We start from the raw sequence: 72,089 nt of genomic DNA on the forward strand, positions 1-72,089 counted from the left end.
TTTGGAACTTGTCCAAGTTCAGAACTCCACTTCCTAGCTAGTCATGAACTCCACGTTCGTAACTTGTCCAAGTCCAGATCATCACAAGGCATGGCAGGTTCGGATTTCACCATGTTCCTAATATACAAAGTTCGGCCTAATATGCAAGGTTCAGGGACATGGCTATGGCAGGTTCGGATTTACAATTCCTTGCACATAAGTAATGTGAAATTTTGCAGATAAATTTCAAAAAGAAAAGAAAGACACATTGCACTATTTTTTACGCAGCTTCGTATGGCAACGTGCACCTACACTTTTACCCTTTTTCCACAAGGGTTTGAGTTACAACCCATGAAGAAAAAAGAGGGGCATCTGTGTGTACATATTTTAACAAATAGATATGTGACATATGACAACATCTTCTTAAGGCTCGGATATGGTCTTGGTGTGGGTAGGAAGTACCAGAACACATTTTAAGTCCAAATCATGACTAACTTACTTCCTAGGTTCGAAAGTAAAATAAGAAAAGAAAGCTCGGAACTGGTTAGAGTAGTAGGCTCAGATAACCAACTCCTAACTATGAACACCAAATCCAGAACTACAAAGTTCGGAACTCCAAATTCTAATCCGAACCTGAACATGTTTTCTTGTTGTTCAAGTCAATAAATGAGACTTATTGACTTGGGAAACATGAGTTTCTAGAAGAGTCTGGATAAGACTTAACAAGAGATTGTTTTATAGTTAAACACTAATTACTTAATTCACAAGTAATTATGGGAAACCTAATCTATTCTTATAAATAGAATAGTTGAACTATGCTTTGAGTTGGATTCCTCTTCGCAGGATACGTAGGCAGCCATTAAAGAATGTGGTTCAATTCATCATCTTCTATATCTCTTCTTCTTCTTGATATAATACTTCTCATTGTTCTTTGATCATTAACAAAATATTTGTGTTTCTAGATTAGGAAAAATCATCACACAATATATATTGAAAAAACATGTGGGACGAAATGAAACATCCCATCCAAAAAAAAAAAAAAACACACAAGACTGAATAAAAGATTTCGTCTAAAGTCCATAACTGAGTGACAATCTCGGTAGCAAGTGTTATCCGCATTGTTACCTAGTGAAGAGCTACCTCGATAGTCACCATTGCATTGGGCCATTGTCTTTGGCTCATAATTAAGGGTGACAAGTTGTTATTTCCCCTCAAAGTCACCTGGGGGCATTGGGAATGTTCTTATGGATATGCTATCCCCAAAAAATAGAAAAAAATCAATTTAAGGTACGTCAGCCTGATAGACATTGACCCATCCATAATTCTGTAGTATATACCCAAGTGGCCAAGTTCCAAATTAGAAAAGCCGGACTTCGCAAAAAATTCAATATCTCAGGTGATTTTGACAATAATGAGACAACATATTTGGAAAAATTTCAGGCAATTTTTCTGTTTTTCAGCTCGATCTCTCAGATTTCAGCCAACTCAAGATTTTGATCCATGGTCCATATTATTGTTAATTATGGCCTTTATGCATATGCATAATGAGAATTATTAGATTTCCCTCAAAGCAAACAAACGATATATCTATCCCTATAGGATCCAATTCAGAGAGAGAGAGAGAGAGGTTTAGAGAGAGACCACACCCACTTTATGTACAACGTTAATTATAACCTTTTTTTTTTTTTTTTTTTAGATTTCCTTCTTTTCTTTCTTTCTTTTGTTTTTTTGGAATCAAGTTTAGATCTTTGTGTCTCCGACGCAATTTGAATATTCCTAAACCGACTACCGCATTTTTAAATAAGTGTCGACAAAACAAAAACAAAAACATATCCCGCACTGCGGTCATATGGGTACAAGGAATAAACTGTCAGATCCGCGGCATCATAGCCTATAATCACCTATAACAAAACCCGTAAAGCTCCCCTCCTTTCTTTCACTTCCATTCTTAAATCCGTGCATCATAGCCTAAAGCCCAACCGGTCAGTTTGTATAATTCTAATCACCTATAACAAACCCGTAAGCTCTCCCTCCTTTTTTCACTCTCCATTCTTAAATAAGTGTCAGACTTCAACCAAAACAAAAACAAAAACAAATTTAGAAAAGACTTGTGGCGCAGCTTGTTGCATGTTTGTTCTAATTATTTGTAAAACTCGTTGTCATTATCAATAAAATTTCCACTTAAACAAAAAAAAAAAAAACAAAACAAAACGAGGTAATTTTTTACTTTCAATACTAATCTTTTATAGTTTTCTCCACATGAAAGTAATGTTATATAGACTTATAGTATTATAGGAAATTAACAATTTGTTGAAGTTGGGCCATGTGTGACAGTCGCTGCCCAATAAAAAAAGGGAGAGAGAGGTCGCCGTGTGCTGAAGGGCTAGTCCCTATAAAATGGAATGGTTGTCTCACAAACACAGACATATCAAGTTTAGAGAAATGGCTTGGATAAAAGAAGTTAAAAAAGCAATAAGGTTTTTATGCAATGTCTGCAAGAATGATAAGGCTGTAGGTAGCTACTAAGGACCACAAGCCCACAGGAAGGCAATGCACAAGACTATGACGCTTGTTTGCCCGAGGATGAAAACTCATTTGTCAAGAAGTGGAATGATATAGAATAGTATTATAGGAAATTAACGAAGAAGGAAGTGCGGAGCTCTGTTTGATAATCATAAAATGGAATGTTCAAAACGAGCATTGTTTAGAGAAATGGCTGCTAAAAGAAGTTAAAAAGAATAAGGTTTTTATGAGTTGTAATAGTCTACTAAGGACCACAGTAGTGGAGGTGTTTTCCTTTTGTAGCGAACGAAGAAAGTGTGGAGCTCCATTTGTAATAGAGTTGGGGGATCAACTCTAGGTAATAGTGGAGGTGTTTTCCTTTTGTTGTTTTCCTTTTGTAATAGAGTTGGGTGATCAACTCTAGCTCTGAATCCTTGTTTATGATGATAAGTTTAACTAAAAAAAAATTTGTTGAATTGTTGTAGACTTGTAGACTAGATTATGTAGATATAAACGTAATAGTATCAATTAATGGCTTAAGTGCTTAAGTAGTTAACTTTATCAGTCCATATTAAATTCTTAGTAGTCAACGCACTTTAGTTTTGTGAATTAAAATAAATTGCATAATTTTGTTGATCTTTATTGTTTAGACCTTCTGATAAAAAAAATAAATAAATAAAATAAAATAAAATAAAAAACATATTTTTTTTTTGGAGGGGGGAGGTCTACACATAATCTCGCACCCCCTGCCTTAGAATCCTGGATCCGTCCCTACATATACCTGGGCACCATGGCTACCCAATAGTTCATATATTGACTCTAAAGACTTGCACTACAATCCACATATTTAGGATGCATTGTTGCACCAGACCATAAAAATGAGCGACTTAAACGGTTAAAGAACTCAGACACGTCATAATTAAATTCTAAGACAATCACCTATTTGTCGTGGCTCACCATGATTTTATGTGGATCCATGCCCCCCTCGCCTATCAGTTTCACAGAAATATGGGCTAATTCCTCCAATTTCCTATACCATTTGTGGAAATCATCCATGTTTTTGCACTCTTGAACCATTATACATAAATCACCAAAGCTTATGAGTGATCTTTTACAGGACTCAAAGACGGCCACCTTTTTATGGTAACCTTCACAATATAAGAAAAAATAATCAATATAGTTTAAGTTGAAAATAATATGAGAGAGAGAGTACTTTATGTACAACGTTAATTATAACCTAATTTTTTGTGGATGCGTTAACTAACCATTAAGATCATCTCTATAAAATTTTAACTAATTTGATAATGTTTAACTATATCAAAAGATGATTGCAAAATCGTAAAATCTGAGCCGTTTAAAAAAATCAAAATTGATAACGATTTTTAACTAGGTTAGAGATTTCTAAATAATACAAATTTTTGTAGAGATGTTATATATTAATGGTTAGTAGATCATATCTACAAATTATTAGCACTTAACTCATCTTATAGGGGTGTGATATAAAAATTATGGTAAACGGAACCTACGATAATATAACAACAACAAGTACAACAAACACAACGAGCAAATAAACCAAAGCAGGTTATAGGGAACAAATAACATATTAAGTACATTAAAAGTGAATCTAAGTAAACTTTTCCAAACAACATCATCTCCAATTTGCCACCATCACGCTTGAAATGCATTACCTGCATCCACCTTGCAACCGGCACTCTCATCCCTCCAATGCACAAAACTTCAACCCGTATCTTCCAAAACAAAGACCCAAAGGTCACAAACCAAGACCCGAAGGTCATCGAAATGACATTGCACAGTGCATACATATTGCATTGGATTACAAAAATATTTTCTTAGTCATTTTCCTTTTAGAAGAAAAAAAAAAGAGTTGGGGCTCGAAGTTTAGATTCATCCATTATTTTAATTATTTTAGCATGTTCATGTCAAATGTACTTGCATTCCATCAACAAAAGACTAGCACTCTTTTATTTACCATAAAACCACACACAATATTCATAGAGATCGTATTAATGTAACCAACGGATTGCTTAGAGCTCCAACTCCTAACTATTCGATCTGAAACATTGCAGTAATCTTTTATATTGCTTAGAACATTTTCAATTTTGCTTGGAAGGATTTGCAAATTGGCTAAATATTATTGATCACCTTGAATTTGTTTTGTGCGTGGAAGCATTTTTTATGTGTTTCCCGCTTATAGAGTTGGATTGTTCAAATAAGTTACGGTTCATGGTTGTTATAACACATTTCTAGCATATTGAGCCTAATGGTCCATAGTATGTGTTATGGTCAAGAGAAGTCCACGGACTAGGAGTTCGCAAAAGTTCGCAATGATTGGGTAAAGAATAGATAATATAAGCACGGAATGATTGAAATCTTTAAACTTGTCGCCTAACATCTCTCTCGATGGTATGATTTTTTGATATAATTTAAAAAATGTCAGGTCCATAATATAAGAATGGACTGACCCGTTATTTTAAATGTACAAGATAAGGATAAAAAAGTTAAAATAATTAAGCAGTTGATTGAAATACACAGGTGAGATCAAAGTGACATAGTGGGTGGACTAACAACATGATAGAAAAGTTGGATGAGCAAAACAAAACAAAGATGGATGAGAAAACAAATCAAAGACTGAGCGTATACTGCAGAGTAAGCCCTAGAAGAAGGGGAAAAAAAAGGTGGGGGTGGGGGGGGGGTGGGGTATCATAACAATGGTGAATTGAGGTCGACACTTTTCACATAAGTTGAGCTAGAAGAAATTATATCAAACAATTTTTTTTTTTAAGTTAGCAATATATTGATATGAAAAATATTACAAAAGTCGGGCTTAATTAGGATTATATTTCCCAGTTAACCTCAATCAAATCTTAAATAGATTACTTCGTTCGGACATTCCCACCTAAGCCATTGGGGTATTACTAGAAATACCACCTGTTTTGTGTGTGGGGTGTGTGTTCGGTCGAAGTTCACTTCACACGTACGCCACGTATATGAGATCAAAACATACGATAACTTCTTTTTCGCTCGTTCCCATCGTGGTCTTATCCCCATGGCAGTTCCAAGTGAAGTACCAGATGCAGTAACTGCTGCTTTAGAATCGACCGATTCTATCCAAATACTTCCCCATCCCTCTCAAACAAAAAAGTGCAATCAGCATCTTTGATCATTTCCTTATTTGAACACAAATTCTATATAGGTTGTTAATTAAAATGTGGTTAAAAGTAGCAAATTTAAGTGTTTTCAAACTTATATATGTTTTACCTGTAATTTACACTTTTGAAGTAAATTCTAAACTATAAAATTCCCAAAAAAAAAAAAAATTTAGGATTAAACACCCGCCGTAACATGGGTCTGATAATGGTTCAATGATCAACGGTGAGCAAATAGCCTAAAGAAACATGAACGTTGAAATTCGAATACAAGCCCCCACTTATCCCGATCAATTCAAAAACTCTAGTACACATACATAAAAAAAAGATGTAATCAGTTGTTGTGTGTTAAAGATGTTCACAATCAAATAATACAATTGTCTAAAAAACTTTATCCTTTTACAATTTCACAGTTCATTAAACAAAGTTTAATCCACCATTACACAAAATTATTTTTTCCGCTTTTAAAATTGATGTTTTCTGTTTTGTACATCAATTGAAAATTTTGTAAGGCTGTAAACAATTACTGAATTTCGATATAGAAAAGAAACATGGACGGAATCAAATTGAAACAATTACTGAAGTAGAAAAGAAACATGGACGGAATCAAGAAACGAAGTGTGGGGGGAGCATATGCAACTGGCCCTTACAGTTTCACATGCGTTGCACTTTCTCGCCAGTAATCATTATTTTTTGGGATTAAAGTTCAGTGTTCCCTTGATAAAAAATTTGAAGCATAATACTGTTCGATTTCTTCAGCCGTTCTTCCAGGGATCCTTCCGGCGATCAGATGCCACCTTACATACGCGTAAATGTACAAAATCAATTAGACTAAACATATGATTATATATATGAATCTACTATCGAGATGATCTTAACAAAAAGATAGACAAGAAGAACAACTTCATCACCAAGTAATTAAGCAACAACATGGATAGAGAAAAAACCTGTTCCCAACCAACTTAAACATCCTAGCAATGAGTGCTTCCTCATCTTTTGAGAATTCTCTCATTGAGCCCAGACTTGTTTGCCCTGAAAAAGGAATTATTAATGAGTGAAAGCAAAGAAAATAAACAGCTTTCATTACTTCAAAACAAAAACAAATACGAAGTTGTGTAGCTTAAAGAAGTACTTGTATGGTCCATAGAACTGTCTTCATCACAAGGGTATTGGAACAAAAGACCCATTGATCTTCTAACTAAGAACGTCCACCACTCAAGTTTTGGAATGTTTGAAATGAATGCAGAGTAATATAACTAATAACTGAGGAGGCCGGCTTAACTTACTATATATAAGAGCAGATGGAGGCCTATATTAAACAAATATGTACACGATGGAGGATAATGTTTAATATTCGATCTGTTTTTCTTGATAAGAACTTAAGAACATGAGGTGGTTGGAGAGCTGTTAAGTGATAAGGGATGATTTTGGCGAAACTTTTCTGCTAATAGGAAGGTACATTTTTAAACATGTCGATCATGTACGTATTGGGAGGATCGGACCTATCATATGACTCCGTGAAATATCTGTGTACTGCATGTACGTAGTATACCAAATTTGGAGCAGATTAATTAAAACATGGCCCGCGTGATGCATGCTGCCTGATAGCATTTGTTGCAACAAAAACATGTACTAGATCGTTCACAACTTCACATGAAGAGACTTGTGAGTAGTATGGGATATGGAAGACTGGTAGGTAGATTAGTTAGATGAGTTAAATCGTAAGACTGATTCAGCAAATTTGGAAATCTCACGTATATCTTGTACTAAGTTGAAAGTTGTTCTGCAATGTTTGGACTTGCAAATTGATATCCACCAAACATACTAGTTAGCTATGTGGTTCGGGTGAGAAGCTACGTACGGTTGGCGTTTAGCACTCAAGTGGTCTGTTACTGGGCCCTGACATAGAACTGGGAATCGACCCCAATTGGAAAATATCCAAATGCCAGGATGGCTGCTTATCCAGTTACCCCATGACTCGCTGATGGCTGTCAATTAGCTATCCTAGACATGGTAACTGATCCTCCAGTTAATCTGGAAAACTAGAAACAAGTAAACGCCTCTTTTTGATGAAGCAATTTTAACCCAACACAAAAAAAAAATCTACTTAGGCCAAGTCCAATGATTTGGTGCCCCATCGCACCAAACCACAATAGTACAGTGTATAGAGTTGGCGGGTTAGAGTTTGCAGAAGCAATGGTTTTACTCACAGCCCCTAAAAAAAATAAACTCTCCAACCGCCATTGTTAATGGCGTGTAGGAAAAAAATTAAAAAAACAATTTTTAGCCGCCACACAGTGTGGAGTGTAGCTTAGATTTCTTCTACCCGCCCCTCATATTGGCGTGTAGACTTGATGCTATCTCGTTAAAACTAACGATATAGATAGATAAACTTATACCGATAGCGTTGGCAGGTTAGGGTTTTGACGCACCATTGGATCAGAATTTTTGTGATATTTGGTGTTTTTCCGCACCATTGGATTTAGCCATACAGGTCTACAGAATTTTAGGCGATCAAAGAAGGATTGCTAGACAAGATTAAGGAAGGTTCTGCCGTTCTGGTAAAGTAATGGTCAAATCATATTTAAGCTTTGTCATTGATGCCATCTTACCATACGTTCCGTAATTCGACGGTACACACATGGATGAAGAAGGAATGAAGGATGAACTTCTCCACAATATCACTACCAAAAATCTTTTTCAAATAATCCAGGGGATACCATCTAACCAGCAGGGTTCAATTTTTAAGTGTTTCTGGCGTGTGGCATGTACAGCGATCGCGCGCTTTTATCCTGTAATTGGTAATAATTTAATTTTCAATGGCTTTAGGATTTTTTAGCTATCAGTTATAAAATCTTCTGCCTCATTTGGTTAAGTTAGAAATTCCTAAAGAATCTAATTTTTTTTTATGCGATGCTATCCTTGGTGCAGAGATCATCTCACTAAAAGAGAAAGCTACAACAAGAACCAGTTGCCACAATCACACACAAGTAAGCATGACAAAAAAGATAGAATTTTTTCACAAACATAAAATTTATTTATTCCCCCACTGAGACTCATAACAACACATGCCACTAACTCAAACATCCAAACAAAGACTGAAACCAAACGGATCCTAACACGCTCAAGAGATACTGTTCATTACATTGCAATAATAACCAATCTCTCAAAAACCATGTATCTTAATGCTATCCTTCTTCAAAATCCCAGCCTTGACAAAGAAATCAGCTACGTTCTTACGCTGATCACCTTGGAGTTGAATAACTTTACCAAGTGTTGCGTCCTGCACGACAGTACCGTTACAGCAGAATCCCTTCTTTAAATCTTTCAGGATTTTATCATAACTAAGTTCTTTTTTCAATCCTTGTACTGTTGTCAAAGTCTTCTTTCCGTTCCTTTGTTGGATACGTATATGAACATATTCTTTTGTTCCAGGACCAGATAAGGCTTCAGCTTCAGCAAACGGGTCGAAAGCAGTAGGGAGTTGGACGTCGACGTCAACCATGAAACTTTGTTGATTAACTTTGTGCATACAAGGAACAAGCAGCTAGCTAAAAACCATTAAGAGTTGAGCAAAATATCAGCACCCCATAACAAACTACATACAATTATACAAAGCATATAAACAAAATAACAAAAGGCAATAAAACGTGGTTTTGAGATAAAAAGTTTACCTGAGTGATGCAAAGACAAGGAAGCTTGGAAATTAAACGAGACAATAATAATATTGAGTTATGAGAGGTTGGAGGTGTTTATATAGAAGAAAAAATAGGTGGCGGTAAACCGCCTATTGCTATTAGAAAGATCTGGGCCGTTGATTATAATGGAAAGTCGGTTGATTAATGGGTCCACCATGGCCAGTTGTGTATACGATTCTTTTTCTAAAATAATAATTCTTTTGTTCTTGTCCACACAATCATAAAGCATTCGGAATACGAGATGGGGGTCTACTTATAAGTGCCCAGGAAAAACGAGAGATACCTCCCTCGTACATTTTCTCCCAAATAGGGACGTCAGTACGGCAATTGTTTTGTAGTGGTTTATTATCGAGACAAACCTTACTGTGGTACCCGCTAGTACGCAATCCACCAAATATATATGACGAAAATTGTGATCTAATGTTGTGTCAAAACACCAATCCGTCGACGTTATTGCTATTATTTTACCTATATACACAGCACTACACAGCACCATATTTGGGCTAGCACGCCAATAAGAGTGGCGGCTAGCAATTTGTGAAATTTAGTTTTTGTCTTGTACCTCGTCTATTACACTGGCAGATGGGAGATTAACCATTGAGCCTAAAGCACTAGCCCTCTAAACAGTAAACACTATTCTATTGTGGTTTGGTGTGATGGTGCTCCAAATACTTTGATAGAACCTTCTCACCCATACTGTTTGGAACAAACTATTGGAGACACAGTGATTTAGAATCTCGTTTGCATCTGCTCCTATACATTCCATGACTTTGATACAATCAAATTTTCTAATTTGTCGCAATCCATCATCCATGATTCCACGGCAACATCTTTGCGGTCGAGAACTTGAGATTTTGACTACTGTACTTTAAATTGTTGGGAGCAGCCTATCCAACAGTCATAACCAGCCCATTACAATTTGAGCGATACCCTGAAAGAAGCATAGCAATTACTTTCATCCGCCCATTCGAGGTAGAAGCCAGCTACAGTCCCTGAATTTCGATGCAGACGTGCACACATTGTACAGAGTGGTGCTATGGCGCCAAGACTAAAAAAACCAAAACCCAGCGCTTCCAAGTTCTAACGTTTGCTTGCTGACAGCTTATGGACGTTATGGTGCCTTACATATTTAACTTCCTCGTACCATCCCGCAGGGTGTCCACACAACCACACAGCTCGGTAACTTTTTATAAGTGAGCAAGCTAAGCAGCTTTCAATTCTTTTCAGCCGCATCCATAAGCTTGACATTCAGTAATTTCGAAATGGGATTTGAGCAATATGGCATTCTGACAAGGGTACTTTTCTCATTCCAAGATCATAGTTTTGCACTGTGTAGTTTGATAACAAGGTTCACATGGATTTATTTCTGCAAACAATGTCTCGAATTGTATTATAATGGTTTATCAGAGTTCTTTCAAAGGTTTGGGATAAAGTTGCGGAAAGCGATCAGGTTATGGTAGTAGGAGGATTCTCGACGCAAGAACTAAAGGAGACATAAACTTGACGACAAATTAGAATCTCCTCTATTTATGGGGACTAATCCACATACATCTTTACTTTTCTCTTAAAAACATGTTAGCTTTTTATTGGAATACAGATAAAGCACTTCGTATTTGCCTATGTTCCATGGACACACCATATTTTGAAAAATAATCGTGTCGGAGACATATCGGACACATTGTATGTGATATTTCAATATTTGATATTTCGCCATATCATACACTTTGTATCCGTGTCGGATTCGGACACACCTATCTGTGTCAATGTAACTAGGTATTTGCTAGTATCCATCTAGTATAACTAAAAATGTCAACCTACTTCCAAAAAGAAACATATCAAGGAATTTAATGTCCAACACTTTGTACAAACTCCGAAGAGTGCCATATCAGAGATGCTAATATCGCAAAATACGCATGCTACAATTCACTTCCATAAGTGACTTCAACAAGTGTTTTAACTTTTAAGAGATACTGGTGTGTCCTAAAGGCGTATGGTGGAGCGTGACAGCATATGGAGTAAAATAACAAAAGTGACCTAGATAGTTAAGAAAGTGTGCAGGAAAAAACAATTGCAAGTTTGTCTAGTTGTGCAAAGAATGGTCACTCAAATGCTCAATAGTTATAGCTCAATACCTGCATATTGTACTTGTAACAAGTTGTTTGAACAGGTAAAATTAAGGAATTTATAAATGAAAAAGGAACCTTAGAGTTGATAAGCAAATATATTACAGTCTGATTTCCACCTTATTTGCGTTTGAGGTCCATTTCTACTTGGTGAATAGTCCACTGCATTCCTTCTAATTTCTGTGAGCAAAATGTTGATGTTAGCAATAGTAATTTGTATGCATGTCAAAGACAAACCATCTCAGTCTTCGAGGTTACCTTCACAATTTCATGATACTGCCTAGCAATATTATCAAAATGAGGATCAACCCCTTGATACTCACGGAGGCGTGTTACCTGGTGTACAAGTTGAATATACGAATACATAAATCAGGCAAAAAAATAGAATGCATATATACAGCAAGATATGGTATAAGAAAATTTATACAGGGTTTGTTCTACAATTTACTAAGATATATTGCAATTCTAAAGAATCATACATACCGCTTTGTTATAAGCCATCAAAGCTTCTTCTGTTGCCTCTACTAAATACTTCCTGTAAGTAAAAGTTGTAAGTTTGAACATTAATATGATGCCAATTAATCCACCAAAGAGAATGAGTCACAACTCTATAGGTAAAACTGCCTTTTTAAACAAAATATAGACATGCCCAGAATAAGGTACCTGATTTTATGTAAGGCTGGTATTGAGTCTTGAGTGTAAGTGTCACGCAGGAGAAGATGCTCTAGAACTCTGCGGACAAGATAGGCATAATAAGCATTACTAAAAGAAATCATATATTTTGTTTATTTATTTTTAACCTCGGAGACAAAATAGAATAACTCAGAAGAGCTCGAGAACTGACAACATATTATGATGTACATAGCATATGCTATTTATAGTTATATTACATGAAAGCTTCTGTTGAAAAAATACTATAATACTGCCACTCAGTACATATAATGAGGATTAACAATCTCAGCTTCTAGCAACACAAATATTTAGAGTTAATCCCTCAACTAGAAACCAAGACCACATCCTATGAAGTTATTAAAGTGGACGTTTACAAACTCAGTTACTAATTTACTATTAACATGCACAAAGAGTATATACCACCACCAGCACAAGCATCTCAGATTTTACAGAGAAAACAGAAACTGCTAGAGTGTACCTCAGTTTGGCGTTCATTGTCTCACACCTTTTGCAAAGCCATGTTTTTCTTAACTCGTCCTATTACATTGGAAAAAAAAATCAATGAATAATAAATACTGTAGTATGTACAATTACCCAAGTAACAATGTAAAATTCCACAAATATTAATTATTGCATACTAGCAAAGCAACTTAGCACTCAAATGAAATGATTTGCAGAGTTTGATCTCGACAAAAGTAGGAAGCTCACATATTGGTGTTGATGCTGCAGCTTCAAATCCTTTACAAGTTTTACAAGCACCCCAAGTATCTGTTCCAGGACCTGATATTGACAAAATAATTCCAAAGGTGAAATAGACTACAACACAGCAAACACCACACAACCACAAGGTTGGAATCACAGGGCAAAATTTTGATAAGAGAACCAAAGAGAGATAAGATTTCAGGTATCCACGAACATTATAGTATTCCGCACACTTCCTATCTGCTGAGTAGAGATCCTCTCGCAGAGCTGCCTCTTCTCTCTCAATCTCTTCAATTATCAGCTTTACCCTAATATGATAAGTAAACTAAGATAAGTGAAATGAGGTAAAGGATACAAAACCTATATATAGAAACTATGGCTATTTCAGGCATCAACAGAACAGCTTAGATGTATGAATCGAAGATGACTCCAAAGACTCTTTTGTACTCTCAAAATGAAGGACCTTAACTACATAAACAAAAACTTACTAGAAACTATGTTACATGGACACGCTATATTTCGAAAAATAATCCGCGTCTATCCACGTGTCCGTGCCGGACATGCATGGACACATATTGTATGTGATATACCTCAATTTTGGATATTTCGACGTGTAAGACACTTCTTCTCCGTGTCAGTGTAACTTCGACTAGAAATAATTTGAATTCGAACGTAAGGTCACGTAAAAGTACCTCTCATGATGTATTAAATGAAACAAGTTCCACTAAAATATGGATTCTCAGGTATCATATGTGCAAGAAAACATAACAAACAAAAGAACAAACCTTTCTGGAAGTCGAGCACTAGAAATCTGGTTACTGGGCGAAGAGTCTGCAGCGTGAAGCAGGAAATATTATAAAGAGATGCACCCAGTAAGTGGTGTACTTTAAATATCACAAGCTTAATATTTACTGATTATGTCATTGATACGACCATCAAAGCTTGTCATAGTAAACTAATGACTTGGATACTTTTTAAAGCACACTTTTAACACATTATAAAACTGTGGTATTCTACTAAACTTTCTGAACAAAGTCAATAGCATACCAACAGTGTCCATTGCAATAGCATCAGTTAGCTTGTCGCATTTAGCTTTCAACCGAGACTCAACTTCTTGAGAAATCGACATTTGATATTCAGTCATATCCTAAAGACAAACAAAAAAAACAGTATCATAAAAACAATCCTAAAACAATCATAAACAAAAACTCACATTCTTCGTTCAGTTCAACATACCACAGAAGACGGGATCTGTTGTAACTGCGTTTGCCATAAATAACTCGAAGTAATCCCAAGAAACCGATTCGGAACACCCCCAATATCCGGTTCCTCATTTAACAACATAGAATTAGTAGACACACCCGATCCAGTATTCCCCAAAGCAGCATTAGCATAATTATTATTAGTCGAATTAGAACCCGAACTAATAGTAACGCTAGTACTAGTACTACTATCAAACGAACTCCTCGACATAACACTCCATTTCTCAATCTCATCTTCATGTACTTCCCCGTCTTTGGAAATAAGTGGTAGTCTCAATCTTTGAGCTGCTTCTGCTATACTCAACCTATGTTCTAATGATTCATAAATCTGAAACACCACATTTCATTATTATTATTATAATAATATAATAAAATTATGGAAATTCCAATTTTACCCATGTTGGAAATTATTAAATTACCTGAGGAGAAGATTTTAAACCTAGTTGTGGATAAAGAGATTGTACATCACGTATTCCACCTAGATTTGCTACTGATACTGCTTGTTGATATTCTTCTACCATTCCAATTGCTTCTCCATATATCGCCTAATATTAATGTAATATAATCAAACCATAGACATTGTAATAAAAATAAAAATAATATGATTTATTTACCATTGCTTCTAAGTAACGTAATCTTTCTTTACACATTTCTTCTCTTGCCTACAAATAAACATTAAAGGAAATATAAATAAATGAATTTAAAAGAAATGAATAAAAAAAAAAATGGAGGGAAAAAAGGGTGTTACGAGTTGGAGATCGAGGAAGGCGGAGTTGGAGATGAGAGAAGAATCGGGAGCGAGACAGTGGCGATCTAATTGTTCGAGTAATTGGGTTACGTCAGCTGCTAAGTTCTGGACGCTTCCTGCTTTCGCCATTTCCTTTTTGAAAGTGAGTGAGGAAGGGACTCGATTTTCTTTTTTCAAATACACTCCCGCGACAGTTTTATAGTAGCCGGCAGTTGGGGAAGGGGAATTGTGTTATTTGCACACACGCTTCGTTTACTATTTGCAACCACCAGACAAATTGATCGGATCTCCTTAGCTGACTTGCTGTTGAGCCGAGTGTGAGTCCGAATTTGTCGACAGACTTGTCCACAAACATAAATTTGGTCTTTGTTTGCAATCTTTAAATTATTAAACGTTGGTTGATCATCACTCATCAGTTTGCATTTTGGGTAAATAGATAGTGGAGTGAAAATACAATACCACGAATAGTAGCTATTAACAACAAAAAACCACTGATTTATAACAGTCTAGGTTTTACTGCTTCAGCGGAAAGTTACACAAATGATAGTTTGCAGCTTTTGTATTGTAAGTAGCAGGAGCTACGATCAAAATAAATTTAGAAGGATGAACTAAAACCCTGACAAACGTTCTGATAAAAAGTATAGAGTTATAGACACTATCAAGAGAAAAATCAACTACAAAGAAAATTTTGAAACTGCTCAATTAATTTGATAATCCCATATAACATCCACATAATAATGAACCTCTATTTCCCAATTGAACGGGCTGTGCACGCCTGCAATCAGTTACGTTTTTCTTTTGTTTTATTCGGGACCTTTATTTATATTTTCGAACAAAACAGGAACCTACACAACAACTCAAAGAAAGGTGACGGTCCCTAGCTAGTACAAGATGTCTGAACGAAATGCACCACTCTGTAGTTTACAGTTCCGACAAAAATTAGAAATTTTACAGTCAACAGCCAACAACTCCAACCACTTAATTCTTGATCAGATTCCGGATGACATATGGGAGAATCCCTCCGTGATCGAAATATGCCAACTCCACCTATTACCACAAGAGATAATAACATTAGAATATAATCGGAGTCATCTAAACATTAGAATATAATCGGAGTCATCTAAACATAAGCTGTTAGTCTCTCTCTCCCCCCCCCCCCATCCCCCATCCCCCCCCTTGAAAGATTGTTGTTCGGAGCACATTCCCAATCTTAATGCAGTTAGATCCCAATGCGAAACTAGTATCCAAAATAAACCGATAACAAAATATGAAACAAGCTACAAAACCCTCAAGAGTATCAACGCATAGTATGGCATTTCGCAGCATAAAAGAATATTCACGGCTCTTGAACAAGGACAAAAGGAGTACCTCTGTATCGAAGCGGGCAGTACAGGTGAAAGATTTGCCAGTATCGGTCACGACAGTAACATCTTGGCCAGGCCTCAAGTCAGTGACTTTACTTGGAAGGTCAATAGTGTAACGCTCACGCCCTGTCAGGCCTAGTGTCTCTGCATCCTCACCAGCCTTGAAGCAGAGGGGGATGATACCCATACCCACCAAATTACTCCGATGGATTCTCTCAAAGCTCTTGGCTATCACTGCTTTTACACCCTGATAAAAACCAAAACAAACAGTAAAATAAGTGAGAATTTGTCATCAAGAAGATAAAATAATAATTGCAAGATTTTGAAAAAGTTTCTGCATACTAACCTGCAACATTGGACCCTTAGCAGCCCAATCCCGAGAGCTTCCACTTCCATATTCTGCCCCAGCCAGAATAATGGTGTCTTGCCCAGCTTCCTTGTATCTCTGAAAATAGAATCCAGCGAAACTTGGTTAAGCTTACTAAGACAGAACGTACATGTACCGAAAAGCAGAACACATGTTTATTCAAACTTTCCGCTTACATAGACTTGGAGAAATACAAAACAAAGAAGTGAGATCAATAGATTACTAAGATCCAGGTTCAGTGTAACAATCAGAAATTAGAGGTCTTTTGGCAGATCTCTTGGGGAATATGAAATGACTACGCAGCTAAGGAAAGAAATAGAGAATTGAAATACAGGGAAACCAACTTTGAAAAAAAAAAAAAGGATGCGTCCTAAGGAACTTACCATTGCTGCATCGAATACGTAAAGTTTCTCTCCAGTTGGAATATGAATTGTCTTTGGCCCAACCTCCCCATTCAAGAGCTTGTTGACAATACGAATATTGGCAAATGTGCCCCTTGCCATCACTTCATCATTGCCACGACGGCTTCCATAAGAGTTGAAGTCTCTCCGATCTATACCACGCTCCATAAGGTACTTAGCCGCAGGGCTGTCCTTCTGGATGTTTCCTGCTGGTGAAATGTGATCAGTTGTAATACTGTCACCAAAATTGAGTAAGCAGTAGGCATCCTTCACCCCATGAGGACCAGGTGGATCCATGGTCATGTTCTTGAAATAAGGAGGCTCGTGAATGTAGGTTGAATTTGGGTCCCATGAGCACAGTTTGTTTTCTGGGACTGACAGTTGATTCCACATGGGGTTTCCTTTTGTGATAGCCTCATAAGTGCTCTTGAACATAGCAGGCAATACACTGGATTGAACAGCCTGAACAATGCCATATTAAGTTATTAGCTATAAAAATTTCCTCCAACCAACAATATAATCACTAGCATTCAATACATCATCATCAAAATCTCAGTGCATACCTCAGCAACTTCTTCTGTAGATGGCCAGATATCCCTGAAATAAACACTTTTGCCATCCTTTCCTACTCCGATTGGTTCCTTTTCAAAATCAATGTCAACCTGAAATTTGATATCATTAATAAAGCCAAGGACAAACAAACATAACCAGTCCTATGACTTCATAGTTCCGGTCATACTTTCTTCGAGAAAATTAAAACTGCTGACATAATTTTGAAAATAAGGTGAAGTTTGCAATGGTGCCCAGCTACCATATCAAGTATCAATCATGGGAATAGTCATACCAAAAACAATACCAACTATTATAACGTCATTTTTACTATTTTCATAAGTATCAAATGTGTATGATAACTACAGTTTCAGTGAGTAAAACAGGGAGAAAAGAGTCTTCAGTTTGGAACAGCGAGTAACCAGTCTTTAATTCTCATATGAAAGATTAAAAAATGGCACACTTGCATGATAAAGAGGAGACTGCATCAACCCGCAATTTAGATGTGGTTTTTACAACCTAAAGTGAGACCCAACAGTAAACCATTCATCCAAGAAACAGCAAAAATCTGATCTAGTAATCAAACACTAAATATTGCTGCCTCACAAAATGTATGTAACAATGGACCCAGTATCCAACATAACAACATATTGCACATATTAAGGTAATCTCAGCCATGAAAAAGCATAACAATGATGACACGGTCATCTCGTCTGATTTTATTTTTTGAAAACCCCATAATACTTCGAAGTACAGAAGTACATATACACACATACATACAATTGATGACAAGTACTAACTATCATAAGCATACACTCAACACCATAGAATACATAATAAACACATGAAATGAAACTGTCATAAGAGCATTATACACTAAAAATTATGACATACCGTGCCAGCAAGGGCATAAGCAACCACTAAAGGTGGAGATGCAAGATAGTTGGCTCGCGTCAAGGGATGCACACGGCCCTCAAAGTTTCGATTGCCGGAAAGCACCGCTGCAGCGAGGATGTCTGCAAGTACATATCACAAACACACATCAGAATCTGGCCTAACAAAAAAAAAGCACTGGAATGGAAAGGGGGAAAATTACTAATCGGAAAGTACCAAACTATACCCATACAGAAAGCAAATCATTACCGTTTTCTGTAATTGCGGAAGCAACAGACTCATCAAGGTCCCCAGAATTTCCTATACAAGTTGTGCAACCATAACCAACAATATGGAAGCCTTGCTTGTTCAAATACTTTTGCAGGCCACTAAGCACAGAAAATACAATAAGAATTATAATCAACTGAAATATAATAATGAGCTTATATCCGACACAAGTTGCAAATGGTACCTCTGGAGCAAATACTTTGTAACCACTCCTGAACCTGGAGCAAGACTCGTTTTAACCCATGGTTTAACCTGATGAAAATAACCATGTTTGAGGGTTTAACATGATAGGATAACAACGAAGGTCCTAACGCTATGTGAGAGCATAAGATTTCTTAGCACTTGGAAGTCTAAAGATGTAAGCAACGGCATCTAACCTCAAGACCTAACTCACAGGCCTTCTTTGCTACCAAACCAGCCCCAAGCATCACACTGGGGTTTGAAGTATTTGTACAGCTGGTAATTGCAGCTATAACAACACTACCATGCTTGAGTTCTGCAGGCTGGCCATGAAAGGAAAACTTTACAACTTTGTCTTGTGATTCTTTTGGTACAGCAAAGCCCTGCAAAATAATATTTCAAGCATTTAGAGTCTATATCATAAATTAGTCAAGAAGGAATTGAGAAGTGCAACTAGTCAAGGTAATCCAATTAACACATCATAATTTCAAAGATTTACGGATCAGAATAATACATCAGAACAATCCCAACATAAACTAAACCAGACATTTTTTTTCTTTTTTTTCGCTCAGTAAATAGATGTAATATTTATCTGACATGGGAAATTTACCGTGCCCTGCTAGTAATTGATGCAACAAAACAGAAAAATTCCAAATCTTGTCAATTTTTCATTAACCAAAATGCCACCCAAATAGCCTTTATGAATATATTCTATACTTAAATAATTTAGTTTATAAAACATCTGCCTGAACAATTTGACATGCTTGCATCATGTTTGCACCAAGACAAATCCAAGTAATCGGAACTCGTACCAAGACAAGTTCTTTTTATTTTAATAATACCAGTTCTTCAATTCAAATAGCAGAAATTGGATATTTCCAAACCTCACCTTGAACCCAACTTTGTTATCCAGACAAGAATGCCAATCAGTCTTCATTTCCTTCAAAGCAACTCGGTCATGAGGCCTACCACACAATACCACGAAATTATGAATAGACCAAATAATTAATTGAGTTTCACACATGGACTTGTCAAAGTCTAAACATACCGCTTTGGCCCAGACATACAGGGTTCAACCTCTGACAGCTCAAGTTGTAGATATGAAGAGTATGCCCTATCTAGCTGAGGCTGCATCATAAAATCAAAGGGCAGAAGACGGTGTCAGTTGCATCTCAAAATAAGAGTTTGTACTTTAAGTAGATAATTAAAAAATTAAAACAACAAATCTAAGCTACCTCACTGTAGTCAACAAACATATTGTTAGCACGCAAGTACGCCTCTATCATTGTCACCTGCAAATGGTACACGATTCAGTTACATTATCATGAAAAAACAATTAATAAACCAACTAGAATGTTTATTTCTATTCTTTTTTAGCGACAAAATCTAATTACTAATGAGGTAAAGTGACAAGACTCACAGTTTCATCACTTCTTCCAGTTAATTTCAGATACTGCAATGTGACACGGTCTACAGGGAAAAAACCCATCGTGGCTCCATATTCAGGTGACATATTGGCAATGGTGGCCCGATCAGCCAATGATAACTCACCCATACCTTCACCTACACGCCAAAATAGATGGATAAAAACCTTACGCACAAGGAATTATAAATGTATGCAGTTGAAAATTCAACTCGGTGGACCAAGAATTACCATAAAACTCAACAAATTTGCCAACAACACCATGCTTCCTCAACATTTGAGTCACTGTTAAAACCAAGTCTGTAGCTGTGACACCATCTTTCAATCTCCCAGACAACTTGAATCCAACAACACCAGGCAGAACCATACTCATTGGCTGAAAAAAGAGAAGCATTTTTAGGTAAAGCATAATGAAATATACATCTCTCCAGCACATAAAACGACAACGAGTTCATCTGACAAACCAGGAGTTCATCAAAGTGCTCCCACTTGATTTATTGCATTATTCGGCCAAATTTGAACACTAAGATGTCCTCGGCCAACACATGTTTAGGTTTCTAGCAAACAAAATAAATAATTGAATGACTCCAAAACAGCCTTTACCTGACCAAGCATTGCTGCCTCGGCTTCAATTCCTCCAACTCCCCAACCAGCAACTCCAAGCCCGTCGATCATAGTTGTGTGGGAATCAGTTCCAACCACACTATCAGGGTAGAGCACGCCCTCCATGTTAAAAACAACTCGCCCAAGATATTCCAAATTGACCTGGAATTTTAGCACATAATGTTGAAATATTATCAAGAACAACACAAAATGACCAGAGAGAGATGAAAAAATGAGATAATCAAATTATCAAAGAGAGAGGAGGGGAGCAACTAAAAGTTATTTACATAGGATGCCTAAAAGTATACTTGTATAACTGAATCCAATAAACTTTTGAAGCTATTCATACCTGATGCACAATACCAGAACCTGGAGGAACAACGAGCATGTTGTTAAAAGCAGTAGACCCCCACTTAAGAAAAGCAAATCTCTCTTTGTTTCTTTTAAATTCAAGTTCCATATTTGATTGAACTGCATTTTCTGATCTTGCTACATCAACCTGTACTGAATGATCAATCACAAGATCCACTGGAACCTGCATTTGGGGCATTTTTGAGATGCAACAAGAATTTAGACTAAGAAAATAAAGTAGCGATGAAGAACTCCACAGATAAGCATGCAATGCTAAAACAAACAATGTTAATCCAATAAGTAAATAGCCAGATTAAGACAATCAAAAACCAAGTTTAAGCTACTTGATCAAGGAGATTTGTTATCATCAGTCATACTCGACAAGTTTTTGCGTTCAGGATTAAAAAGAAAATGTAAACTAGAAAGCAGACTCACTAACAAATTCTATCCAAACTCTCATAAACTTGAATATTTTATCATGCCGCCATTACTTCTTGTACAATGAACACTAAACATGAGATTGACAAATTATTTATAAACAAAGCTAACAAGAAATAACAAGAAAATATGGAGGCGGCACGAACCAAGGGGTTGATCTTGTTAGAATCACTGCCAAGCTTGTTCATAGCATCACGCATGCAAGCAAGGTCGACAACAGCTGGTACACCAGTGAAATCCTGGCCAGATGAAACAATATTAGATATGTACAGAAAGTCGGAAACAATAAAACTGAGAGTGCACTGCACTTAAAATTGTTAATCAACCTGTAACAGAACGCGAGCAGGCTTGAAGGGAATTTCAACTTGCTTTGGAGCAGTGTTCTCCCAATCAATAATCTTTTCAATATCTTCCTTTTTAACTTGAAAGTTATCGCAGTTACGAAGTGCTGACTCCAGAAGGATCCTTATACTATACGGCAGTTTATCTGGGATATAAAACGAGCAATCATGAGCATGTCTATACAAACTGAAAAAATACTAGAAACAAGTAGCTACAACATTTTACTGGAAAAAATGAAACCATTTTGGAAACAGTCAATTGAGTTACATAATTACATCAACATCAACATGAAAGAAACTGTATATACTTACCAACTCTTGGATCATTCAGAGCAGGTAGACTGTAGTACTTTCCGAACTCACCACCTCCACTTTTGGGAAGACTGGTCAAGATTCCCTTAAAAGGATTCTCAGAAGCTGAGAACAAAGGACAACCCAGAATCAAACAAATATATATAAATCAAGAAACTAAACAGAACAAAGAGTCATTCAAACAATCAGCTAAGAAACAGAACATGTAACAACTGCAGAGTTTATACATAAGTAGTATTTAGAATACAAAATATTGCTGGAACAATAATCACATTATGCAGTGTCCAAGCAAACATTTGTGCAATTTAGAATTCATTTTTAGATCTGTATAATTCATTTTACACTCAAAGAACAGTGAACTCGATCAACAACCCAATAACTTATATCTTTCAACGTAGCATTCAACAAAACTAAATAACCAAACGATAAGCTGAGTCATGAATCGATCAACAAAGAGTACACTAGTGCATTTCAAAATTCATTTTGCCAGATTTAAAGGAAACAGAGATCACCGTCCATAATCAAATAACTAATCACACTATGAACTGAAATTCACGATATCAAATCACTATTCTATTAACAAATGAAAGAAAATTATACCCATAGAAGCAATCTTCCTTTCAAACCGATGAATCAAAGGAGGAGAAACAAAAGTATTTCTAATCGAAGAATTAATACTAATCGGAGATCTCCAATGACTATTATTATTATTATTATTCAAAGAAGAAGAAGAATAACTAGAAACAGCTCGTAAATAACGATTACTAATAACCGAAGAAGAAGGAGATTTAGAAGGTAATCTAAAAATGGAAGATGAAAACGTGGCTGATGAAAACCTAACCCTAGAAGAAATAGAAGCTTTTTGCAATAGTGATGAAGAAACAGTTGTTATATACATGACGATCGACAACAACGCATCAGTTTTTTTTTTTTTTTTTTTGCAGAGAAATGAGATAAGACCTCGAAACCCTAAATTTTTAACAAACAGAAAATAATGAAAGAGAGAGAAGAGAAAACAGCGTGTGGTGAACTCAAGTTGTTTTGTATATATAGTTAGTTATTACCTAGAGATACGTGCCAATGTTTCTAGAAGGAATTTATTTATTTACAGTAGTGAAGAAAGTGCTGCTACGGTGCTACCAAGTGACAAATTAGTTTAAGTCTGTTGAGGTGACACGTGGAAAATGATTTGTAGGTCCGTGAGATTTAAGGGTTGGGATTTCTTTACTTTAGATGAGGCGGCTTTGGGTGTGTTTGTTGTGGTCACTGGTCAGAATTGGCTACTTCTAGTTTTTGTTAATTTGTTATATTATTCAAGGGTGACATGTAGTCCTACTATACATCCTTGAGGCTATCTCATAAGTGAGAATAGAGAACTTTGTTGTTGCCTTGTTGGGGTCCATGCATGTCAGATTTTTAAAACTTCTTGAATGGCTCAACACAAGTATATAGGCTCAACTGATGAAGGTGGAATAGTGCAGTTTTTATACGTAAATGAGATTCGTAGGAATATGACTCGTGACTAGGAAAGTCTCTTTTGAGGTCTCAATTGATGGCTTATCAGTGATCCTTTTTAAGTTATATAAAGATTGTATTGATGGTCCTTTTAAGGTGCAATTGTTTGGAACCGCAACTGATGGTCCTTGTGGGAATAAAGGTCATTGGACATTTAGAGATGTCCTGCCTTACTTTTAGGTCTAAATTGTAGATGCTTATTGATTAATCCTCTTAATATTTGTAGTATATAGAATTTCAACTTCATTTTCTCAAGGCACGGGACTTGCATCTTCCTCCCCTGTAGTGTTACATCTTCCTAATTGATGGGAGACAAGTTGACTTCATACTTTTTCAGCCTAAAGATGCTAAAGATGTTAATGCAAAGAATTCCAATAAAAAGTGAGATGAAAGGAGCAAAGAAAGCTCCTTCTGACTTTTTGACGATAGGATTGTTTGTGATCCACCGAACTGGGTGGCAAAGACCAATAAATATTGCTTAGTGCACATCTAATTCGTTCGTAAGCTCAGTGGATCATATTTTAAGACAAGAAGATAAATTTGATTAGGATTTAGAGTTTTAACAATTTTTTGGTGGCATAAAGCATTATAAAATTAGCTCTACCTTATGCTGTGAAAAGGATTTGGATACAATCCAGATGAACTCATAAAATACTGTATATTGGTGTATTCTTAATTAATGGAATCAAACTTTCAACTAACTTAGTAAGGAGCTATTGATCACCAGCTCCAGAGTCCAGACCACTACTAAATCCTTGATCACCCACAAGTTCGACGATTTGCCAGAACCAGCAGCACGTAGGACTGCATTTTTTGGCGCTACACCTTCTATAGGGGTATGTAAGGTTTTATTCGGAGTACACGTGCGTTATGAGGTAGCAGGATTTGGAGTAACCATTACAAGTTGCTGTAGACCAATGAAACTACTCGGGCTATATATTTTGTTACATCAAGGGTCAAAATTAAAAAGGCGCAAACCATCAATTTGAAATGATCAAAAGTTGGTTACCAAAAAAAAAAAAATGGTAGAAAGTTCGAACATAAAAGTTGACAGATGCATGAATAGCACAAATTCTCTTCAAAATCACTAAACATTAGGATTTTGAACATTGGAATGAGCTATCTACAGATGATAATATGCTGGATTGGAAAACGCCCCGAGTGTCTAACAGCTTTAAAGGGTTGCTGGCCCCCCTTTAGCCCTTTCTTATAGTTCAGGAAAACATGTACTGAAGGAGGTTGCAACAGATCAGCATTCTAGCGTAGTTGCAGGCCTAAATTTTGTTCTTGCCGAATATTAGTTCCCTTTTGACAAAGGTCACCAGAATGTAACTTGACTGAGTAAAATTCTATAGGCTTTCTTTACCCCACTTTATTGTTTATCTGGATAGCAAAAAAAAAAACTTTATTGTTTATCTGTGTCAAAGATGTTGGTGTGAAAAATGATTACAATCAGAAATTGTTACGAAGACGATTAGAAGCAGAACTTGTTCTCTCCATGACACAAACAAGTCAAAAACAAAGCAATCACTTCAGTGCAACGAGGAACTCATTAATTCAATACAAACATCTACGCTGGAAGCTGGATAAATGTAATTTGAGAGAAACTAGTCCAACAAAAACGACAAAATAAAACATAATAATGATAATACATTGTGTGCGCTCTGTGTTGGAAATGTGAATGGATTTGTGTCCTCATGGGTTTGAACCCATGACCTATTGTATCTACTACACTCTAATGTGGGGGGCTTTAGTCCCACATTGATTACTAAACTTAAGACTCTTAAGTTTAAAGATATTGGATATAAGGGATATTGTGGAAGGATAGTTTTGTAGAGATATAAGGGATATTGTAGAGAGTTTCTAAGAACAATATCACACGCTCATCCATTGTTGTATCTTGGGAGGCGAAGGAAAACCATGTGCCTTAAGGAAATTGTGCAATCCTCGATGATAAGTTTTACTTGCTTTCTTATTTATGTTTTTCGATACTAGTTGATTACAATCTTAAGACGAAAAAACTTGTGATTATCTAGTATTGTGCTCGCTTGTTCTTTATACTGCTAAAATGGAAAAACCTAGTGGTAAGTCCGGTCAAACTTGAGATTTTTTGGCAGAAATTTTAAGCCCGGCATGATGAAAATGCGGTTTTATCCGACTACTCGAACCGGTTGAATGGATTTCGATTGAGAAACCCATTTACAATGAAAATGAAGATGAACCCAGTCGCTTTTGGTGGTGTGGACGGATGGGAAAAGAAAGATTATTTATGTCGAAATTATATACTTGATTGTCTTTCCCTTGATTTGTATGATGTTTATCTTTGTGTAATCGCTACTGAATTGTGGAATTTGCTTGATAAGAAGTATGCTAACAAGATCACGAGGTTCTAAGAAGTTTCTTGTAGGAAAGTTTAAGAATTCAAGATGGAAGATGGGAAATCTGTTGTTTCTCAAGTGGAGGAGCTGCAAATAATCATTCATGAGATTTTGCAGGAAGGTTATAAAATCTGCAAAGGTTTCCAGGTTGCTTCCATAATTGAGAAACTCCCTTCCTCGTGGAAGGAGTACAAAAACAGTCTCAAACATAAGAAGAAAGAGATGACCCTAGAAGATCTGATCGTCAACCTTCGGATCGAGGAGGATAACAGAAGGCTGAAATCAATGTGGAGACTTCATAAATGAAGGCTAAAGGCTAACCCGTTGAAGGTAACGCTAGTTCTTCTAAGTCTAAATCAACTAAATTTCCGTCAAAAATAAACCATATGCGAACAAGAATAAAACAAATCCCAACCTCACTTTAAAAAGAAACCTTACAATCCACGAAATTCATTGCTATGTGTGCGGATCACGAGGTCATATAGCCCCTGACCAAATTCAAAAAAGGTCCGAATGATGGGAAGAAAAAGATAAGGCACAAGCAAATGTAGTTCAGATGGTAACTTTTCTCACGTGTTCTTGAGGTTAACTTGGTGAGTAACATGACCGGTGGGTGGGTAGACACCGGGCTACCAAACACATCCGTGGCACTAAAAGTGCATTTCGTCCCTTCACTCCTCCGGGAGAAGGAGAGAAAGTCCGTTCATGGGTAACTCATCTGCTTCTAGAGTTGAAGGAAAAGGGACTGTTAATTTGAAGTTCACTTCTGGAAATGTTCTTAATTTGAAGGATGTTCTTTATGTTCCTGATATTAGGAAAAATCTGGTTTCTGGTTCCCTTTTAAGTAAGAAGGGGTTCAAACTTGTCTTTGAGTCAGACAAATTTGTTCTGACTAAGGGGGGAACCTTTGTGGGTAAAGATTATTTAGATGAAGGCTTGTTTAAGCTCAATGTAACTGATTTTGAATTTAATAAAGCATCTACTTCTTCTTATATGGTTGAGTCATTTGATCTGTGGCATAGTAGACTTGGACACGTTAATAATGTTTCAATTAAAAAACTGATGCATCTAGGTAACATATCCAAGAATACTATTTCTGAAAATAAGAGATGTGAAGTATGTGTAGAATCTAAATATGCTAGGAAACCTTTCAAAAAGGTAGAAAGAAACACTGAGTTGTTGGCATTGATTCACACTGACTTATGTGATCTTAAAGGTTACATGACTAGAGGAGGTAATAAATATTTTGTTACATTCATTGATGATGCTTCACGTTTCTGTCATGTTTATCTTCTTAAGAGTAAGGATGATAGCTTAGCTAAATTTATTTCCTTTAAAACTGAAGTTGAGAACCAGTTAGACAAGAAAATAAAAATAGTTAGGTCTGATAGAGGAGGTGAATATTCTGGTCCTTTCAATAAATTTTGTGAAAATAATGGTATTGTACATGGGAGATCGCCCTTTATGCTCCCCTAATCCAATGGGATAGCAGAGAGAGGAAAAATAGGACTCTCAAAGATATGATCAATTCAATGATCAATAGCTCGGGCTTCTATAAACCTATGGGGAGGCTTTGCTAACGGCCTGTTATATTCTCAATAAGATACCTTTTAAAGACACGATAAAACTCCATATGAGATGTGGAAAAATAGGACACCGACTTATAGATTCTTTAAAGTGTGGGGGTGTTTGGCTAAGGTATCTATACCAACACCCAAGAGGACTAAACTTGGCCTTAAAACTGTAGATTGTGTCTTTATTGGGTATGCACGTAATAGCAAAGTGCCTCACAGTTTTTTAGTTTTCAAATCTAAAAATAAATTTGTTGATGATAATACCATTATTGAGTCTAGGGATGCTGTCTTTTTTGAGGATAAATTCCCATTTATTGAGAGATCTGGAGGGACTCCGAGTTCTTCTAGACTTGCTCCTAGAGTTCGAGAAGATTCTTCTGCTGAAGATGAAATTGAACTCAGGAGGAGCAAGAGACCTTGGACTAACACCTCTTTTGGACCTGATTTCCTTACTTTCTTGGTAGAGGAGGATCCTCAGACCTATTCAGAGGCCATGTCATCTTCTGATGCGATTTTTTGGAGGGAGGCCATTCTAAGTGAATATGAGTCCATTATAACCAATAACACTTGGGAGTTGGTTGAGTTGCCCCCTGGTTGTAAAACTATTGGAAATAAATGGTTATTTAGAAAGAAACTTAAGGCAGATGGATCCATTGATAAATATAAAGCGAGATTAGTAGCAAAAGGCTATAAACAGAGAGAAGGGTTTGATTTCTTTGATACCTACTCTCCTGTGACGAGGATTACATCTATCAGAATGTTAATAGCCTTTGCTTCTACTCGTAATCTCGTAATTCACCAAATGGACGTTAAAACGGCATTTCTAAATGGGGAATTACAAGAGGAGATATATATGGATCAGCCAGAAGGGTTTGTTTTAGAAGGCCTTGAGAGAAAAGTTTGTAGGCTAAAGAAATCTCTTTACGGTCTCAAACAAGCTCCTAAACAGTGGCATGAGAAATTTGATAGTGTGCTAATCTCTAATGGTTTTAATATTAATGAGGCAGATAAATGCATTTATTGTAAATTTGAGAAACAATCTGGTGTAATTATCTGTTTATATGTGGATGACATGTTGATCATTGGAACCAGTTTAGAGACCGTCAATAAGACTAAATCTTTTTTGAGTAAGCATTTTGACATGAAAGATTTGGGTATCGCTGATGTCATTCTTGGCATTAAGATAGTGTATAATTCTGAAGGAATTACTTTGTCTCAATCTCATTATGTAGAAAAATGCTTAAAAGATTTAATCAATTTGACATTGTGTACCGCCGTAACACCATATGATCCTAGTATACATTTGACAAAAATAATGGATTAGGTGTATCTCCTTTAGAGTTTTCTAGGGTTATAGGCAGTCTCATGTATCTTATGAACTGCACTAGACCCGACATAGCTTACTACCGTAAGCAAACTTAGTAGATACACTATAAATCCCAAAGAATGAGCATTGGGATGCTCTTATCGTGGTATTGAGATATTTGAAATATACTTCAAATTATGGTGTTCATTATGGCGTATATCCAAATTTGGCTTGAGGGGTACAGATGATGCCAATTGGATTGCCGATTCTCGAATCTAAATCCACTAGTGGTTATGTGTTCACTATGGCGGGGGTGCGTCTTGGAAATCATCTAAGCAAACTTGCATTGCCCGCTCCACTATGGAATCTCGAGTTTATAGCTTTAGACAAAGCTAGTGAGGAAGCAGAGTGGATCGGGAATTTTTGATGGATATCCCGCTTTGGCCTAAACCTGCTCCACTGCCTCTATTCAATCGTGATAGCCAAGTTGCTATCTTGAGGGCCAAAAATACTTCCTATAATGGGAAATCTCGACATATTCGTCGAAGACATAACACTGTGCGACATTTGTTAAGAGATGGGATCATAGCTATTGACTTTGTGAGGTCAAAAGAAAATTTAGCTGATCCTTTAACTAAAGGCCTGGCTAAAGAGCTGGTTTTTAGTACATCGAGGGGGATGGGGCTAAAGTCTATTAAAGACTAATTGCCTATTTAATTAAATCACCGATAACTGACACCCAACCTTCGTGAATGGAGATCCCAGGATCAAGGTTCAATGGGGAAACAAGTTATCTGCGTGATTTGTGGGGGTACTACACCTAGAGTGAAAACTCGTACCCATCCCTATGATGTAGTAGTACCTTCGATCATTTAAAGGATGAGTGAATACTCTTAATGCTTTCTATAGCTGGTTTTTCCAGTGGGGTGTAAAGATACAGTACACTCCTGATAGAGGCACCTATATGAGTGAGGAAGTAAAGCCGCTTCCTATGAGAACTTATAGGCTTGTTCTCTAGAGCACTCATGAAACCTGGGAAGCTCATGGCTATACGAGCACAACTGAGGGAACTCTATGATGATTTTTGAAGTTATGTGTGTTACCTGTTGACTTGGCTTACATATATGTTGAACAGTTCAAGACTATGGTCACCGGTCAACTAGTAATCCCGACAGACAAACACCAAGCGAAGGTTCAAGTCGTATGACACCTTCAGCCCATTCATAACTTCTCCATACTCCAGACATTCTTGTTTTGTTTTTTCTTCTCTTCTGTTTCTTAATAATTCCATTCATGTGGGGGATTACAAGAGGAGATATATATGGATCAGCCAGAAGGGTTTGTTTTAGAAGGCCTTGAGAGAAAAGTTTGTAGGCTAAAGAAATCTCTTTACGGTCTCAAACAAGCTCCTAAACAGTGGCATGAGAAATTTGATAGTGTGCTAATCTCTATCATTCATGTGGGGGATTGTTGGAAATGTGAATGGATTTGTGTCCTCATGGGTTTGAACCCATGACCTATTGTATCTACTACACTCTAATGTGGGGGGCTTTAGTCCCACATTGGTTACTAAACTTAAGACTCTTAAGTTTATATTGGTTGTTTCCTTATGGAGGGATAGTGTAGAGAGATATAAGGAGGTGCTCGCGCACACACAAGGCCTCCTTGGTTTGGGGGCTCTCGGGAGGTGGGAGCTCCAGAAAACCTTAGTGCGCGTGTGCCCACACACGCCGCTAGGGGTGCAAATCCACCCAATTGGGCTTCATGCGGGTGGCAGTGATCGGACTTGTTTTTTTGGAATCTTTTGGTTTTTTCCAAAACTAAAATTGTAACCGCTTTTCTTAACAATATTACGCTTTTTAAGACATTAAAAACTGAGTCGCGACTCTCGCTTTGAGTTCATGAAAGTGTCGATCTATAAAACCAAAGTCTCTTTGTTTATCAAACAGTCAACACGACTTATTGTTCTTAAAATCAAAACCTCGCCCGAGTATCTTTGAGAGTTTCTATCGAAGTAGGTCATTGGCTGGTGACACGCCATCCATTGTTGTATCCTCGAGACGGCGTGCTTGAGGCTGGCAAAGAACCATACCGGGCGGCGTTTTTTAAGCCTTAAGGAAATTGTGTCGAGCACAATCCTCAGTGATAAGTTTTACTTGCTTTCTTATTACTGTTTTTCGATACTAGTTGATTACACTCTGTTCTAAATTTGTACTCAAATGACATAAGTACATAACAAAGAGAATCTAAGAAACACAAAACATATCTGAAAGATGAGTAGTAGTATCAACGAAGGGAAATGTTCAAGAAGATAGTGTGATGTGAAGCTTAAGAAAAAATTAGTGAAGATCTGATTAGTGTACAGGTTTGAAAATTCTATAAGAGTAAGAGATTAAAATAATAGTAATAGCTTTGAAGAAACTCAAATTTAATGGAGAAAGAAGACTCGTACAGCTTACTGTTGACCGAAGAAAATTGAAGATTAAGGCCTGGTTCTGTAAAGAATCAAATAGGAGACTGAAACGCCACCAGTCTGACATCTGAAATTCCCAGATTTGATTTGACAAGAGTAATCTTATTGAATTCAATGTTCACAATTAGATTTAATCATGCATCAGCAAACAATTAAACAATTATCTATGACAATCAAACTGAAAAATAAAACGAGACAAGACACAGAGATTTTTTTTAACGTGGTAAACCCAATCACTGTGAAACATCCACACCACTGCCTTTCACAAGTAGTGGAAAAAATCCACCAAATAAAATCAAGTATTACAATGTCTTGTGCTCACATCGAAGTATTAAGACTCAAAGAAAGAACTACTCACAACGGGGATCAAATCCCATGATTACCCGAATACCGCATTCTTCCTTCTATCTTTGACTCTTTCAATATCACACTTCTCCACTTGTAGTCCTTGACGTTAAAACCTTCGGCTCTTGCAATCTCTCAAAGCATAACTCTTCCTTTCAAGTAGGAACAACTTTAATCAATTTGGATTTTGGTTTGGGAATTTTATTCCTCTCAAAATAGCATCACAAGTAATCACAACTCTAGATACATATGTGAGAAGAGTAATGGAGAGCAAACAAATCAGCCAAACAATCCTCTCTATAGCTTGCGGTTCATCAACCAAACACAAAGGTACAATTTTTCTTTTCTTTTAACTCTCCATGGCTTCCTTTTGAGAATAGAAACCCTTATAAAGCCTTGGTCCAAGTCTCCCCCTCAACTTGGAAACCCTTTATTAGATAAAGCATATCTTATATTAGATAGATAAAGCATATCTACCTTCAGTTGTAGCAAAGGATTTTGTCCATTATATTCGGTGGGTTTGTTACGAAATATGTCCAACATATATGGGCGTTTCAATCTCCCCCGTTGGATATCATTTCGTGACAAAACCACCTGTACAACTAAGTAGTCAGCACTCACTTATGAGAAAACAAAAGTGCACTGAATGACTCGAGACTTCCCAAACTCAAGACACCCAATGCATTGTAATCGTCTCCAATTCAGCTCAACTTCGGATGAGATCGTGAAAGTTATTGTAGCTGCACAATAAACAAAAACATCATGATACCAAAATATAACAAGCTCTAGGAATCACAAACCATTCTCCCCCTTTTTGTCACGAAAGACAGACTGAAAATATGCAAAAGAAAAAAAAAACACAGTATAATAGATAGAAATAAATGGTAGTAGAAGCAAACACAGCAAATGTCGAGTAAAAATCTTTATTCTCCCCTTTGACGAAAAGCAGTCCATTAGAAAAACAGGGAGATAAACAAACAATGTGCTCCCCCTCATTGATATATCTACTGGCAGCATGTGAGGCATTTGAATAAAACTATGCAACTGAAAACTCAAAAGGTATGTAATGCAACATACACTCCCCCTAAACAAATACATCCTTGGTAGAAGTTTATTAGAAACTCCTCCTAATCCGTACACCTCCCCTTAAACCAATGCAACTCCCCCTTAATCAAACCTACCTAGACCTCTGTCAAAATATATCAGAAATGCTCAAACAGTTTCAGCAGTGAGACAATTGCATCCTGCAGTCATTAGAAAAGCTCCATAAGAAATGGAACTGAGACATCAAAAGAACAACACCTGCATGTGTCCAGAAAACTTCAAACAGTTCCAAAACTCTAAAGTCTTGATGGCACAACATCCCCATACATTTAGCAGGAAGTCCTGTACTGAACCAGTAGGAGTTAGAAGACACGGTTGGTACCATTGGAAAGCTTGAGAAGTCTATTTTTAGGAACAACAAACTGTTTGTAAAACAAATAAGAGAGCAGAAAGTTATGCGCAATTTACTGACACATGGCAGAACCAATGCCCTTAACAATTGAAGGCATGAAAGAAAAATGCAATCAAACAATTAAGAACCAAAGTTGAACATGTTCATGGAGAATAATTCAAATACACGGCAGCCAGAAAACTAATTTCAAACTTGCACCTTGTCCCATGAAAAATGCAGAAAAAAACAGTTCATATAATCAATTGAAACATGAATCCCAACTTAAATTTCTGCCATAATGCCAAGCCACATTTTTGAATTCTTTTTCGTGCTCCAAAGGCCTAAACACATGCATTTAGAAAACATAGTTACCCACTTGTGAGGATTGACAAAATTGAACCATAAGTGAGTGAAATCCATAACTCATAATATATAGATAGATTATACAACAAGCGTGTATTTATTTATTTATTTATTTTTTATTTATTTATTATTATTTTTTTCACATAGATATATTGGAGAGGAACCATCCCTTGTAACAGGCCTTCGATTGGTAAGTCCAGACCAGTTGATCTTAGATTACCAGGTGGAAACCCCTACAAATCTACCGACCCGGGTGGTTACATGCATGTGCTCCAAAAGAGAGATAGGAAGAGTTTATATAGTGGAGAGGAACCATCCCTTGTAACAGGTTGTCGATTGGTAAGTCCACACCAGTTGGCCTTAGATTACCAGGCTTAAACCCCTACGAATCTACCAACCTGGGTGATTACATGCATGTGCTCCATAAATTAAAAATATATATAATACGTTGAGTTGCAAAGATTTCACAAACTTATAGAAAATATGTCATTCAGCTTATGTGAAAAACTATAAGACCTAAATAGTGGCATAAGCGTGTTGTGTGTGTATTGCAAAAATCCAAAAAAAAATGGCGAAACATTATAATAGATATTCATTGTTAGATTGATATCACAATAAATCAGATGAACTGAAATTTAATCAATGAACCTTCACACAACAAGAAACAAGAATAAAACAATAAACATTGTATGCCAGTAAGAGAATTATAGTTCATGAATAAATTCAACATGTGCATCTCTTTTTGTTTGAAAATCTAATAAAATGCATTCTCTCTCACACTCTATAGTCTCAATAAGAAAACAGATGCGTGCAAAGAAGTGGGAGAAAAACAACGTGAAAAACAGGCTAAACAGAAAACAAAATGCAAAGGAAACAAAACCTACAAAACACTAGGACATAGCCTGCGCGTGCGCGAGGGAAGCACAAGGCTATAAAGAATGCAACTCTCATCCTTGAGATGGACTACCACCAGACTTTCGCAAGTCTAATAGCAACTTCAACTCATCCTTCCGCACCCATATGGATCTACTACTGTGAGAGGAACTATATGCATGAGTCACATGAATAGATGAAGATGAAGAATTGTTGTTATTCTCACTGCCATTTCCCTTAGTATGTTTCTTATGCTTAGAAGTCTTGGACTGATTTCTAAAACCCATATGTGTTGGTTTGAAGGTGGGCTGGTGAGTAGGCTTCCAAAATCCCCTTCCAATGGAAAAAGGATCAGGGAAAGTATAATGATTGTCCCAACAATATGATGTCAAATGCCCTCTCCTACCACAGTTATAGCATTTTAAAACTCTAAAAGGCTTCTTCTTTTGAACGTTACCCATAGTTTCAGTACAACTATTCTTAAAAATGGCTAAATTGGGAAGAACTTTAGGTGTAGTTGCCTTTACAAACTTAGTGACACGAGAGGTATTCTTTGATGTACTAGTATTTTTAGAAAATCCGGGACCTCTCTTGTCACTTGAAGCTTTTCCACTCCAAGCATTTTATCAAGATTTTCGGAGCCAACATAAAATGAATTGAGCTTTTCTTGAGTTGAAACTAAATCTGCCTTTGTATGCTCAAGATCAACCATTGTAGAGTTGAATTTCATCTCAAGGGAATTAAACTCACTCTCCAAACTCTCAAGCTTTGTCACATAAACAGTTTTTTCTTTGTCAAGTATTTCAACCTTGGCAGACATGCTCTTGTAAGCTTTACCAAGTTTGACATACTTTTTAGCCGTAGAAGCATACATATCCTCCCAATCAACATTTTCAATATCAAGGCTAGTACTACCATGAACACTAACATCATCAGAAAAATCGGGCAAGGTATGTGAATGAATGCTAGAAGTGAATGCAACAACTTTAGCAGCAAGATCATCATCCTCACAAGTGGCATTCAAACAATCAGTCGAACAATCACTACCACTATCATCCCAAGTGACTTTTAAACTTGATTTTTTCTTTTCATAATTACTAGAAGTCTTTGTAGGACAATTATGGGAATAGTGACCATATTCTTTACATTTAAAACATTGCACCTTACTCATGTCCACCTGAGTTTTGTTGAATATGGTCTTCTTTCCTAAGACAAGATCAGACTTCATCGCATGTTTCCTTTTTATGAGTCTTTGAAACTCTTTACTCACCTGCTCAATCTCTCGGTCGATATCATCATCACTATCGGAGTCATGTGAGACACCATGATGTGAGAAAATCCTAGACTTAGAAGCTAAGGAGGTACCCTTGAATGCTAGAGTCTTCTCATTCTTAGGTTTCTCCATCTCAAACTCAAAAGTTTTTAATTTACCAGCTAAAGTATCCACCGACATGGTTTTGAGATCATGCGCTTCTTGAATAGCATCTTTACGTGACCTAAATCTCTTAGGAAGTGATCTCAAAATCTTTCGGACAATTTGCACATGTGGATAATTAAGACCAAGAGCTTGACTGTTGTTAATAATATCTTGGAGTCTAACAAAAAAATCATCAAAACTTTCACTCTCCTCCATTCTCAATGTCTCAAATTGGGTGGTCAATAACTCAAGTTTACTTTCCTTAACTGTTTTGTCTCCCTCATGAGTCATACATAGTTTGTCCCAAGCTTCTTTTGAAGTGGTACAAGAAGATATACGCCGAAACTCATTAGGTGACATAGCCGTAAATATAGCATTAAGACCTTTAGAATTAAAACTAGATAGAGTTTTTTGAGTTTCATTCCATTTATTCCTAGCTATGGGAGTGGTGACAGCAGCAACACCCTCTCCAATGGTCACACTAGGCCAAATCCAGCCATTCTCAATGGCAACCCAAACATCATCACCTAAGGCTTGTACATAGGCAATCATTCTAACCTTCCAATAAGGAAAGTTAGACCCATTGAAAAATGGAGATCTGTTAGTTGATCCAAGTTTATTAAATTCCATCGGGAAAAGAAAATATATCTTTTGGGGAAAAAATCAAACTCTTAGGGCTGTTAAACCCAAACAAAGAGCACCCGCTCTGATACCAATTGAAATTCCCAGATTTGATTTGACAAGAGTAATCTTATTGAATTCAATGTTCACAATTAGATTTAATCATGCACCAGCAAACAATTAAACAATTATCTATGACAATCAAACTGAAAAATAAAACGAGACAAGACACAGAGAATTTTTTTAATGTGGTAAACCCAATCACTGGGAAACATCCACGCCACTGCCTTTCACAAGTAGTGGAAAAAATCCACTCAATAAAATCAAGTATTACAATGTCTTGTGCTCACATCGAAGTATTAAGACTCAAAGAAAGAACTACTCACAACGGGGATCAAATCCCATGATTACCCGAATACCGCATTCTTCCTTCTATCTCTGACTCTTTCGAATATCACACTTCTCCACTTGTAGTCCTTGACGTTAAAACCTTCGCTTTGCAATCTCAAAGAAGCATAACTCTTCCTTTCAAGAGAACAACTTTAATCAATTTGGATTTTGGTTTGGGAATTTTATTCCTCTCAAAATAGCATCACAAGTAATCACAACTCTAGATACATATGTGAGAAGAGTAATGGAGAGCAAACAAATCAGCCAAACAATCCTCTCTATAGCTTGCGGTTCATCAACCAAACACAAAGGTACGGTTTTTCTTTTCTTTTAACTCTCCAGGGCTTCCTTTTGAGAATAGAAACCCTTATAAAGCCTTGGTCCAAGTCTCCCCCTCAACTTGGAAACCCTTTATTAGATAAAACATATCTTATATTAGATAGATAAAGCATATCTACCTTCAGTTGTAGCAAAGGATTTTGTCCATTATATTCGGTGGGTTTGTTACGAAATATGTCCAACATATATGGGCGTTTCAACATCCACCATAAATGATAAACCTACCAATTCTTCCTTCAGAGTTCAAACATCAAACATAAAGGTCCAACTTTATAAACCATGAAACAAGATCTACACCACCAATGCTAAAACTTAAAACACATATCAACCAGCAACTGTTAGATGTAAAACTGTGTGCTTATGTACCCAGAGTATCTGAAAAAGCAAGCAGGCAGTTTTTTTTTTAAAAACACATATTCTAGCCTTCTAGGGTGTTCTATGGACCAAGGAAAAATAAATGTTGTATTTTTTAGAGCATAGCATATTCCATTTAGCGACCTGCTGTCTTCACTTTTTGTAGGAATTGAACCTAAGATTTCACTAAGACACCTACGTAGAAAAGTAATCTGCTTCCCCTCTAGATCTGCTGTCATTAAGCTTATAAGTTCTATCAACTCTAGAATAAACCAAGTTAAGAAGTCCATATCATCCCACGAAAATTTGAGATTACTCAATTAAAGTAATCTGCTTCCTCTTTAGGTCTTCTCTCATATATATGGAGTGACTTCCATTAGTGTTATCACAAACAGGAAAACAATTTAATATTTGAAATAGTGGTGAGCACTAGAAGTGATCCATTAAATGCCTAAATCCAGTCAGGTTATTCATCACAAACTACAGATGAGACAACCACAACAAAGAACTTTAAAATCCATGTGTGTGCTCTGCTCTAAACTCGTATGACATAAGTACATAACAAAAGAGAATAACACATAACTTATCTGAAAGATGAGTAGTAGTTCCAAATTTCCAATAGTATCGACGAAAGGAAAATGATCGAGATGATACGGTGATGTGACACTTAGAAAAATTAGTAATTGACTCCGGTTAGTGTACAGTTGAAGAGTCTACAAGAGTAAGAGATAAAAAAGATGAAATGGGCTCAGTTGGTAAAAGAAGCTTTGAAGATACTCAGGTTTAATGAAGGAACAAGACTCGTACAACTTATTGCTGACCAGAAGAAAATTGAAGTTAAGGCCTGGTTCCGTAAGGAATTGAAATACAAGCTGAAAACACCACGAGTTTGACATGCGCCAAAAACATACCAACTCTTCCGATGTACTAAGTTAGTTTAGAGTTCAAACCGAACGGTCCAATTCTATAAACCACAAAACAAGCTCTACATCACCTATTCTAACTTACATCACCTATTCTATGGAACAAGGAGTGCAGGCAGATGGCAGGAGATTGTCCAAGTGCCAAAAGAGGAGACTAAAAAAAAAGGAACCAAGACAAAGAATGGAGACCTAGAGTTGAGCAAGTAAGAATAGAAGAAGAAGCAGGGCCAAGTAATGAACAAGAGAATCTACAAAATTCTCAAGAGGGTACAATAAATGGCTCAGCCGAGCAAAATGTGATCTCCAGAGGGATGGGAACAGAAGTAGTAATACCCATGGTAAACACTAGTGAACAAACAAATGTGTTTGAAGAGACACAAGCTATTGTCATTCATATGAACGACAACATTGAGCCTCTAAACTCGATGATGGAAGAAGAGAAACTCATGAGGTTTAACATTGAAACAGGCAGATTTCATGTGTTGACAGAAATATCTGAAACAGGAGAGGCATCAGACAGAGAAGTTGAACATTTCCATGATCGAGTCAGGGATATTACCTGTATTGAACCTGAACCCTTTACTCTAGAACCTGTCAGACCAGGCATGGTAACTAGATCGGGAAAACAGTGTGGAGGGGGAAAGAGTATGAATCAAATCAAGCAGAAAGACTATTCAGCAAAGAGTCATAACAGTGGCAAGAAGGCAAGGGGTAGACCAAGAGGCTCCAAAAACAAAAATCACCGAATGAGTACATCCATGTGTTTTTGGAATGTTAGAGGTACTAATGAGGTGGAAAAAGCTAGGGAAACCAACAACGTTTGTGTGGAGAAGAAATTGAGTGTTTTCAGTCTCCTAGAAACCAAGGTTAGACAAAATAAGTATGATCTTATAAGAAACATTTGTTTCCTGTCATGGGAACACATTAACAATTATGGTAAAGATCCAATAGGTAGAATCTGGATATGTTGGGATCCTTATCAATTGGAGATCATCAAGCTATAGGAATCTGACCAATACATTCACTGTAAAGTTATCTTCAAGCATACCAATGAAGAATTTCTCCTTACAGTGGTCTATGCAAGGAATTCCAAAGCTCTTAGACTTGATTTATGGAAAAATATCCTTTTAATTCAAGGTGCAGTAGCTATACCTTGGACACTAGTCAGTGATTTTAACAATATCACCAAAGCAGAGGAGAGATTTGGAGGCAGTCTAATGCATCCAAGAGAAGCAAAGGAGTTTGTTGATTGCATTCAAAGATCTGGATTAGCATATTTAAGTTTTAACGGCTTCTTTTACACTTGGAATAATAAGGTAGAAGGTAGAGGTAGAAAAATTAATGACTAAGATTGATAGATGTTTGGTGAACAGCTCGTGGAATGATGAGTACCTGTCTTCAAAGGCCAAATTTCTGCCTCATGGAGTTTCAGACCACTCTCCTATTCTCCTGTTCTGGAATGACTACGGAAGAAAGGTTGCACCCTTCAGATTTAAGAACTATTGATTTAAGAACTATTGAACTGAACAAAGAGAATTCAAGTTTATGTTGAAAGAAGTGTTGGAAGTTCAACTGTTCTCTAATCCAATGTATGTTCTCATGCAGAAATTGAAGAGTCTCGAGGAAAGAATTAAGCCATGGGCCAGATATAATTTCTCTAATATTCATGTAAGAGTGGTCCAAACAAGGGAATTTTTAAATGATATATAGAGACAAGTTCAACCCAATCCTGGGGATCCATTTTTGGGTCAGCAAGAGAAGGAAGCTCTAAAAAAATATAGTGAACTGGCTAGGATCGAAGAGGCTAAAATCAAAGGTACTCAGGACAGTGAATGGATGAGAGAAGGAGATAAATGCACTGCTTTCTTCTTCAAATCTCTGGAGGATAAGAAAGCAAGAAGAGGAATTTGGTCTGTTCAGAATGCTCAAGGAGTTAATATCTTTGGCCAAGATGAAGTATCTAGAACCATAGTTGATTATTATGCCGACATTCTAGGATCTGAAGCTGAGGAAATTAGTGGCGATGAGTTCTTTAATAGATTGCAGGTCAAAGCAACTGTTCCGCCAATCCTACAGAGATCACTTGAATTAGAAGTCACTCCAGTTGAAGTCTAGTCAGCTTTATTCGACATGAAAGATAACATAGCCCCTGGACCATATGGGTTTACTCCTTATTTCTTCAAAAAATGTTGGTCTCTTGTTGGTCATGACTTCACTTTAGCTATCTTAAATGCATTTAAATACTGCAAAATTCCTAGAGGTGTAAATACTACATTCATATGTCTCACCCCTAAAGTCAACAACCCCTCAAAGGTTAAAGATTTTAGACCTATAATATTATGTAACACTACTTATAAGTGCATAGCTAAGATTATTTCGAATAGGATTAAGATAGTCATCAATGATTTAGTACATGCTAATCAATCAGCTTTCATTCCTGCCAGATCAATTCAGGATAATATTCTCTTATCATATGAACTTCTCAGAGGATATGACAGGAAGCACGGAACTCCTAGATGTTCAATCAATTTGGATATAAAGGAAACTTATGACATGGTCAGTTGGGATGCTATCATGGCTATGCTCAAAGTCTTCAAGTTTCCACCAATCATGAACAGGTGGATAAGAATGTGCATTGCAACTCCAACCTAATTTAGTAATGATAAATGGAGCTCCTGAAGGGTATTTTGGTGGTGGAAGAGGTCTACGTCAGGGAGATCCGCTATCCCCCTTACTCTTTGTTCTAGTGATGGATGGAAATTCTAAGTTATGTTTTGATTCAAAATATCTCAAATAGATCTATCTCATACCACTCAAAATGCAGGAAGGCGAAACTTTCACACCTTTCATTTGCGGATGATGTGCTCATGTTCTGTAAAGGTGAAAGTACATCAGTCCAAGCTATCAAGGTATGTCTAGAAGAGTTAGGTAAAGCTACAGGATTAAAGATTAACAGTCACAATACGTCTCTTATGGCTGGAGCTTTAAATGACCAAGATGTTTCTACTCTAGTTTTAGTTCTAAATGTTGAGTTGATTAAACTTCCAGTTAGATACCTCAGACTTCCTCTCATCTCAGCAAGATTTGACATTCGAAAATGTCAGCCTCTAGTAGAGAAAGTCACGCACAAAATCACAAATTGGAAGTCAAGATTACTATCCCATGCAGGAAGGCTAATCCTGATCAACTCTGTCCTGCTAGCTTTTCATATATATTGGGTCAGAACATTTATTCTCCCGAAGACATCTCTTGAACAGGTGGAAAAAATGTGCGCTCAATTTCTTTGGATTGGCACTATCATGAAAAAAGGGCACCACCAAACAAGCTAGAAGACTATTTGTCTCCCGAAAGACGAAGGAGGATTGGGAGTAATTAACTTACAAAGATGGAACATAGGAGCGTACTGTGGGCTAATCTTCAAGTTAGTCACAAGGGTGGACACGATTTGGGTAGACTAGATATGGAAGCAACAAATCAATGATCAATTTTTCTGGTTGATGAATATTCCCAAAGACTGTTCATGGACATGGAGAAGTATATTGGAAACCAGGAGAGAAGTAAAAAAAATTATCAGATATACAATTGCAAATGGAGAGGATACCCTTTTATGGCATGATATATATTATTATCATTCCCCGTTGATTGAAGATATAGAAGCCAAGGCAGAATGGGCATTTCCACTGAATACGAAGGTGAGCACTCTTATTTCTTAAGGAAACTGGAATTCTAAAGTTACGGATATGAGGTCTCTAACCTTGAAAGAGGTAGTTATGGTTGCAGAAATCAATAAGCACCTTACCTTGGACAACATAGTATGGACTCCTCATCAAAGTGGTAAATTCACGTCAAATAGTGCATATACAGCGATGTCTTAGGTAAGAGAGAAGAAAAAATGGCACAGTATGGTTTAGGGGAAATAGGTATTACCACGTCATTCATTCACAACCTGACAACTCTTCTCTAACAGTATACCCACCCAGGATAGGCTGGTCCAGAAGAAAATAATTACTCAATCTTCTTGTTGCTTATGCAATAATAGTAGAGAGTTCTCCTCCCATCAGTTCTTTGAATGTTTTTACTCGAGGATCTTCATCACCAGTGGTGGAGCCAGGAAATTGGGTGAGGGTACGTGAGCCACAACTAGTCACTATAAAAAAAAATTAAAATAAGATAACACCCAATTTGTCGAATTTTTGTTTTCCTTGCATATTTTTTAAAAGTATAAAAAAAAAAAAACAATTCAAATCCCATCACAAAAGACATGTCAATTTTGGAATTACAAAAGATTGATTGCTTAATAGATTGATTTAGGAGAAAAAAATAAATACACGGACATTTAACTTTGGAAAATTAAGAACTTAAAAAGAAAGTGCCTAGACATATATGCTTCTTACAAATGTATATGCTTATGGAAACCATTTTAAAATTCCACAAATGAAAAAAAAAATGAATTCTTTGGAACTGTAAGGAAAATAGTCCAAAAGGCATTAGGAAAAAAAATAAGCACTTAGGCGCAATAAATAATATTGTACAATGTTTAGACATTTTTTTTGGTTAAAGGGTAATTAATATTAATAGCAAAAAATGGTGTTACGGACTTACAAAGCGTTTCCAAAGTCTAGATTGGGAATATAATTCCCATATTTACACTTTCTAAAAAATCTGTAGTGGGTAAGCAAAAATTGGATTTTCAAGCTAGCTTGTTACTCCAACATGGTTTATGAACCCACCATTTTTTAAAACTATACATGTTTAGACACTAGTACATTTTTGTTGTCGTCACTTTAGCGTTTATTTTAATTGTTTTCATTTTCATTCAATCCTGCGAAATTCCTATCAATGTCTTAAGTAGATTCAAAAGTAATAAATTCACTACAATTGACAATCAAAAAAAATTATGCAACAAATTAAAATTGTAATGGACACGAGTAACCGATAGATCGAATTCATTACATACAAAATTGAATTATAATTAATAAAATTCATTAATAAAAAACTAAAAAAATAAGATATTGGGGAATTAAGGTTTAGAAAACATACCAATAAACATACATATGAATTATTGGGACTGAGACTTGAGAGTGTTATTACTTTTTTTTTTCTCTTTCATCTTTACACCTGGCAAAAGTGTTGTTTATCAAAATACATAAAATTAGAGATAGAGAGCTTTCTCACGTTAGTTAGGGGAAAGGAGTTTTTATTTTGGGGTCAAGTCAAATACACATACCATTTGAGAGTTTATTTTCAATAAAAAAACCGTTTTCATATATATATATATGGTAGTTACTGTTTTTTGAGTATTATCGAAAAAATTGATAATAGAAAAAAAATAAAATAAAAAATTTAAGAAGTTGAGGGTGAGCTAGGGTGTACCTTGGGCCCCCATCTCTTGTTCAAAAGCCAATATTTTCGCTCATCACTAGAGTCAAACAAAATGTTGGGGATAGTAATTTGTTTGAAATAGAAATGCCAACAGAGAATGGACTTCACTCATGAGGTTATGTAAAGCAAAAGATGTTGGTGATATCTACAAAATATTCATTTGTAATATAAATGAGTTTTAAATAAAAAAAAATAAATAGTATAAGGAAAGGAGGAACGCGACGTTTAAAGATTTCAACAAACTACTAAACCAAATTTTAGGGCGCTAGCCAATCTCCCCATAGTGGTTAACAAAATGGTAAGAGATATGATGAACTATTTTGCAAAACCGTCTATATGGTAGTTACGAGGTTAGAGATTCGAAAAAAATAAAAATATAAATTTAAAAATCTGGCTCTCGGTGACTAAACATCGAGTTCCAGTTCAAGTAGTAAAGTAACTTATACTGCTTATGGAAGCCTCCTTAAGATGGTAGAATTAAAGCAAACACAGACTGGTCCTTGAACAGTAAAGGCCTAGGACACGGTGGGGTGATGAGAAACTCTCAGGGTAGAGTTTTGGCTGATTTCAGTGGGAATGATGGGCTCAAATTGGTGATCTTACAGGAATTAAAAGCAATAGAGATCTGCCTAGTCAGATGCATTATAGAAAGATTCAATGAAGTTGAGCTGGAATCAAACTCTTTGAGAGCTATAAATGCAATTAACAAGTTAAAAAAGCATTCTTGGTACTGCACTGATGTTATTGCTTCCATTGATTTAAAGAAGTCTGTTCGATTCATTTCTTTTACTCATGTATTTCGAGAGGTTAACAGAGTTGCAAATCAATTATTTAGCTACTCTTGTGTAGGAAAATTGTGTTTGTACTGTTCACTTTGGGCCTCCTCTGGATAGAGAATTACAAGCCTATGTAAATGAGGATGCTAGTGGGCAAATCTATGTAAGAAGACATTGACATTTTAATATAGGTGAGGGTCTGTCTAACCCTAAATTATTTGTTATAAAAAAAAAAAAAAAAAAACCCAAAAAAATATAAATTTGTAACAAACTTAACTACAAACTTGTCATCATTTATGCCACACCATTAGGAATCAATTAGGTGAGTAACGAAAGTTGTTATACGGAATTAGGCCAACGACACTTGCCCCATCTAAAATCTTCACTATGCACCCTCCAAATTGGTTCCTATCAATATCGACAACAAACACAAAATCCAAAAAGCTTGAATTTTGTAATTTTTCAACTCGAGTTTAGAAAATGCCACATAATCTTATTTCGACTAATCATCATATAGTTTGTGACCAATCCATGTCATTAGAACATCCTAAAGTAAACAATAAACTCCTCTAAATCTATCCTATACTGCATGACACCTAAGCATTTATTGTCGTCCCTCGGCGAATCAAGTTGCTTGAAGGGGACCTAAAATATCTTGTGATGCCAAGTCACTCAACTTCCAACTTGTATGGAAATCCTCCATCACTGACTTCCCAACTCGACAAGTGGAAAGAATATCATCAAATGGGAGTTCCACATCATGCATGTGAGTTATTATACTTTGCCTTCATTCCTTTTGCACCATACCTAACTAGTGCTAACTAAAAAATAAATGATAACTAGTGGTCCACACACTACCACCTAGGTTTGAAGGACCAGTCTTAATTTGAAAACGAACTTTAGGCTAAGAACCTAAAATAAGAACACTTAAAATAGAATATTTTGGCCAATTCAGTAGCGCATGCTTCGTTCCTCACTTATTGTATATATATAATGATGATAGAAGAAGATGAGGGCAGCAACTTTTTTGTAAAAGTTAAAATAACTGAAAAATAAGCTGCTAAAAAGCCCCATTATGGAAAGCCTGTGTAAGACAGTGAGACTGTGGAGAGCATGAAGAGTGATGGGAAGGAAGAGAAAGAAGCTGTTTTTTTTAATTTTAAGTGAGTTGAACTTGTTGGGTTGCTTCGAAAGCTGAACTTGCGTTTACGTGCGCTTTGATTTGGTGTTTTTGAGATCTAGCATTGGAAATCGAAAGATTTGTTTTATGTGTAAGTCGGTTTCTTGGTTGGAGCATGTTCTTTAAGTTATCTTTCAAGTTCTGAATAGCAAAGAAGCTGAAATTCTCTCTTCAAAGTCTCATATCAAGTGAAAATCACAGAAAAGTGGAAAGTTTTGAGTAGAGAACAGTGATTCATGGTCTGAATGTAGTCTTGTGAGTGGTTTTTCAAGTTCATTCGAGTAGCTAGCAAAGAAGTTGAATTACTACTGGGCTCTGTTGAACTGATTAACAAGTTGAAGTCATATATAGTGATTGAGCTTATTTTGAGTGAAAAAAAAAACTCTCTTTTTCCAAGAAGACCATAAACAAAACTCACACCTAACAACTTCTCAAAGAAGAAGAAGAAGAAGGAAGTATTTTAGAAAATAAAGAGTTTCTAAATATTTTACTACTTCACTCGACTCACCCGGTCTCTTCTAAAAATATATATATTTATTTATTTTTACCGAAATTAACCCCTCTCTATCTCTATCTGAAATCACCTATCAATATAGCTGCATTAATACCACGCTTATCGCTTCATACATTTGTCATTATTTCTTTGTTTTTCACGTTTTTTCTTGCTTAAATCCCCATAAGTCACCACAGAGGTTTCCATTTTTATTTCTGAGTTATTATTTGATTGAGAGAGAGAGAGAGAGATGGGGAAGAGTAGTTCAAAGGGTTTAAGTGAAGGAGGGTTTAAAGTGTTTTCTTTGAAGAATGTGTTGATGTTATCCATTACTTTAAATGTGAGCTTATTGTTAAATCATTTTGGGTTAAAAGATGGAATATTACAAAACAATGTTGGTGCTTCAGTCATGACTACTACTACTACAGTGGCACAAGATAGTAGCAGAAGCTGTTTTTCTAACTGTACAGTGGTGGAGGAGATTGAAAACGGTGGTGGTGGTGGTGAGAAAAGAGGCAGGAGCTGGCTGCAGACTCCGTTGTTAATCTTGATCAGTAAGTAGTAGTATAACTTCTAATTGTTTTAAGAATTCTATCCTATGTGAACTCATTTACAAGTTTAAGGCAGATTATTCACTTATTGCTGAATATTAGTGAAGTCTAATTTTGTAATGCTGCATTATGTTCTTACTCTTCTTACGTGGATTCTGGATTGCTGAGACCTGCTTTATATTTTCAACATTGTTTTCAGTCTCAAGCACTTGATAATGTTTTCTAATTTCAAATGTGAACACAGTGGTGACCCAACAATGTTTGAACCATTTTGGCGAAAGATGGGAGACCGAAGTACCATTGTGATCCCTGGATGGCAATCCATGAGTTACTTTTCTGATATTGGAAATCTGTGCTGGTTCCTGGAGCCTGATTTTGCCAAAGAGATCCGAAGATTACATAAGTTAGTTGGAAACGCAATTACAGAAGATCACTACATTGTGGTGGGAACCGGTTCAACTCAGTTGTTCCAGGCTGTACTCTATGCGTTGTCTCCCCCAGATGCAACTGATCCTGTTGATGTGGTGTCGGCCATGCCTTATTACTCTGTGAGTTCTTAATGTCTATTCCATTTATGCAGTGCTAGTTTTCTAACTGTCAAGACCTTCATATATTTTTTAATTTGGTACATGCCATTATCACATTGATAAAAATGCTCATTTAAATGCATGTTCCCTAGTTAGAATTCATATGCATGTTCCCAAATTAAATTATCTAGAAGTACTGTTGGATCCATTTTCATGTCATGCTAAGATGACATATAAAAGGGCAACAACTGATTCACTTAAATGTCTTGTCTCCATGCTTGTCTCATGCAACAAATTGACAGCTTATCTTACCTCTTAGGTCTTTATTATATAAAATTTTGATGTTTGATAGTTCAATATATAATTCAATATATATTCCTTTTATTGGCAGAATTCTGATAACTGGTAATAAGAATTTAATTTCAATATCACATAGCCACAAGTAGAGATAAATAGTTATTTAATAGCACAGTCACATGATGGTCGTCAAAGTTTTCGTGAATCGCATGGCATTTGCTCTATGCACATGCATATCATCAAAGTCCTTTTATTTTAAAAGAATGCTAAAAGAGTGATAAAAAAAAAACAAAGATAAAGAGCATCTATCGATGGAGAAACTACAGTGAGAGACAAAGAGAGGAAGACAGATGTCCTTTTACCGCCAACTGATGGCCAAGAGGGAAAAGTTTGGCAACATGGGTCGAGGAAGAAGCTCAGATGGACACCTTAAAGCCAAGTACTTCACTTTCTTCCAAAATAAGTGTATTGACCTTGAGATTTTGTTTTTCTATAATGCCAAGTCAGATTTATTTCCAGTATAAAACTCATGAAGAATGACCATGACTTACATAGACTTTTGATTATAATGTGCATAGCCTTGCTCTGATGTTTGTTCCCAAATAAATAGTAGCATGAACTACAAGACTAATTATATCTCCTTTAAGGAACATATTATTCTAATTTATGTGTCTGAGTAGTAGTGTTTCTTTTGTTCTTGCAGTCATATCCATCAGTCACTGATTACTTGAAGTCAGGACTCTATAGGTGGGGAGGAGATGCACACACTTATAACAAGGAAGGAGCTTATATCGAAATGGTGACGTCACCTAACAATCCTGATGGGCATGCTAGAGAATCTGTAGTTAATCTCGGAGGAGGGACCAGAGTCTATGATTTGGCGTACTACTGGCCGCAGTATACGCCAATCACATCAAATGTGGACCATGACTTGATGCTATTTACAGTTTCAAAAAGTACCGGTCATGCTGGCACACGTATTGGGTATGCTGTCTCAAAGCCTCCTCTATACTGCATATACCTTTTATTGTACTTAATCCTAATAAACTGTTTCTTATTGTATCATAATAATCTTTAATGCATGATAACAAGGTTATTCTAAGTAATAGATTTAATTAAATGCTAGGCAACTGAATGGTGGCTAACCCTAAAACTCTAAGTAATGGCCGAAACTTGAATTCTGATTACCTTGGGTTATTGCTTCTTAAAGTTGATTATATTATTTCAGTGCAGAGGATGGTTCTATTGCATATTAGTTCATTGTCTGGAATCACTGTCATCTGCTAGCTTGCATTTGTGACAACGAAAGAGTTTCCATTTTATTTACTTATTTTTGTACGTTCAGGTGGGCCTTAGTCAAAGACAAAGAGATTGCTAAAAGAATGACAAAGTTCATAGAGCTCAACACAATAGGCGTGTCAAAGGATTCACAGCTACGAGCAGCGAAGATTCTTAGAACAATATCTGATAGTTGTGAACATATGGCTACTTCTGATCACTCCGAGTGCTTTTTTGAGTATGGTCGGTTTCTAATGGCTAGAAGATGGGAACAACTGAGAGATGCAGTTAGACGTAGCGGGATGTTTAGTCTTCCGGAGTTCTTACCTGACTTTTGCAAATACGCTGGAGTGGCCACTACACCACATCCTGGTAATGGGATTCATTATAATTAGGCATATTTATCTGTCTATCATAACTGATGCATTAGTCTGGTATTATTCAAAATTTACTAATAATATCTTGACATATGTTTTATATGCAGCCTTTGCTTGGTTGAAATGTGAAGGTGAGGTACAGGACTGTGAGAGCTTCCTTAGAAGCCATAAGATCTTGACAAGAAGTGGCATGCATTTTGGTGCAGATCCGAAGTATGTTAGGGTTAGCATGTTGGACAGAAATGATACTTTCAAGCTTTTTGTAGAGAGGTTGTTAAGTATTAATTCCTGACACCTTTTGGACAGAATTATCATAAATAAAATAGTTTTTTAGTGTTCCGTCCCCAACAACTTTGCCAATTAGTATTCCGTCCCCAGTTCTTCCTTTATTAGGGCCTGCTTGATAAAATTCCCGCTTGCTGGGCAAATATGTTTAGGGAAAACAATTTCCCACTTTAAATTTTGTTGGCAAACTACCTAGCAGGAAAATAGAGTTTTGCCGCTGCTTGTTTCGTCAACAAGCAACTGTTGGCAAATCTCATTTGCCAGGTTTGACGGTGCTTGATAACACAATTTTTGCCATTGGCAAATTCGGCAAATAATTTTTGATCAATTTCAACGTAGTTTTGATCATTCGCTTCTCTCATTATCTATCTCTGTCAAGGTTAGCCTTCTCAACTCTCTCTCCCTCTCTCAATTTTGGTCGAGTCTCTCACACTCCGGAACGTACTTCTCTTTGCAAGCAAGGTTAGCTCTTCCTCTTTCATTATCCAGCTTGTTTGAGTATCTGGTAGTGTTTAGCTATTTTTTTAATGTTAAGCCTTTAGATTCTTGTTTGACTTCTGGTTAAATACCAAGTTTTTGATGTTGCGATTGCTATTATGATACTGAAATCATGGGATTTCTCGTTTTAGATGTGAAATTGCACTTGTTTTAGTTGAATTGACTAGTGTTTCTTGAAATCTGCTTGAGTTCAGCTTGATAAGCTATGTTTTGATCCAGTTTGACGTTTTATGTAATTTGAAATGTGCTTCATGTTGCAATTGTTATATAGGTAGTGAAATCATGAATTTGTCCTTCTGTTTGTGAGATTCCACTTGAATGGCTAAGTTTGTGATGCAATTTTGATGTTTGTTATACTTTTCTCATTGCAAGTTATCAGTTTCTTGCTCGCTGGGAGTAATGCAATTTTGGAAGTTGTATATTGCATGTTAAGGTGACAGTCCATATGTGCAAGAACTATATCTCTTCTTAATTCATAGTAACCAAATTTTTTTCTTGGTTAGGAGGTTAAGTGTTTTTTTGGTTTAGTTAGCTCTAGTGAAGTAATCTCTTCAGGTGAACTGATTCAAAGAATTTCTCACGAAGTAATTTGTTTACCAGCTTATATTGGTTAAACAATTTTAGTCATGTCAATAAATGAAATAAAACCTCCGAGCAAGAAGGCTAAAACCCATGAGCTGAAGTAACAGGCAGACCATAGTCCAGTGATATTGTTCAGTTTCACAAACTATTGGAATTTCAGGGTTGGTTATGCATATGCAGTAGATTTAGAAATGTAAATGCTATGGAAATCAGCTGTGCATATAGAAAGACAAATCAGCTATGTATAGCCTGACAGTATGGGAGAAATATTATAAAGGGTTATTTTGTGGGAGATTGATCTCTTCCCTTTATGTAATTATATGGTCGAACAACTCTATAACAACTCTATACTGTTTTTTTGGAGGTAGAAGCTGGTGCCATTTTAGTATCATTTAGAGAGACCCTTGGCCCAATGTTGTTCCTTACTTATAGGATCCCACTCTTGCGTTTCACAGTTTGTGGTATGTTTTTTTTTGCTAAGTATTTGTGGTATGTTGAATAGCACTTGCATTTCATTTCAACGATGGGAATTCATATGAAGAACGAGTTTAGTCCTATACCATAATCACTACCTTAATTGAACATACGTGTCACATCAATATCAACGATGCCTCACAAATAAACAAGTTCTTGTTGTAAGATCATTATTACTTTACCTTTACCTAATTTTGTTGTCAACATATTCTTATAATATCAGCTAGGGGAAAACAGAGCTGGGATAAGACCAAAAGTGAGCTTAAGGTTGCAGAGAAGAAAAACTCATTGGAGGCTACTAGATGAGCAACTCTGAGTCACCCTTTATGCAGTGCCTTCTTTGCTTGTGAATGATTCCGATGATCAAGTCGATGGCAGTGACAAGGCTAAATACGGCATAAGGATTGGAAGTTATGACATTTGAAATCAAGATTTAGCAATTCATCTCTTGCAGTGGGATATTGTTGTTGCAGTAGTCCTTGAATCTTCAAAATACCTCCTTGGGTTTATCTAAGATAGGCTACATTTGTCAGTAGCTTGTTCCAAATAGTTTTAGGAACCATCGTCATGTTCTGTATTCTTTGAGTTGTGTCAGGAATCATCCATATACTCTTATTTGTCTTAGTCTTGATTAGTTGATGTAAGTTGACTTCATACTTTTTCAGCCTAAGATGCTAAAGATGTAATGCAAAGAATTCCAATAAAAAGTAAGATGAAAAGAGCAAAGAAAGCTCCTTCTGACTTTTTGAGGATAGGATTGTTTGTGATCCACCAAACTGGGTGGCAAAGACCAATAAATATTGCTTAGTCCCCATCTAATTCGTTCATATGCTGAGTGGATCATATTTTAAGACAAGAAGATGAATTTTATTATGATTTAGAGTTTTAACAATTTTTTGGTGGCATAAAGCTTTATAAAATCAGCTCTACCTTATGCTGTGAAAAGGATTTGGATACAATCCAGATGAATTAATAAAATACTGTATATTGATGTATTCTTAATTAATGGAATCGAACTTTCAACTAACTTAGTAAGGAGCTATTGATCACCAGCCCCGGAGTCCAGACCACTAAATCCTTGATCACCCACAAGTTCGATGATTTGCCAGCACTGGTAGCACGTTGGACTGCATTTTTTGGCGCTACACCTTCTATGGGGGTATGTAAGGTTCCATTTGGAGTACATATGCGTCTATGGGGGTATGTAAGGTTCCATTTGGAGTACATATGCGTTATGAGGTAGCAGGATTTGGAGTCACCATTACAAATTTACGCAGTTGCTGTAGACCAATGAAAGTACTCAGGCTATATATTTTGTTACATCAAGGGTCAAAATGAAAAGGCGCAAACCATCAATTTGAAATGGTTAAAAGTTGGTTACCAAAATAAAAAATAAAATGGTTGAAAGTTGGAACATAAAAGTTGACAGATGCATGAATAGCACAAGTTCTCTGCAAAATCAGTAAACATTAGGATTTTGAACATTGGAATAAGCTATCTACAGATGATAATATGCTGGATTGGGAAACGCCTCTAACAGCTTTAAAGGGCTGCAGAGCCCTCTTTGGCTCTTTCTTTTAGTTCAGGAAAACATGTACTGAAGGAGGTTGCAACAGATCATCTAGCATTCTAGCATAGTTGCGGGTCTAAATTTTGTTCTTGCTGAATAGTAGTTCCCTTTTGACAAGGTCTCCAGAATGTAACTTGACTGAGTAAAATTATGTAGGCTTTCTTTACCCCACTTCATTGTTTATTTGTGTCAAAGATGTTGGTGTGAAAAAAGATCCCAATCAGAAATTGTTACGAAGACGATTAGAAGCAGAACTCGTTCTCTCCTTGACACAAACAAGTCAAAAACAAAGCAAACACTTCAGTGCAACGAGGAACTCATTAATTCAATACAAACATCTAATCTGGAAGCTGGATAAATGTAATTTGAGAGAAACTAGTTCAACAAAAACGACAAAATAAAACATAATACATTGTGTGTGCTCTGTTCTAAATTCGTACTCAAATGAAATAAGTACATAACAAAGAGAATCAAAGAAACACAAAACATATCTGAATGATGAGTAGTAGTATCAACGAAGGGAAATGTTCAAGAAGATATGGTGATGTGAAGCTTAGGAAAAAATTAGTGACAGATCTGATTAGTGTACAGGTTTGAAGATTCTACAAGAGCAAGAGATTAAAATAATAGTAATAGCTTTGAAATGGACTGAGTTGGTAAAAATAGCTTTGAAGAAACTCAAATTTAATGGAGAAAGAAGACTCGTACAGCTTACTGCTGACCGAAGAAAATTGAAGATTAAGGCCTGGTTCTGTAAAGAATCATATAGGAACTGAAAGGCCACCAGTCTGACATGCACCATAAACCTACCAATTCTTCCGTCAGAGTTCAAACATCAAACCTAAAGGTCCAACTTTATAAACCATGAAACAATATCTACACCACCAATGCTAAAACTTAAAACACATATCAACCAGCAACTGTTAGATGTAAAACTGTGTGCTTATGTACCCAGGGTATCTGAAAAAGAAAACAGGCAGTTTAAAAAAACAAAAAAAAACATATTCTAGCCTTCTAGGGTGTTCTATGGACCAACGAAAAATCAATGTTGTATTTTTTAGAACATAGCATACCCCATTTAGCGACCTGCTGTCTTCACTTTTTGTAGGAATTGAGCCTAAGATTTCACTAAGACACCTACGTAGAAAAGTAATCTGCTTCCCCTCTAGGTATGCTGTCATTAAGCTTATAAGTTCTATCAACTCTAGAATAAACTAAGTTAAGAAGTTCATATCATCCCACGAAAATTTGAGATTACTCAATGAAAGTAATCTGCTTCCCCTTTAGGTCTTCTTTCATATATATGGAGTGACTTCCATTAGTGTTATCACAAACAGGAAAACAATTTAATATTTGAAATAGTGGTGAGCACTAGAAGTGATCCATTAAATGCCTAAATCCAGTCAGGTTATTCATCACAAACTACAGATGAGACAACCACAACAAAGAACTTTAAAATCCATGTATGTGCTCTGCTCTAAACTCGTATGACATAAGTACATAACAAAAGAGAATAACACATAACTTATCTGAAAGATGAGTAGTAGTTCCAAATTTCCAATAGTATCAACGAAAGGAAAATGATCGAGATGATATGGTGATGTGAGACTTAGAGAAAATTAGTAACAGCTCCAGTTAGTGTACAGGTTGAAGAGTCTACAAGAGTAAGAGATAGAAAAAAGATGAAATGGGCTCAGTTGGTAAAAGAAGCTTTGAAGATACTCAGGTTTAATGAAGGAACAAGACTCGTACAACTTACTGCTGACCAGAAGAAAATTGAAGTTAAGGCCTGGTTCCGTAAGGAATTGAAATACAAGCTGAAAACACCACGAGTTTGACATGCGCCAAAAACCTACCAACTCTTCCGATGTACTAAGTTAGTTCAGAGTTCAAACCGAACGGTCCAATTCTATAAACCACAAAACAAGCTCTACATCACCTATTCTAAAACCTAAAGCACATATCAAGCAGCAAATGTTAGATGTAAAACTGTGTGCATATGTACCCAGAGTATCTGGAAAAAACAAATAGACACTTCAAAAAAAGGGTAATTTTGTAGGAATTGAACCTGAAATTCCATTAAGACACTAAAGTAGTGAAGTAATCTGCTTCCCCTCTAGGTTGGAAGATCAGTTAGGAAAAGTCCATTTCTAACAAGAAACATTGAAATATGGATTGACTCCCATCGGTGCCATCACACATAAGAAACCAATTTAATATATGAAACATTAGTGAGTATTACAAGTGGTTCATTATATGCCTTAATCCAGTTGGTTATCCATCACAAACTACAGATGAGAAAACCACAACAGAGAACTTAACAATCCACCTAACAATAACTTTTTGTTGCTGCAGTAGTCCGATAATTCCACAATATATGTTCAACAGAGAAACTAGCAGGATCCGCAAAGAAAAGATATCCAAATGGTACAGGTATTATATAAGCAAACAAACTTAAATAGGATATAAAGTAATTTGGGTGAGAAATTGTTTGCTTGTGTCCACATTGCTCACTCTATGGACATCTGAACACAGCTATAAATTACAAATATAGAGCTGCCTATTGTACATAATTGTTCTTAAATAAGCATATGACAATGAATTAGAAAGTTGCCAGAAAAAACAATATAGACCGAATGCGAACAACCAGAAGCTCAAGAAAGTACCGCTAGCGATCAAACTATATAAGAGCATCTGCACCAGCAACAATCTCCAATATCTCACCAGTAATCTTGGCTTGACGCTGCCTATTAAATTTCATAGAAAGTGCCTTCTTTAGTTCACTAGCATTATCAGTTGCCGCGCTCATAGCACTCATCCTAGCAGCAAGCTCACTAGCAAGAGATTCCTGCAACGCTCTCAAAATCTGACTGTTCAAATATAAAGGCAACAAAGCATCAAGAATCTGAACCGGATCTTGCTCAAATTCCAATATAGGCGAGAAATCCTCAGTTTTAGCCTTAACCACATCCATCTCAACCGTCAACTTCCCTTCTTTTGTCGTCAATCTAAACAACTCATCCTCAGCAGCATCCACACAAACGCCGTTAATATCACATATCTCTCCCTTGGGAGACAATGGAAGCAAAGTATGAATAACAGGATCAGACTTAACCAAGGAAACAAACTTAGTATAAAGAAGCTCAACCTTATCAACTTCTTCAGATATAAAAAGCGAGAACACATCATCAGCAATAGCTTGTGCTTCTTTAGTAGTAGGTAAATTACCACGTTCAAGAAACTTATCAACTGGAATATAAGGCCGACGAATAAAATACATGTTACCCTTTTTCCCAACACTAATAATAACATAGTCCAAACCAAGTTGTTTCAAATCAGCAATTCTAGCTTCAGCTTTTTTCAATATCTGATTATTAAAACCACCACATAAACCCCTATCACCAGTAACAACAACAAGTCCAACTTTCTTAACAGGACGAACTTTAGTCAATGGTATATCAATATCATCAGTTTGCACCTGCTCATTTATACTATAAAGTACTTCAACAAGTGTTTCAGAAAATGGTCTACCATTAACAACAGCTTCTTGTGCTCTTCTAACTTTAGCTGCAGCAACAAGTTTCATTGCTTCTGTTATCTTTTGTGTGTTTTTAACTGAGTCTATACGGTCACGAAGATCACGTAGACTGCATTGAATACGTGGAGGGCTGGTGGTACTAGTTGTTGTACAAGGGAGACGGAAGGGGTTTAGTTGAGTTGAACGGAAAGATAGTGATGACGTGTCTGAGAGAGATGGTTTTGAGGATACCCACATTGTTAGATTTGAACATGCCATGGCTTCTGCACTTGCCTTTTTTTTTCGTGCCTTATTTTTTGGGTTTGCTTGTTTTGGATTGAAAGAGTGGAGGGAAATGTGAGGTGGAGACTAGAAGAGAGACTCAGAATATGGGATTGGGTTTGGGGATAAGGATATTGACATTTTATAGGTTATGCTATTTTGTGGGCAATTTAGGAGTTTTTTTGCAACATTTTATCATTGGTTCATCTTGAAAATGCAGGAATATGCTGATTTTGATGGAAGAGGCATGTCTAGTCGACCATTGTAACGGGTGGTCCAGCGCTTGGGCTTTGTTGGACGTAGGCTCAGGGCTCATTGAGTTCGGCCTTCATCTGGTATGTTTAGCCCATTGCAATCACAAATTCAGAAGAAAATAAATGTGGTAGTGGAAAAGGAAAATGAAGAGAGAAAGCATAAGAAAAGAGAAACAAAGAGAGGGGAAGAGATAGGTTCTACTGTAATTGCTAACTTAGCATTCTATGAGCTAATGTACTAAATTAAAATTTTCACTAAGTTTGTAAGAAAATAATTTTAAAAGTTTCCCTGTAAAATTCCGCTTATAAGCAATGCAGGTGAAAGTTTTCCCCCCCTTATTCACCGCCACCTCATCACTTATTCACTCTCTTTTCACCAAAACGGTGAAAAACAAGGTGAAGCTGTGCAATGCAAATGTGAATAATATATCTCGGACGGGATGTTAGATTCCGTCTGGAGGTTTTTGATACGAGACGGAATATAACATCCCGTCTGGTATTTTATAACGAGACGAGATGTAACATCCCGTCTGATGACTCAATATGAACAGACGCGAACATGCTCCATTTTCACTTCCTTTCCAGCCAAAATTGCGATTTTCTAGCCTCCATTAACAACCTTTTGACACAAACTTTCAACCCCCAAATGCATCTCCACTAACCTCACCACATGAAGAGCATTCTCGATGGTTTGGAAATGTTAAAATTTTTAAAAAAAAGGAGCAAAAAGGATCGTCGTCGAGAATGCGTAATGTGGGCGAGGAGGACGAAATTGAACTTGGGTTCAATTTTCCACCGTTGTGAAATCGAGGAACACCCACCATTAGCGTCAACATCGGTTCGACACGTAGCAAATCTAGTGGCGGAGTCTCAAGTAAGTTTTTGATTTTTTTTTTTGTTAATTATTATTATTTATGTTAGTTTATATCAAGTTTGTTGTTGTGTAATTAGTTTGAATTTGTCGCATTGTATTGCGTGTTGGTTGAATGTAGGAAGTACACCTATGGAAAGTGCGTTGTGCACTTTCAAATGTTGTGTCATGGTGGCGTTGTATGAAATAAAAAACGGGTCCTAATTTTGTCACGGTTACCGACATTATATCCGCCACACCATTTGGGAACTTTTTGAATTCTAATTTGGGACAAAATGATCAGGCGTTGTTGTTTGGGATAGTTGAGCGGTGGTGGCAAACTATCCACACATTCCATTTCCCATGGGGTGAGCTTGGGATTACCCCTCTTAATTTCACAATGCTCATGGGTATCCCAATTGGTTATGGAGATGCCGTTCCTTTTTTTTGAAACTTTAGAGGTTTTTACTACGGCGATGAGTTTCTTTGAAGGTTTTGATTTGGTTGAAGATGATGAGCAAGACGGGTTTTGAGATTATCGGCGAGAGGCAGTTTAAGGGAGGAGCTATAAATATGAGTTGGTTTACTTCGAGATATTTGAATAGACTCAAGGAGAAGCCGAAAGACTATCATATTGGTGAGGAGTCGATCCACAAGTATGTACATGCCTTCCTCTTCTACTTTGTTGGTGCGGTATTATTTGGATATGCTGATAGTTATTTACATATCGGGTGGATGACCGCTGTCTTAAACGTAGAGAGGATGTGGGATTATGACTGGGGTCAATCCATCTTGGCATACCTTTACCGCTGGCTAGACCTCGCAGTTGAGATGAAAGCCGCTAAAGGCAATTTATGCGGCTTTGTTTGGATTATACCGATAAGTCTTATTTATTAAGTTATTGTTTCATTTCATTTATTTATCTAATTATTAATGTTGATATGTTTATATATATATATATATATATATATATATATATATATATTGATATTGTATTTTATCTATTGATGGTAGTATTGGTGGTACAAACATTTTCGTGTGATGCATCCTGTGTTGAAGAGGTTGGAAGAGGATGAGACTCATGACCTGATTCCATGTATTCAAGCATGGGGGCTTCATCGTAGGCAGAGGGGGTATGGGGACCTATCGCATAATATTCATAACACTCGTCAGCAGATTGAGCTTTTAGGAGCTACCCGAATTGAGTGGCAACCTTGGGCTGAGTTCTTCATCTTTCAGACCCCTTATGCAGATATTCCAGATGTTCCAGAGAACACTGAGTACCGTAGACTATCATATATGTGTCATAGAGCAAGGTTTCTTTTTCAGCTTAATAATACTTATAGGTCGGGCCACCGTGATGGTACCTTGAGGACAGATGTTGGCGGCAAGTATCTGAAGAGATTGTTATACCTTACCCACCACCCATAGCATAGATATGACAGCCTCTGATATTCTTCCTGCTATTCTTTCACACTATAGAGCAAACCCAAATGAGTGGCCGACGATCGCCTTCCATTTTACGGGCGACTATGACTTATATTGGAAGAGGGTTGGTCGAGGTCTCTTACTAGGTGCGTTATCTTTGGGGCACCAATTTTGAAGGGGTTACTACGGAGCATTGAGGCCCGACATTCATTTCCCGGGAGGAGTGGAGTTGCCACGATCCAAAGACCCGGGGTGTTTCATGATATTCGGATGCCGCAAAGAACTCCACGATATTTGATGATGATGACCTTTGGCACTAGAGCATGATTACTTCTCGGGGCAAGATATGAGAATACCTATTCCACCAAGAGATGCCGCATGATGGTAGCAGATTTGTCGATCTGGTTTGAGCAGTTAGCCGAGGTTAGTATGATTTAAATTTATTCATGATTTGTTATTATTAGTATTCACTATAACCACTAACATGCATTTGTTTTGTTAAACAAGATGAAGTAAGGTCGGAGCTCCTTAACTACAACTCTCTCAGTTATGCCATGCGTGAGTCCTTCATGGAGTCCTCTCGCAGTTTTTGAGTACTTACAAGAAGAGCTTAAATCGAACTTTGCGGCTTTCCGTAGACGTGTGCAAGAGTTGGAGAATGATGGAAGTGGAGTACCTCAAGCTCAAGCTCAACCTCAACCAGAGAGGCGACAACGATGTAGGGGGGAGAGCTCTTCGACCGAGCCTTCTCGTAGGGGGAGGAGATCTCAGTAGATTTTTTTTTGTAGTTTGTAATAACTGTGTGCCATTACTTGTCTTATGGCGTTTGGGATTGTTGTTTGTAATGAATATTTGATTAGCAGGTTTTTCTTTGATGAGTTTTGGATATGAATATGTCATTAAACAAAGGAGGTTATGTCCAATTTTTTTTAGAAATTATAAGTTAGTTTTTTTATCGAGTTTCTGTGTTAGACTTGGGTGTTGTTCATGATTGTTATTTGTCTTATTTATTATTTTCAAAGTATATTAGGAGGTTTTGGATATGAATATGTCAATAAAACAAATGAGGTTATGGCAAAAAAAAATTAAAAATTTATAAGTTCGTATGTTTCCAAAAATTTCACATTTGTTTCACTCATTTCCTGTCTTTGTTGAAACAGAAAATTTTGATGGAATGTCACTCATTTTTGCAGGTGGTTTGGTTATGACAGGAATAGTGTATGGGGATACCGAGACGGAATGTAACATCCCGTCTAGTTTTTCAGTCCTTCTCCCTGCACCTTTTACTATTCCAAACATTGGAATTATGGATGGGGATGGTGGCCCATTGGAATTATTGAGGATACATTTAGATAGACATTTGGATACAATGTGTTGTCACTTGGAGAGTGAACAAAAATCTGATAAAATGTGTTGTCAATTGGTAAGTGGACCAAAATCGAAGTATCACATGTGACCTTACCTTTCATATTTCGTTTTACTCTTCTTTCTTTTAGATCAAACAAACAAACAACCATCTTCTTCCCCACAACCAAGCTAAAAATAGGAAAAATGTCTAGAGAAGAAAGAATTGCATATAACCAAAGGTTATGGGGAGGATCTAATAGTAATAGTTCATCTTCTGGTTTCACCGGGTCTTCTTCTAGTACTTCTGCTGAATATGACTACATGGAAAGAGTAAGAGATGAGCATAATGATATGATGAGGCGAAGGAGGAGGAGGAGGTTGCAGTTATTATCCACTGTTGGGGCATTAATGACTCAAGCAGTCATTGAAATTGAAGATGTGGATACAGACAAACGTGGTGGATCTGTGAAGGGCAGAGAGTACACGTTTAGAGATGGTGGTGATTTCAGTAAACAAAAGATAATGAGGGATTACTTCACAACACCTTGTAGGTGGCCTGCTCATAAGTTTAGACGAAGGTACAGGATGACAAGAGAGCTTTTTATGTATATGTTGCATACTGTTGCATCATTCGACGATTACTTTAAAGACAAGGTGGATGGATTGGGTCGGCAAGCAATTTATGGGTTACAGAAGGGACTAGCTGCAGTTGCACAATTAGTAACTGGTTGTTCTTCTGATTCAATGGATGAGTATTTACAAATTGGAGATTCCATAGAAAATGTATCTATGAAGCGTTAGTGCAAGGCAATTATCACGGCGTTTGAGGAAGAGTACTTGAGACGACCAACTGAGGCAGACACTGCTAGGATATTAGCTGAAAATGCGGCAAGGGGTTTTCCAGGAATGCTTGGATCAATCGACTGTATGCACTGGGTGTGGAAGAATTGTCCAAGTGGATGGGCTGGAACACATGTAGGGTACAAGAAGGAACCAACTTTGATACTTAAAGCCGTTGTAGACAAACATTGTTGGATCTGGCATTGCTTCTTCGGCTTACCAGGTTCACATAATGACATTAACATGCTTCATCGTTCTCATGTTTTTGAATCATTAGAGCAAGGTGAGGCTCCTGCTGTTGCATTTAATGTGAATGGTAATGACTATGATATGAGATATTATCTTGCTGATGGTATTTACCCAAAATGGGGCACATTTGTTCAAGCCATTCGTTATCCAAGAAATAAGCATGAAAAGATCTTTACTCAACATCAAGAAGTTGCAAGAAAGGATATTGAAAGGACATTTGGAGTTTTGCAGGCACGATGTCATATTGTTAAGGCTTCTGCGCGTTGTCATAGTGTTGTTGTTCTTGGAGACATAATGAAGGCATGCATTATAATGCATAATATGATTGTTGAGAATGAATGTGAAAGTGGAGTTTGGAATTGGAAAGGTCAGATGAAAGAAACAATACCTGCGCTCTTTCGGGAAGATGATGGTTTTCATTTTGTCTATTAGATGATTGAAGCAAGAAATAAGATCAGAAATGAAGTTACACATACTAATCTTCAAAAGGACTTAGTTGAACATGTTTTTAATTGGACTGGCATTGAAGAAACAGCAGATCCGGTACCAATTTATGATCCAAATTGGTCGGATCCAGATGAGGGAGAAGGAGGCGAAAATTAAAATGGAAATGAAAGTGTATTTCTTATGTATTTCCTAATGTGAACTATTAAGTTCCAATGTATTTCCTATGTATTTCTTATGTATTTCCTATGTAATTCCTATAATTCCTATAAGTTCTTATGTGTTTAATGAGTTGTGTTTTAATGAACTATATTACAATGTATTTTAATTTTATTGGTAATTGTATTTCTATGAAAATAATTATATTGGACAGAACATACATAGTGCATTAATTAAAAAAAACAGTTAGATAAAAATACATAGTTCATTAATTAAAAATACAATGAAATTAAAATACATAGTGCATTAATTAAAAAGACAGTGAAATTAAAATACATAGTGCATTAATTAAAATACATAGTGCTTTAATTAAAATAAAATACTAGATATTACATAAGCTTAGTTAGAGCTAGAACCACCTCTAGCCCTTGCCCATTCAGCATGTATTTCAGCTTGTTGTTGCTCGATTATAAAAGCGGTATTGGGATGGAGGACACTTGTATCGGTCGCTAAAATCTTAGCTTCATATTGCATCTTTTGAAGCCGATTTTTTTCCAATTGAATCAGATTTTTTTCTTCTCTTGCCATCACAGTTCTTTGACCATATGCAAGTTCCCTTTCCCTAAGTTCTAAGCATTTTTGTGTTTCATTTGCATCTTGTGAAAATGTATCATCTAAACGTGTAAAGTAACCCTCCAACATACCAATTGATTTTTCTTAGTTCCTTTTGGACTTGGCTTTCTTCGATCCAAGAGGACGCTCCATTTCTTTTGGACGCTCTATTTCTTGAGAACCCTCCAATTGAACTCCACCAACACTTGGTGAATTAGAAATTGAATCTTCACCATAATTTTTGCGACCTTTTCCCTTTGTGAGGCGGCTTGACCTTGCCTCAAAAACATTACTCCACTTTGGATTATCCTTGAGTATAACGTAACAATGATCAAGTGAAAAAGCCGATTTTTCTTGTAGTTGGTACGTCATCCTTGCCTCGGACAACTAAAAAATAAAATGGTGGTAATTAGACTAAAATAATCACTAGGATTAAGATAATTAAACTAAAATAATAATTAGACTAAGATAATAATTAGACTAAGACTAAAATGGAAATAATAAATACACTAAGATAATTAGACTAAGACGGAAATAATTAGACTAAAACTAAGATAATCAATAAATTCCAATTTGACAACGTTGTAATTACCCGGCTTTGTATTGTTGTACCACTTGCATGTCGAGCCTCCACCGCATTCACAATTGCAACAAACTTGTTCATCATTTTTGAAATATATTTCCACCTACCGCTAATTGAATCGGAAGACCTATCCGACCCACGTGCTTGATTGAACTCGTTTGTTACATGATTCCAAAATCCTTTTGCATTTTGGAAAGCACCGATAATGGAGTCTTCACTAATTTTTATCCAAGCAAGACATAGAGCTTGATCATCGGACATGCTAAAGTGAGTTTTCGCTTTTGCTTGAGTGCTACCACTTGCTTGAGATGCTTGAGTTGATGCCATTTGATATTTGGTTTTTTTTAAGAACTGATTTTAAAGAAGAAGAAATATGATATATGATTGTTGGAAGTGTGAGTTGAAATGAAACAAATGTTGTATATATACCAAAGTTTTTTATTTTGACCGTTGGTAAACTAGCCGTTAGGACTCCGAACGGGATGTTGGATTCCATCCGGTGAGTTTTGTAATCCAGACGGAATCCAACATCCCGTCCGAAGTTAACAAGTCAGTGACTATCTCGGTGGAAGGTTTCACTTTGTTTTTAACTGGGGAAAATAGTCGCCGAGTTTTTCACCCTGCATTGCACAACGCTTTTGGACCCAACTAGGTGAAAAAAGTCACAAACCCCCCTTATTTCCCTGCATTGCAAATGCTCTAACATGAATTAATCAACTGTGATGTGCAATGTTGTGAGTTATATATAAAATAAATTATGTTAGGTTAGTAGAGGTTGATTAAATACTCTATTGCCATATCCTAATTATCAAGCAAATACTATCACTTTGATTGGCCAATACATATTTCCTACTAGCTTATAAATTAATAATATAACTTGTTTTAAATTTATAACAAACATATGTGTCGAGGACTATGCTTCCTTACAAGAATACCTAACCTTAGGCCGCAGTGACAACACATGATGTTTTAACACCATATGTATTGCACATAATTCATTCAAAAAACATGTATCGATTCTAAATTTTCAAAAACCAAATTTATGTCCCACTTATTACACAAATTAATAATAAATATATATATGAGACCAACTATGATGTACAATGTTGTAAGTTATATACTAAGTTACACTTACTAAATAAATGTTGATTAAATACCATTACCATATGATAACGGTCATATAATAACATTGTGGTTTTCCTAAAGGCACAACTTATTTTACCATGGGTTACCCACAACCAAAACAAAACCAAACGGGTCCTAAAACCAAATGGGGCACCACTTGAACTTGAGATTTTTATTTTTTATATATATAAAAAATTATTTAATTTTGATTAGTTTGGTTTTATCTTACGTTCCATTGAATCAATGTGTTTTTTCATTGTTGAAAAAATTCAAAATTTTTTATAATATTCCATAAAATTGAACGAATGGACATATTCAAATGCGTGATTGAATAATTCCATCAAATGTTTTGCTTTATAAAACTTCTTTGTTAACCGGAGCAGTGAATCAGCAAGATGGAATAGCTTTAGCTCAAATTCTGGGTGTACAGCTAATCAAACCCCCAATGAGGTACTTGGGGTTACCTCTCATTTCGGCAAGACTGGGCATTAGAGAATGCCAACCGCTCATAGAAAAGGTCACAGCCATAATCACTAACTGGAAGTCAAGATTTATGTCACATGCCGGGAGACTTCAACCAATTCACTCGGTGTTGATGGCCTTTCATGCATACTGGTCAAGAACATTCATCCTCCCTAAAACTTGTCTAGAAAGTGTTGAAAGAATTTGTGCTCAGTTTCTTTGGAGGGGTGCGGCTATGAAAAGGACAATCCATCAAGCTAGTTTCAGTACAATCAGCAAACTCAAGGATGAAGGAGGACTTGGTATTATGAATCTACAATGTTGGAATCGAGGAGCTTATTGTGGGTTGGTACATAAGATAGCTTTGAGGGATAACAATGTTTGGGTTCAGTGGACTTGGAAACAACACATCAAGGATAATAATTTTTGGACTATGAAGGTTCCAAAAGATTGCTCCCGGACATGGCGACATGTGCTTCAAGCGAAGACTGATGCCAGAAAATTGATCACATACAGCATCGCAAATGGTGAGAATACTCTTTTGTGGCACGACTTATGGTGTGGTAACTCTCCTCTACTGGAAAATCCCTTGGCTGTGGCTGAATGGCAGTTTCCACTTGATACCAAAGTAAGCCATATTATTGAGAATGGAGTTTGGGCAGATGCGGTGCACAACATCCAAAGCAGACAATTGAAAGAACTAATTCTTAGGGTCTGCGTAAACAAGAATCTTGATCAAGATAGAGTCATTTGGATGCCACACCAATCAGGTTAGTTTACTTCCAATAGTGCGTACATGGCTCTAAGATCAGTCTCTCCTAAAGTGAAATGGAGCAAAGTAGTTTGGGGAAAATGGGTGATTCCCAAGCACTCATTCACTTGTTGGCAACTCCTTTCAAATAGTTTGTCCACACAAGATCGTCTGATACAAAAGAAAATTCTCACCCAATCATCATGCTAGCTTATTTAATCGAAGTAGAAAATTCTCTAAACATTTTTTTTGAATGTGAGTATTCCAAGGAATTGTTCTGCAGTATCAAAAGGTTGATCGGTTTCACAATTGACGATAGGAATTCAAACCATGCATGGTCATCGATTATCAAGTTATGTCAAAGATCGGGACATGTGGCTGAAGTGTACAAGGTATATATTTGTGCTGGTGTTGATGCTATTTGGAAGGAGAGGAATGCGAGACAATTTCAAAACACTAAAAGACCAGTGGCAGTGGTGTTCGGAAAGCTATGCAGAGATTTGAAAAGCTATTTGCAGGTCACCCTTCGAGATTTGATTGATTCTCCTGACTTAAGGAGGGTTATCGCAAGCATTGGCATACAGGTACAATTTAAAGAGCTAGTCCAAAAGCTTTATTCATGGAAGTGTCCTGAAGAAGGAAAGGTTAAACTAAATGCGGATGGATTAATGGCTGCAAAAGGGTGTGGACATGGAGGCATCATTCGAGATGAGCATGGTAATATGGTTTCTACCTATATTGGGAGTGGTGGACCAGACTCAGTATTACATCAAGAGCTAAAGGCAATTGAAGTGGGGATTGCTCAATGCACTAGCTTGCAGCTCAAACAAGTCCAAGTTGAATTTGATTCCAAGAGAGCAATACAAGTTATCAACAAGCTGGAGAAGCCACCATGGTATTGTGAGGATGTTGTCAAGGCTATACGTAACCATATGTATGCATTTGAAGATGTGTCTTTTCATCATATTTTTAGGGAATGTAATAGGGCAGCTGACTATCTTGCGGGTCTATGCCAAAAGAGTTGTACCTTTTGTATCTTTTTAAGTCCACCACTAGATTCTCACTTGAGTGTAATAGTGGAGGAAGACGCTTCTGGAAAATTGTACAACAGAGTATAGATTTTATTAATACAGGTGAGGGTCTGCCTAACCCTAGCTTATTCTTGGAAAAAAAAAATATGGAGAAAAGATTGTGGATTTGATTCATAAACTATTATAAGACTTATTTGTTTATATGTCGAGGTTCCTCCAAACTTTAATAAATTTTATAATCCAATAATTTTTTTTAAAATAAATAAATCAACGAGTATCTTCAATTAGTGATAAGTTTTATAAATAATTTTTGTTTGATTTTGAATATTATAAAGTTTCATAAAACAAAATTTGTGTTTTGATTGTTAATAAACTATTTTAAAATATTGTTCTTTTCAATTCTAATTTTATGATCCATTTGTTTTGTGGTTAGTGTGTGGTGCCCTTGGTAAAATTAGTAGTGTCTATATGAAAATCCTTACATTACGACTCATACATATTTCCTTGCTTATGCATAATATAAGTTGTTAAAATTTATATAAAACATATATGTTCTTCCTTAGAGAGAGGATCGAATCTTGATTTCAGGTACTTTAGAATGTTTTTTGTTATTTTGCTCAAAAAGTTTGGTGGATAAAGATTTTGAGAACAAATGAAAAGTGGGCACAGAAAACCGAAAACAAATAATATGTGTAAAGGGTGAAATAAAATAAAGGTCGTATTTGTAAATACAAGTTATTTTAAAATCAACTTAACAAAACAGCTCGGTTTCTGACTCGCGGTTGGGATTCGATTTCAGGGGTATAAATCGACAGTCGGGAAAAAGGCCACAATGGCAGCGTAAATTAATTAGATTATTAATTATGAAATTAAACAAAGAAACCCTTCGTTTCTCCAGACTTAAACCACAATTGGGAGACTTTGAGACCGTGTGTTTTGTGGGATTAGAAAACCATTGAAAACCTTTTGGTTCTCTTCGTTCTCTCTCCCTCTACAACTTCATCTAACTAAAAAAAACACTTTTCTCCTTGTGCACTCGATACTCTCGCAACTTACATGTAAGTTTCTCAAATTTTCATTTTTTGTTTTTTTTTTAAAGTGGTACGAACCAGTTTCACTTCTTCTTCTTCTTGATTGATAGCATATGACTCATAATTGGAGTCTGTGAGAACTTCATTTCCAGTCATGGCTTTATGGCACGCATATGGCCAACAATTGAATGAGAACAAATATTTCCAGTTGGAATTTCACAAAGAACAAATATTATCATATGCGTGAAACTCTTACTTTGTATGCCCTATTACTGTTTCTCTTGAATTCTTCTATGTTTCATGGCTTTATGGCATGCATATGGCCAACAATTGAATGAGAACAAATATTTCCAGTTGGAATTTCACATCCTTATTGGAATTAATTTATTGAAGAGAGCAAATATTATCATATGCGTGAAATTCTCACTTTGTATGCCCTGTTACTGTTTCTCTTGAAATGTTCTCTGTTTCGCTATGTGGAATGAGAACGTGGTCACGAAACAATACTCTCCTTAAATGGGTCTGCTTAATGCAAGTATTTCATACTGAAGGTGAAATAAGCAATCTGGCACTTACATATGTGTAATGATTTGTTACAGGGAGGTTGCTTAAATGGGCAATTCGTTGACGTGACACCTTTTCCAAGCTCTTCTAGAAAAGAAAATGGAGAGTTGCTAATTGATTTAGACTCTGTAGATGATGAACTTAAGCCAGAGTCTCTACTTGATGAACTTGGTCCCATGTTAACCTCGCATGGGTTCAACTCTCTTGGATCAGAGGTATTATATAGTGTGTTCTTGGAACGGAACTAATTGATCTAAACTCTCTTCCAATCTGTTCATTTGTTTCATTTTTGTAGCTACACGCGCATGAACTCTCAACCCAAGTGCAGTCTCCCTCTCATCTCTCATGCTCTCTAAACTCTCTCACGCAGCTCTCCAACAGTCTTTCACCATCAAATCTGAAATTATGTTTTAGTTTATGACTGTAAGTGTTAAAAGTTCTTCTCTCTATCATGAATTTATCGTTGTCATATGAAAATAGGCAAGTAATGTTTATTCACATGAAAACATTTGCATGTCATCATTTTCCCCATCTTTTGGAGTCGAAAAAATTGATTATTGAATTATTGATTCCGATATTTATTTGTTGTTGTTTATGCTTTCGGGTAAAAGTCTGGATTAGGTTGCAATAGATAGTTCCTGCTTCTATGTTGCAGCCTAAAATGATTGGTCTATTAGATGTGTTAGTGGAAACTAATTTGTCATTGTAATTTAGTATTTTGTGTTAGACTGTTTGTTGTTCATTGTATGCTTATTTAGTTGTATGCACCAAACTGCTTAGAAGCTTTGAAAGATTTAACCCGTGCCTTAACTGCTTACGTGGTCATTAAACTTTCGTGAAACCCCATCATGTAGGACTGCTTTTAAGTACTATTCATTAAACGACTGTTTTGTTCATTAAACTTCCTCAACAGTGTTTACTAAATCCTTAACCTCAAGAGTGTTCATTAGATGCTTGGGCGTTCAGCAGCATCAATCGTTTTTATTTATGCACAATATGTAGGAAAGTTTGCTATGATAATAACATAACTCCATTTTACAAACTGCTTTTGCAGCAAACCAAAAGTAAAAAAAAAAATAAAAAAAAAAAAAATTAAACCACCAAGGATCTTTCTATTATCTCTCTCTGTGAAAGAGCTACACCTCCTCTTTTCATTTGCAGAGTGGCATGGCAAGGAAGCATCCCTTTGCCAACAGTTAGTTCTATCACAAAAAAATCCCCTCCCCTCCCTCCCTCGACTGCAAGGAGAGGGTCACTCTCTCAATTAATCAGAACCTCACTAATTTTGTCTTTATATTTCTCAATTCAGTTTACATCTGATTAAGGGTAGCGACATAAGAACCTTAAACAGTTTACATCTATCATGATATCATGACGCTGTTGTGATAGTACATTTACTTTTTTCTTATTGGTTATAGTTTATCCATTCTAAGTTGTTGTTCTCTTGAAAGTGCATGTAATGCCTTGGTGCAGCGCCGGTGAGAAAAATTGTTGGTGGTATTTATTGTCGGCGCACTCGGTGCAAATTCATCTTATTCCTTTGGAGTGTGTCCAACAAAAAACGTCAGTTGTTTTGCATGCTCATGTTAAAAGTTGCTTATTCAAATTTGGTTAGTCACATTAAAAGTGCTACTAAGCCTATTGTGTAGATGATAAAAGAAATTTAGGAATTAATGGTAGCTAATTTGCTTATTGTATTCACTTTTTCAGCAAAGACCTCCCCTCGAGTCATTTCAGTTGGTCAATTTTGTTGTTATTAGTTTGATTAGGCTATTTTTTCTCCCACTGCTTGATGTAGCAGAAGCTACCAGTAACTGAATGAATAACAAATAAACAGCTAGGAAGCTGCCGTGGAATTCTTCGATTGCTCGATATAAGGAATGAGGCTGCTATGATTAAATCAGATTCCACATGATTAACCTAATTGGAGCACAATGGCGCTGTTCAATTGCAAATGGTTAACCTCAAGTTGTTTTAACATTATAGATCAACTCAGAGTTTTTAATTAAACTAAAGGTCTGTTTGCATATGTAGTTTGATCTTGATATTTGCATCGGCTATTGTTTGAGGCCGCTGTACCACACCATGCAAAAAACAACTATACCCTACTTTAACTAGGCAACAAAAAAGTATTATACAGTTTTTTTTTTTTTTTTTTTTTTTTTTTTTTTTTTTTATCTTTGTTCATTTTCTAACCGCATCTTCTTAGATGTACTTTTCATTAAATTTCTTATCTACTTAATTAAGGGCTTTGGTCAAATTTAATTTCTTTCTTCCTTCGTTCTTTTTTTTTCCCTCTTATCACTTTTTGTTTCCTTGATGTTCATTCTTATTTTGTTACTCCTCATAAATGTACGCTTGATCGATTGGAAGCGCACACGGTCATAAGAATCTAGGTGTCCCTTTGAGTGTGTTTTTCCCCCTAGATTTGTTGTCTGCTCAGACAACTTTGTCTAGGTTGTCATTAGATTTAGAATAATAAAATTGTTAACATACCCTTCTAAATGCAATGACTTTTTTTTTTTTCTTTTCGGTTCTGTTTTAGCTTTTAACTGACCATGACTTTTCTTTATACACTTTAAGTCATTTGTTCTTTCTTTATATTCATGCCATTTCATGTTACATTGATGCCACTAGGGATTCTTTTCTTCTTGGTTGGTGGTTACTACAAGTCAGTTTCTTCTGGCCTTTCTTTGTTGATGTTTGGTCCTTCGTCTGGTGACACTGTGTTTTCCTGTTTGTTTTGACCACATTTCTAACTTTGTTAACAAATTTCTTTACATTACGTTTCGATTTTATTACAACTTTAGGATGACCTTGGTTTCTTTCTCCTCACCTTTTTATTTAAGTTATTTACTTCTTGATTAGTTGTGGTTAGATTAATTCTTATTTTGTAACTTCTCAGAAAAATATGCTAGACCCGGCTGAAGGGCACAAGGCTTTTGAAATTGAGGTATATCGTAGACGATGCACTTTTTTTCCCTTGCTTTGTTATTAGTTTGAACAAAGAAATACTTTTAATGTGTTTTTTAGGTTGTCATTACATTTTTCACTGTGAAGGGGAGTGTGGAGATCTACTGGGAGATAATACGTAACAAAATCCGAACTCAAATTGTCAAAGAAGTTGAGGTATGTGTATAATTTGTAGAAAACTTATTCCAAAAATATACTTATTGTTAAGTAAACAAGAAATCAAATTGATATAACAAATATATCATGAACAAACCTTTAATTTCAACAAACAAACAATTCAAACCTTTAGTTCAACGAATGAACTTAATTTACTAATGATTAAATCTGAGCCTAGTGATGATCATTATGTCCTTAAGACAAATTTTCCCCCTCATGGTGCTTGAAGGTTGATGGGAAACTGTCTCCCAAGATAGAACGGATTTCCTTATATATAGAAAGCTATCACTTCAATTCTATAGACTCAACGAACATAACGTAGTATTTGACTAATAACAGAGGGAGAAGAAAAAGATCATAACTCTGTGTGATCTGGTGTATCTTTCTCTCCAAATTCATCCACTATTTATAGGTGAGTGGTGCCTCTTCGAAACAACATAGTGACTCTTGGGAAAAAGTAAGCAACTCTTTGAAAAGTCACATGTTTCGAAAGGACATATCATTTCGGCATA

General features: G+C 36.3%; 4 protein-coding genes and 1 pseudogene across 5 annotated transcripts; 1 reads left to right on the top strand and 4 right to left on the bottom strand.

The window, feature by feature from the left end:
• Nucleotides 1-8,662: 8,662 nt before the first annotated feature.
• Nucleotides 8,663-9,461, bottom strand: LOC147477952 (protein translation factor SUI1 homolog pseudogene; annotated as a pseudogene). Its single transcript, XR_015207625.1, has 2 exons — nucleotides 9,323-9,461; nucleotides 8,663-9,199 (listed from the first exon to the last, which is right to left on the bottom strand). The product of XR_015207625.1 is annotated as a protein translation factor SUI1 homolog pseudogene (transcript).
• A 1,983-nt stretch (nucleotides 9,462-11,444) lies between these two features.
• Nucleotides 11,445-15,113, bottom strand: AUG4 (HAUS augmin-like complex subunit). Its single transcript, XM_086582445.1, has 13 exons — nucleotides 14,854-15,113; nucleotides 14,720-14,767; nucleotides 14,525-14,650; nucleotides 14,080-14,433; nucleotides 13,891-13,990; nucleotides 13,629-13,674; nucleotides 13,058-13,151; nucleotides 12,850-12,921; nucleotides 12,620-12,678; nucleotides 12,133-12,201; nucleotides 11,953-12,004; nucleotides 11,728-11,805; nucleotides 11,445-11,649 (listed from the first exon to the last, which is right to left on the bottom strand). The coding sequence occupies exons 1-13, from the start codon at nucleotides 14,980-14,982 to the stop codon at nucleotides 11,590-11,592; spliced, it is 1,287 nt and encodes a 428-aa protein (XP_086438571.1). The 5' UTR covers nucleotides 14,983-15,113; the 3' UTR covers nucleotides 11,445-11,589.
• Nucleotides 15,114-15,528: 415 nt separating this feature from the next.
• LOC147477954 (aconitate hydratase, cytoplasmic) lies at nucleotides 15,529-23,360 on the bottom strand. The gene is made up of 20 exons (XM_086582444.1): nucleotides 22,944-23,360; nucleotides 22,344-22,448; nucleotides 22,017-22,177; nucleotides 21,837-21,929; nucleotides 21,251-21,436; nucleotides 20,902-21,063; nucleotides 20,530-20,674; nucleotides 20,296-20,438; nucleotides 20,111-20,167; nucleotides 19,924-20,003; nucleotides 19,765-19,840; nucleotides 19,073-19,258; nucleotides 18,880-18,947; nucleotides 18,678-18,796; nucleotides 18,429-18,550; nucleotides 17,549-17,647; nucleotides 16,968-17,447; nucleotides 16,564-16,662; nucleotides 16,222-16,464; nucleotides 15,529-15,900 (listed from the first exon to the last, which is right to left on the bottom strand). The coding sequence occupies exons 1-20, from the start codon at nucleotides 23,239-23,241 to the stop codon at nucleotides 15,832-15,834; spliced, it is 2,991 nt and encodes a 996-aa protein (XP_086438570.1). The 5' UTR covers nucleotides 23,242-23,360; the 3' UTR covers nucleotides 15,529-15,831.
• A 22,387-nt stretch (nucleotides 23,361-45,747) lies between these two features.
• On the top strand, nucleotides 45,748-49,858 carry LOC147477955 (tryptophan aminotransferase-related protein 2-like). Its single transcript, XM_086584403.1, has 6 exons — nucleotides 45,748-46,980; nucleotides 47,013-47,034; nucleotides 47,276-47,579; nucleotides 48,559-48,839; nucleotides 49,201-49,505; nucleotides 49,618-49,858. Exons 1-6 carry the CDS (start codon nucleotides 46,731-46,733, stop codon nucleotides 49,800-49,802), a joined length of 1,347 nt encoding a protein of 448 aa, XP_086440529.1. The 5' UTR covers nucleotides 45,748-46,730; the 3' UTR covers nucleotides 49,803-49,858.
• Nucleotides 49,859-55,336: 5,478 nt separating this feature from the next.
• On the bottom strand, nucleotides 55,337-56,937 carry ATPC1 (ATPase, F1 complex, gamma subunit protein). Its single transcript, XM_086584402.1, has one exon. The coding sequence runs from the start codon at nucleotides 56,713-56,715 to the stop codon at nucleotides 55,600-55,602; it is 1,116 nt and encodes a 371-aa protein (XP_086440528.1). The 5' UTR covers nucleotides 56,716-56,937; the 3' UTR covers nucleotides 55,337-55,599.
• Between the last annotated feature and the right edge of the window lie 15,152 nt (nucleotides 56,938-72,089).

This window comes from Coptis chinensis, chromosome 9 (assembly GCF_015680905.1).
Source record: "Coptis chinensis isolate HL-2020 chromosome 9, ASM1568090v1, whole genome shotgun sequence".
Classification (NCBI taxonomy): Eukaryota; Viridiplantae; Streptophyta; class Magnoliopsida; order Ranunculales; family Ranunculaceae; genus Coptis; species Coptis chinensis.

What these genes read in the sequence shown, in the direction of transcription:
- LOC147477955 (XM_086584403.1), top strand. Translation starts at nt 46,731, where the DNA reads ATGGGGAAGAGTAGTTCAAAGGGTTTAAGTGAAGGAGGGTTTAAAGTG. An exon ending in TCCGTTGTTAATCTTGATCA is followed by an intron (nt 47,035 to 47,275) that starts GTAAGTAGTAGT and finishes ATGTGAACACAG; the next exon opens with TGGTGACCCAACAATGTTTG. An exon ending in CGGCCATGCCTTATTACTCT is followed by an intron (nt 47,580 to 48,558) that starts GTGAGTTCTTAA and finishes TTGTTCTTGCAG; the next exon opens with TCATATCCATCAGTCACTGA.
- ATPC1 (XM_086584402.1), bottom strand. Translation starts at nt 56,715, where the DNA reads ATGGCATGTTCAAATCTAACAATGTGGGTATCCTCAAAACCATCTCTC.
- AUG4 (XM_086582445.1), bottom strand. Translation starts at nt 14,982, where the DNA reads ATGGCGAAAGCAGGAAGCGTCCAGAACTTAGCAGCTGACGTAACCCAA. An exon ending in TATTGCAATGGACACTGTTG is followed by an intron (nt 13,675 to 13,890) that starts GTATGCTATTGA and finishes TTCACGCTGCAG; the next exon opens with ACTCTTCGCCCAGTAACCAG. An exon ending in AGTGCTCGACTTCCAGAAAG is followed by an intron (nt 13,152 to 13,628) that starts GTTTGTTCTTTT and finishes TTATCATATTAG; the next exon opens with GGTAAAGCTGATAATTGAAG.
- LOC147477954 (XM_086582444.1), bottom strand. Translation starts at nt 23,241, where the DNA reads ATGTATATAACAACTGTTTCTTCATCACTATTGCAAAAAGCTTCTATT. An exon ending in CTAACAAGATCAACCCCTTG is followed by an intron (nt 21,437 to 21,836) that starts GTTCGTGCCGCC and finishes CCCCAAATGCAG; the next exon opens with GTTCCAGTGGATCTTGTGAT. An exon ending in CTAAGGGTCCAATGTTGCAG is followed by an intron (nt 16,465 to 16,563) that starts GTTAGTATGCAG and finishes GGTTTTTATCAG; the next exon opens with GGTGTAAAAGCAGTGATAGC.